The sequence below is a fragment of the Miscanthus floridulus genome, chromosome 11, assembly GCF_019320115.1.
Source record: "Miscanthus floridulus cultivar M001 chromosome 11, ASM1932011v1, whole genome shotgun sequence".
Classification (NCBI taxonomy): domain Eukaryota; kingdom Viridiplantae; phylum Streptophyta; class Magnoliopsida; order Poales; family Poaceae; genus Miscanthus; species Miscanthus floridulus.
In genome coordinates, this window is record NC_089590.1 from 38,034,825 (window position 1) to 38,106,913 (window position 72,089).

Here is a 72,089-nt window from a genome sequence, read left to right on the forward strand (position 1 = left end):
GATTCATGGAATTCTAGTTGGTCAGGTTGGATCAACTTGTTACAACATTCCAAATCCATTCGACTCAAGGGACTAATCAAGTCAGTACTAGCCATCAAGAAGTAGCACCAGCTAGTAATGGTGACTGTCTAGACACTTCAAGGTTCATCTAAACAAACTCTAGGTACTACTATGAATCAGATACAATACAATCATGGACCATCAATACAGCATGTGCAATAGCCAGGCGGGGCAAAGTCAGAATCAGGTGATCAATTTTGGCATATCAGGCCACATACCATCATCGGCTAAAAAAATAGCACCATCAATTCAAAGGATCCATAGAGATATAGATCTATATGTCTATAATCAGAGACTTCAAGCAGTAAGCCAGCAAAGGACTCAATAGATTTAGATTCCACAAGGCTATCACTATGGCACGGATTATAACACCCTCCACATGATGTCAAATCTAGGATATCAAGGCATGCGAGATTTCAATCCACAGATGGGTCAGCAAGTACCGAGAAACCCAAATCCACAAGCTAACGAGTCGCTGCTGAAGGTGACCGAGATGATGAAGAATCAGTTCGGTCTAAAGCCAAAGGGGCTAACCTTTTCGTACAAATGCCCATATCCAGAATGGTATGATTTGGTCACCCTTCCTACAAATTATAGGCTCCTAGAGTTTGTTAAGTTCACCGGTCAAGACAGTATAAGCACAATAGAACATGTTCAGTAGGTATCTTACACAATTGGGTGAAGCGTCAATTGAGGATGCCCATCGAGTTCATTTCTTCTCCTTATCCCTATTAGGGCCAGCCTTCACTTGGTTTTTGTCACTACCAGCCAACTCCATTACCAATTGGGCTGACCTAGAAAAGAAGTTTCATACATATTTTTACACTGGGACTGGAGAAAAGAAGGTAACCGATTTGATAACCATGAGACAGAGGACTAAAGAATCGGGCATTGAGTTTCTTCAGAGATTCCAAGAAACTAGGAACTTGTGCTTCTCATTGAACTTGGCCGATGATCAGTTAGCTGCTTTAGCTATCCAAGGAATGTTGACAATATGGAAAGAAAAGCGGCTAGGACAAGAATTTGATAACTTGGGTCAACTGGCTCAATGAGTAGCAGCGCTCAATAGCCAATTCTAGAGTATGCGTAGAGATACCTGATTCTAGAAGAGTGCCACCATAGCCGAAGCTTATGATCCATACTCAGCAGATGATGGCTATGAAGATGAAGAAGAGGAGATTGTTGCAGTTGAATGGAATTAGGGCAAGAAGACAGTAATGGTGCCAAATCCTTAGGGAAGAGGAGTCGAGGAGAGCTATGACTTTGATGTCACAAAATCGGACAAGCTCTTTGACTTCTTACTTGAGAATCGCTAGATCAAATTGCCAGACAATCATGTTATGTTACCCCCTAAATAGTTGAAGAATAAGAAGTTCTGCAAGTTCTATAATGCTACTTCCCATTCCACTAACGAATGCAGAATTTTTCGGCAGCATATACAGAGGGCTATTTAGCAAGGGAGGCTTAGGTTTGATACACCTCGGAAGATGAAGGTGGATGATAATCCTTTCCCTAGGAGATCAAAATATGGTTGATGTTGGGCTATTCAAAGGAAAAACTAAGGTCCTAACATCGGCCAAATCGAGAGAAGCTAGAACAGTTGATCCCAAGATGCAAATATCGACTTATGAATACAGAGAGATTAGAGAACAGTCGTAATTAGTAGAGGAGCCGATATGAATAGGTGGAAACATCAAAGGATGGAGCGACAAAGCTGCGAGTCACATCTCAGATCCTATTAAACAAGTGGCAGCGGCAGAAGGAAAAAGATTATCAGCGATGGTTAGAGGATCAAGAATACCAGCGTCAACTTGAAGAAGAGAGGTATGAAAGGAAGCAAGCCGAATTGCACTAGGAATTGTCCTTTCTTTAGATACTGCTGGAACGAAGGTTTGAAATTGCCTACCAGACATGACTATCCAGAATGCAGCAATCAATATTGGGAGTTTAAGCAATCTCAAGTCAACCACCAGTCTATCCATGCCCAGGATGCATATCATCATAATAACATGGATGGGTGCTTAAAAAATAAAGGTATTCATGATCGGCTAGGAAAAAGAGTTGTTGACCAAGGCTGGGCTGATCATGAAGAAGGAAGCAACCAGAGGGAACATGTTTAGCCAGAAGGCCAATAGTGCCCTAGAGGTTTAAGAAGAAGCTAGAAGAGAAGAGTGCAATGCCTAAGGAATAAGGAGATGGAACAGGCTCAGCCATCTGGTAAAACTCAAGTGTGGCGTACCAAGCAAATAGCTGATAAGAAATAGCCATCGGCTAATATCCAAATGGCTTTTCTGTTGCCATTAGAATTCAGAGCTCCGACAAATTAGGAAGTTTACTTAGACTTCGATGAATCAGAGTATGAAGAGATGGTTGCCAAGTTGATGGTTACCCACCAAGCGATATTTGATAAGCCAGTCAAACATCGGCACTTGAAGGCTTTATACATGAAAGGTTTTGTTGATGGGAAGTCGATAAACAAAATGTTAGTGGATGGGGGTGCTTCTATCAATCTTATGCCTTACACTACTTTTCGTAAGCTTGGCAAGGGACCAGGAGACTTGCTTGAGACCGACATGATGCTTAGAGACTTCAGAGGGAATACATCTAAGACCTAGGGGGCAATAAATGCCAAGTTGACAATCGGGAGTAAAACTCTGCTCACCACGTTCTTTGTCATCGATGGAAAAGGCTCATATAGTTTACTCCTTGGTTGTGACTAGATTTATGCAAATTGTTGCATGCCATCAACCATGCATCAATGTTTGATTCAATGGCATGGGGATGATGTTGAGGTGGTTCACGCTGATGAGTCTGTGAGCATCGCAACAGCCGATCTAGTGTTTTGGGAATTAGGAGACATCGAATGTCTTTCTGGCAAAACATGGGAAGGAGGCTACATCAGGATTAATAATGAAGGCCAACAGTTAGTTCAAGCAATCAGCTCTGAAAGTTTGTTTTAATCAATAATCGTGGCGTCGCGTCAGGCCATTGAGTTAAGGAAAAATAAACATTGAGTCTTGGAAATGGGTTTAGGCCAACGTATGTGAATGCTAAGTTAAAGTGTAAGTGCGATTCAGAGTTAATGGATTTCTTAAGAGAAGTTCTGTTTCACTTAATAGGATGCTTGACTTGGATTGATCAATCGTTTGATCGTTGGAATGAAAATGCATGAAGAGATGTTATCCTGACATCTGAATTTGATAGCCGATTCGTTCTCGGCTCCAATAGTCGGTACCAGGAGGGTATCGCCTCTAGTTCAAAAAGTAAAAATCTTCAAAGATAATAAAAGTCAATATGATATGTATCGCCTATAGAGCAAAAACAAAAAGCAAAAACAGTCATACGCAAAGATGTCACACTGAAACACAATCATAAAGGAACATGAGTCTTCATTCATTAGTTTATCCTAAATACAAACTAGTCGAAGACCTTGTTCACCACATCTGGAGCGGGTGTGATGTCCACGATGGCATCTGTTGCTACGGTGAAATCTTCTATCAGATCTTCATGTCCCTCAGGGCCATCATCGGTCAGGAAGCCAACCTCCATGGTGTGGAGATCATGCCTGGTTTGGACCTACGCCGCAGCTAGCGCCACTGACACGCCATGACAAATGTTGTGAAGGGCAATCTCCTGGACATGGACCAGGATGTCTTGGAGACAAGCGTCAATGAAGGAACCTTTGGCATTGATGGCGTACGCGGCCGCGTTCGCCGCTAATTGAAGAGACTCCAATTGCACCGTTTGGGCTGGCGATTGTAGAAGAATATCAAGATGAAAGCAACAGAAACTAGAATGGAAAAATTCATGGAGCTCATCTTACCTACTACCATGGTGTTAGACTCAGCTAGCCGCGCTCAGGACAGCATTGGTCTCCTCCTCCGCCGCATTAAGAGCAGCCTGGAGGACTCTCAGACGAATCTCTAGTTGGCCGTTGTTCCGAAACCGCCTCAGAATAGGGGTCCTCGGCCACCCTCCATTCTTGGAAGAAGCACCGGGCAGTCATCACTGTCATACGAGTTGGAAGAACCCGACGATGAAGCTAGCGCAGAAGGTGCAACATCGGTGGGATTGTCAGTCCTAGGAAAAGGGTGAAGGCTGTCATTCACAATGAGTTTATAGGCAAGTCGGAATAGATCATCATCATTAACAGGGGTTACCAATCTTACCTTATGCATCGGAGATGCTGGTTCATCGGCATGTCTTCTACCGAGATCTCCTCTGCCACGCGCTTACCTCGATTACCTTCGCCGGCCATGAGGAATGATTGAATCTACAAAAAAGAGGAATGGAACCACTGCAAAGTTTTGGCAGATGGAGGAAAGCAAAGGAACAGTTGTAGATAGAGAGGCATTTGAAGCCAAAGCCCTCGGTTGGTATTTGAAGACATGAAGCGAATAGACGGATGCCTCGGGATGCACAAAAGGCAACTGCAATTAATAGAAGGCAAAACGCCACTCCACAAATGTTGAAATATGGTGTCATATAACTGAGGGTAGGAGATCAAACGACTCTCTTGACATAAGCCATGTTTTTAGACCTAAGTGGGATTGAGATCGAGAGTCTGGAATTGGTTATTTGCAAAAGAATTGGCTCTTTAGCCAAGGCGGAGGTGATCAGTCAATTGCAGTGATTCTTTAAACCTCCCGCCTTTTTGAATGCCCCTTGGCCAAAGGGGTTTCATGGTCAAACAAACTCCTCTGAGCCTATTTCACCTTCAAGACCTGATCTTCAAAAATGTAAAAGGGAGACAAGACTCTGGGGAGGGCTGAGAATAGGTTGTACTTGATGACCAAGAGCAGAGGAGCTAATATGACCGCCTTATGGACTTGTGCATAAATACAATGTAGTCTTTCTTTAGGAAGTTCAAACTGGATCAAGGCGTGTTACGTTGCAAAATGATTTATCAAGCCAAAGTCTACTAGAATTTTGTGATGGATGACTTTAAAGACTTGAGGTGCCTTTGGCTACATGCTCTTGAAAAACACTGAAGCCAATAAACTAAGGATTGCAAGGTATTACGATTAAAAGGTCAAGATCAAGCATTTTTCTGAAGAAGACTTAGTCTGGAAAATAAAGTCACCAATCAAGTCAAGGAATAGTAGGTTCGGCAGAAGGTTAGCCAACTAGGAAGGACCTTATCGGATCAAATGTTATGCGCATGGTGATGCTTGTAGATACTAAGGAGAGAAAGAAAATTTGGTAGAGCAATCAAATGGGGAAATATTTGAAGGAATATTACCCTAGCATTTGGATTGATACTTAACAACCGATTTGCTCGATCGTTAGTTTTAGTAGCCGATACCGGAAGGGTATTGTTGCTAGTGAGAAAGTAAAACCCAAAGGGGTGAAAGCCGGTACAATGCGTATCGATTATGCCGATAGAGTGATGCGTGTAATGTGGAATATAAAACAAAGGAGAAATCACTCAAGACGAAGAAATTGTTTTGCTAAATACCACCTATTACAAGTTATGGGCCGGAAGACACTTTGCCTACTATATCATCGGCCAGGGTGTTGAAGGCCACGGAGTTGGCGGAGCTAAGGAAATCCTTAGTCAAATGCTCGTGATCCCTAGGGTGCACCGCATTTGGAAAACCATAAGGAAGAAGCCAAAGATTGTGACCAGAATGAGCCTGTGCGGCAGCCAATGCCGTGGCAGCACCATGACGGACGCCATGAAGAGCGACGTCCCTAACGTGATTTGGGATGTCATACAGGTGAACTATTGGGACGACACCTCTGGCATTGACATATCCTGTTGTGTACCCCGCAGCTAGTTGAAGGCTCTCCAGTTGAGCGGACAAATCTAAAAAGTTCAAAAGGGAGATAATAAGAATCCTAAAGGTGAAGTTGAAAGGAAACAAAGGTTATGATATTTCACCCATGATTCTGACCTTGGCTTTGGCCAATTTATCATCCACCGAATCAACCACGGGAGGCGATTAGCATCGAGCCATGGTCAGGGTTGATTCTGCGAGAGAAAGACATTCGACAAGACTCTGGCCTGTGGCTGTCAATAGTGGCAAACAGGTCATCATTATCGACCTACCGCCCTAGGTAGCAATAAAGCTGGCGATAAAGTATTGACAAGGAAGACCCTAGAGGCTGAATGGAGTCGGCCTAATGACCTGAGGCAGTGGGTGCATCACGGGCTATTCCCTCTAGATGATGAAGGCGCTGGTGCAATGTTACAGATTCATTGAGAGTGCCCTTAGTAGACCTCTTGCTGATTTCCATGATTTCAAGCTTACAGAAAAAACAGGGACTATATTGAGGGTGTGAAGGGATTGAGATGCAGTGGATTGTTGCTCGACCTTCAGCCGTGGCCCGTATATATGGCCCGGGAAGGCAAAATTAGTTTCGCTGGGGATATGAAATTGGAATCAGAGACGGAAACTGGATCGACACAACAGGAATTCAGGGGACGAATAATGGAAAGGTAACAGATTCGAACTTATCACTTCCCAAAGTTATGAAGCATTGTGGGACGGATACAAAGAATTTATATGGACCAAAGATCAACCCACCAAGGCTTCTTTTGGATTAAAGGAAGTTTGGATCCCCACAAGGCCAAGGATCATCATAAACCAAGTCACATCAGCCCATTAATAAGATTATGCCAAAGAAAGGGAAAGGCCGCCTGACTGGCAGATACCCACAGGTTTCTCGGTGACTGGGAGAAACCGCTGGAAAGAAGCTTACGGTTCTCCTGATAGGCATTTGATAGAACAAATAAGGGAAAAGTGTCCACACATTCTAGCCCTTGTAAACACTAGAATAGCTTTGCGAGTATGGTGAGAAGACATAGGCATGTCACAAGACTTCTTCTAGCCGCAGTAGCTGATCCTCTTGCTCGACAAGGTGCTAGAATGGGCGACACAGTCACCCTATGCACAAGAATTCTTCTAACCGCTCAAGATCTTTAAAGAGATAGGCCATGGAGGGTCTAGCGGAGTTGGGAGCACTCGAAAAGTCAGATGGAAGAAAAACATGGCTGAAGTATCGAGTTGCTCTCGCTAGGGTCAGACGAGCGTTTTATAGCCGGTCCGGGAAGATGAATCCAAATGCCCGTGAAACAGTGGTGCTCTTGCAAAAGTTTTGAGGCCTAGGCTCATGAGTGGACATAAGCAGCGACAAATGGTGGACCCCATATCAAGGTTCTCTACCCATGACTGTGGACCAATCAGGGATGCAGATAGGATAATTTTGGAATAAAATTACTTTTATTCCAAAATTGGGGGGCATATGTTTACACCAGAATTTGGAAGGAGGATCTCAGAAGCTCGAGAGCTCCCAAAATCATGTCAGCAAGGAATTGATTGCGTGCAGATTAGAACTAGCTGATTTGGATGCAGCACTAGAATCGGCTTTCTTCAAATAGCGCCAAGGTTATGATTGGCGCAGGGCGAGACATGCTGGACTCTACAAAAAGGGAAAGATTAGAGTCTAAGTTATCTTAAATTAGTGATGTTTTCATTTTATGCCAAATGTTGTAACAAATCGTGCTTGAGTAGGATTCATGTTTAGACTCCGGGTATAAATTCCAAACCTCGACTATTGTGAAGAATCAACCAATCAATCAAATACAAGTCAATTACTTTTTTTGGCTCCGGCCACCCCTTAGGAGTAGGAGTAGAGTAGATCTTAGTGAGTTCTTCAGCGAGTATGGCTGCATCGATCCAGTCGACCTCCACAGCTTGTCTATAAGTACCGTCATGGTTTATACCTCTGTTCGTATGGCTGCATCGATCTGGTTGACCCCCACTGCGACTCTGGTATAGGCTAGTTATCGACTCTTGTCTAATTCAAGTATGGCATGTGTGATTCTGCCTCACACCCCACTGCTTGAATTAGATCAAGGTCAAGTTATCGGCTCTACCTTAGTATGGCAGCCTTTGGTAGATTCATTAAGTTATCAATATTGCTTATTGCTTTCATCATTTATCTAATTACAGCAATATCACTCTGTCCGATTAAAATTGATCTAGATCGGTCTTATATCTTATTTAACCTATCATTTGCTAATCTAAAGTTGATCTAATCTACACTTTAAACAATGAGTTATGTTTTATCGGCTGTTTTACAACAATCTTGATTGTGCATAGCGTGCAGTTAAGGCATGTTCGATCTTGAGTAGATCTATTGGTTAGCGAGAACCATTTCATGGCCCGTTATCACAGCCTATAGGATTCTACCTCTCACCCCACTGTTAGCACCATAGAGTGGGGATCGTTAGTTAGTAGATCTATTCCTAAGAGGGCATGACCTTAACTGTGCGCTATGCCTAAATCGGCTATTTAGCCGATATCGAGCGCTTTCATGAACAATTCACATTACGAGATCATTGAAGTAGAGATAAGTTGAAAGATATGTTAGCCCCATGATCTTATTATTGTATTACGGCCTGCATGATTCTGCCTCATGCCCCACTGATATTAGTAATGAGTTAGGGTCGTCGAGTCCATTGTTGTTTCTACGGCCTGCATGATTCTGCCTCATGCCCCACTGGTCATGGCGATGGATGAGATCTAACATGTTCATTAGATTTATCTTTATTAAATGGTTAAGTGGTGTTGAATTGTCTTTATACAAAAAGAAGTTTGGTTACTTGTAATCATTGGCTCAGCATAAACCGATCATCATTGATATCTTATTGCCATTGATTAATATTTGCTTAAATAATATTTATCCTGAATGATAACCGATTCTTCTTATATGACCCCATGAGCTTTAATTGATTTATTCTTATGAATATACTGGAATCGACTATTTAGTCGATCTCCTCTCATATTGGCTCTTAGAGCCGCACATTTGGGACTGTCTGGCAACATCGGCACGTTCCGCCCTTAATTACTGATGAACTTTCTCTCCTTGTCAATTGCAGGGTCAAATTGACAGGCACATCTTGGGAGGATTGCATAGGATCAACCACCCTTATGCTGAAGCTAGGTAGATCTGCTCCATCGAGCAGACCCTTTCGGCTTGCTACATGTGTCCTCGGCACGGAGACAAAAATTCTGTGTCGATAGAACCCATGGATGATGAGACGGAAGAGGGGCCCATGTTTGAGGAGCCCATAGAGATAGAAGAATCTGGGAGGATCCCATGGAAGAGAATGGACATGGTGGTTAGGAGGGAGCTGGTGACCTTGATGATGGTGATGATTTTGACAATTCTGATTTTGATGATGGTGGTGATGGAGATGGTGGTGATGGTGGAGATGGTAATGGAGATGATGGTGGTGATGGTGACGGAGATGGGGGAGACGGTTGAAATAATGGTGATGATGACCATGATACACTGCTGGCTCAAGGTTGGACCTCGGAGATCCACTATGATCTACAAGGAGATGCCTACTACCACCCCAAGCTTCTCTCACTCGTACGCCGCTACCACACTAGGTGCACTATTCAGTATAGGATGGAGCATTGGACCCACCCCGACTACACCGGCTTCTGGGAGACAGAAGTGTACATCCGTGAAGGGACTTGGGTGCGCTACATCCACTATGCCATCACTGCATGGCTCACATGTGTAGCCGCCATCCGGATGTTGCTTGATAGGCGTTGGTGGTCAACCGTGACCGCCACTTCAATGACATTGCATGGGAGGAGGATCGTTATCTTCCTCGCTGTCAGAGCGACCAGTTTATTTGCAACATCGCTGCACCACTTGGAGAGGCGAACCCTAGGCTTAGGCCTACCTTGATGAGCTTGGCCTAGACCAACACCGACTTGGATCAAGCCTTGGATGAGCTAGATGTCATGGGGAAGGCATACCTACAGCTTGCCTGTGAGAATGCTACATTGAAGCAACATCAAGGAGGTCCTAATGTGGAAGCGCCAGGCGTTCCTGCTCAGTCTCCCCCAAGGAATAGAGGAGAATTTGGAGACCCCAATACCAGCACCAACATCGACCCATAGGAGGATTTTCTAAAAATATGTAATAAATACGCATAGATGTGTGAGAGTGTGATTAGTTTCTTTTCTATTTGATGGTTGAACAATTGTCATTTGAATGGTTGGATGATTGTCATGATGAACAATGTTTGATTTGTATTTTTGACATGATTGTGATGACTTGTGGGCATGTCCACGGTCATTTATTTTAAAATTAAGGCCTAAGGATGATATGAATAAATAGTTGGGTTTCTTTTTATCTTGTTGTCTATTCTGTATCATTCTGAGCAGTCCACCTTTATCAGTTCATATCTGATGTTCTAGATGTCCAATGGTCATGAAAATTTTATGGAGATAAGTAGACTTCTACACCTTTGTTTTGGCTCTGGAATCACCTCAATACCTATTATGAATTGTGAGATACAGCTATTGTAAATTGATGTTTCTATGCTGTCAGAATTCTGGAGCAGTACTTCTTGTCGTCTGTTTTTGCCTAATTAAACGTCAGAATCTAAAAAGTGTTCTAAATGAAAGTTGTATATAATTTCCTAAGATTTGCATAAAGATAAAATTAGCATTCATATGATAAACAGAGAGTGAGATATGCTCATTTTACTGCACTGCTGTTTGTCTAACTCACCGGAAAAGTTATCTCTTGTCTTTGATCTTGTGATACCTACTCTCATTAGACCATTATCTCTTAAAGGTTATATATTTTGGACATATAAGACTTATATGATGTATCTACATATGGTGAACACCAGGAGGAACAACCAGGGAGGCGAGGACCTGCCACCACCACCTCCTATCACTATGGAGCAGCTGATGATGATGCAAACCCAGTTGCTTCAATAGATGGCTCAAAACATCCAGAATATGGGGAATGGGAATGGGAATGCACCCCCTCAAGTCAAAGACAAGAGGGGAGAGTTTCTGAAAGGACATCCACCTATCTTCAAGCATTCCACTGACCCACTCCAAGCCGATGACTGGCTGCGTGCTATTGAGAGGCAACTTGAGATTGCCCAGTGTGATGACAAAGAGAAGGTCTTGTATGCTTCTAGACAGCTGCAAGGAGCTATACTTAATTGGTGGGACTCTTTCTGCTTTGGCCATACCGAAGCTAATCCCATCACTTGGCTAGAGTTTCATAGTGCCTTCCACTCTCATCATGTGCCTACTGGGTTGATGAAACTGAAGAAGAAGGAATTCTTAGCTCTCAAGTAGGGGAGCATGTTTGTTGTAGGATATCATGAAAAGTTCATACAATTGTCACAGTATGCACCTACTAAGGTGGATGATGATGAGAAGAGGCAGGAGCTATTCATGGAAGGTTTGAATGATGGTCTCCAATACCAACTGTTGTCCCATACCTTTGCTAGTTTTCAGCAGCTGGTGGACAAGGCCTTGGTTATAGAGAACAAGCGCCGCCAGATGGAGGACAAAAAGAGGAAATTCTAGGGGCAACAACAAGGGAGTAACTCTCGTGTCCGCACTGCTCCTCAGCAAGCTTACCCATAGCAACGCTATCAAGGTCAGTCCAGTATGGTCAATCACAACTAGCAACCACAGTGTGCACAGCAGCAGTAGTATAAGGCACCAGCTCAGCGCCAGCAGCAAGTCAACAATGTTCCTATGAGGAATAATGTCACCAATGCACCATAGAAGAATGGCGCACCAAATGCAGTTAATGATAACAGATGCTTCAATTGTAGAGAACCAGGACATTACTCCAACAGATGCCCCAAGAGGACAACTAATATGCAGCAGAACTATGTCCAGGGAAAGGTCAATCATGTGACCACTGAAACAGCTCAGGAGGCACCCGATGTGATGATCAGTATGTTGCCGGTCAACTCAAACTTAGCTATAGTACTTTTTGATTCTGGTGCTTGGCATTCCTTCATAGCATATACTTTCATAAAGAAGTATGGTATTCCCGTATGTGTTATGAAGAAACCCATGTTAGTAAACTCACCTAGAGGGGAAATGAAAGCAAATTGGATATGCTTAGCTGCTAGTCTCATCATAAGGGGCATAGAATTTCAAGCCAACCTTGTAGTCATAGACTCATCTGGAATTGATGTTATCTTGGGTATGGATTGGTTGAGGTCCTGGAAGGTAGTTATTAATTGTGGGAACGGTTCCATGAATCTAACCACTCCATCTAGAGAGAAAGTTGAGTATGTGACAACACAATTAGCCATGGAAATCTGTTGGGTTAATCAATTGGAGGGTACAGCCATGGAGGATATATGGATAGTAAACGAGTATCTAGATGTCTTCCCTGAGGAGTTACTAGGTATGCCACTTGAACGAGATATTGAGTTTATAATTGAACTTTTACCTAGAACTGCACCCATAGCTAAGAGACCTTATAGAATGGGAGTGAATGAATTAGCAGAACTTAAGAAACAAATAAGGGAATTGCTAGATAAGGGTTATGTCCAACCTAGTTCTTTACCTTGGGGTGCACCAGTATTGTTTGTAGAGAAGAAAGATGGTACACAAAGAATGTGCATAGATTACAGATCACTTAATGAGATCACAATTAAGAACAAGTATCCACTGCCTAGAATTGATGACCTATTTGACTAGTTGAAAGGAGCTTGTGTGTTTTCCAAGATCGACCTCTGATCCGGATACCATCAGTTGAGAATAAGACATTCTGACATTCATAAAATTGCTTTTGTGACTTGATATGGACTATATGAGTTTACAGTCATGTCCTTTGGTCTAACAAACACACCTACTTACTTCATGTATTTGATGAACAAAGTATTCGTGGAGTACCTTGACAAGTTTGTCGTTGTGTTCATTGATGATATAGTAGTCTACTCTAAGAATGAAGAAGAACATGAGGGACATTTGAGGTTAGTATTGCAAAAGCTTAGAGAACATCGGCTCTATGCTAAGTTTAGCAAATGTGAGTTATGGCTAAAAGAAGTATCTTTCCTTGGCCACATAATCTCTAATGGAGGAGTAGCAGTAGATCCCAAGAAGGTTAGAGATGTGTTGAGTTGGAAGCCGCCTCAGGATGTTAGTGAAATTTAGAGTTTCCTTGGTATGTCTGGGTACTATAGGAGATTCATCGAGGGATTCTCCAAGTTAGCAAAACCCATGACTGCTCTGTTAGAGAAGAATGCCAAATTTGTATGGTCTAAGCAATGTTAGGATAGTTTCGAGGAGTTGAAGAAGAGACTAACTTTTGCCCCAGTGCTTATCTTACCTAATCTGAAAAAAGCTTCTCTATCTATTTGCCTCATGGCAAGGTCTAGGCTACGTTCTTATGCAAGAGGGTAGAGTTATTGCCTACACATCCAGACAGCTAAGAAAATATGAGTTAAATTATTTGACTCATGATCTGGAGTTAGCAGCCATGGTACATGCTCTCAAGATTTGGAGGCATTACCTAATTGGTCATAAGTGTGAGATTTATATGGATCATAAGAGTTTGAAGTATATATTCACATAGTCAGATCTAAATTTGAGGCAGCGCAGATGATTAGAGCTAATGAAGGATTATGATTTGGAGATACACTATCACCCGGGAAAAACTAATGTTGTAGCAGATGCTTTGAGTAGGAGGAGTTATGTGAACATGGCCTATACAACTCAATTACCTAGAGAGTTGTGTGAGGAGTTCGAATACCTAAATTTGGGTATTGTGTCTAACACCATGGAGTTAGAGGTAGAACCTACTCTAGAACGAGAGATTTGTAAGGGTGGTTGAATGATGAGAGGATTAAAGATATTGCTGAACATATAGTGATTGGTAAAGCCCTAGGATTCCACGTGGATGATCAAGGAATAGTGTGGTTTGGTAAAGGATTTGTGTGCTAGAAGTGAAGTCCATTAGAGAGTCTATTTTGAGGGAAGCTCATGACTCGGCCTATTCTATACACCCGGGGAGTACTAAAATGTATCTTGATCTTAAAGAGAGATATTGGTGGTATGGACTGAAAAGAGATGTAGTGGAACATGTGGCCATATGTGATACGTGCCAAAGAGTAAAGGCAGAGCATCAGAGGCCAGTAGGTTTACTACAACCTATGAAGATACCCGACTAGAAATAGGAAGAAGTCAGAATGGATTTCATAGTGGGATTACCCCATACATAGAGAGGATATGACTCTATTTTGGTAATTGTAGACCGCCTGACAAAAATAGCACATTTCATTCCTATCAAGACAACTTATTCTGGTGAGAAGTTGGCAGAGCTATACATGGAAAGGATTGTATGTTACATGGAGTACCAAAGATGATTGTTTCAGATAGGGGTACACAGTTCACATCTCATTTTTGATAGAAATTGCATGAGTCCATGGACACAAAGTTGAACTTTAGGTCAGCTTATCATCCTCAGATAGATGGGTAGACTAAGAGAACAAATTAGATTTTAGAGGATATGTTGAGAGCTTGTGCTCTATAGTACGGAACAAGTTGGGATAAGAGTTTGCCCTATGCCAAATTCTCTTATAATAATAGCTACCAAAAAAGTCTTAAGATGGACCATTTGAAGCGTTGTATGGCAGAAAGTGCAGGACACCACTGTTTTGGAATCAAACGGGGGAAAGTCAAGTCTTTGGACTAGAAGTTTTGCAACTGGCGGAGAAATAGGTATAAACAATAAGGCAAAACTTGAAGGTTGCACAGTTTCGACATAAAAGCTATGCTGACACGAGAAGGAGATTTGGTGTTTGAGATTGGTGACTTTGTATATCTCAAAGTTTCACCCATGAGAGGAGTTAAGAGGTTTCATACCAAGGGAAAGTTGTCACCTAGGTATGTGGGACCCTTCAAGATCATCAATAGGAGAGGAGAAGTTGCTTACCAGCTAGAATTATCGGAACAGCTCTTAGGTGTTCATGATGTCTTCCATGTATCGTAGCTTAAGAAATGTTTGAGAGTACCTGCAGAACAATTGCCGTTGGATGAACTAGATATCCAAGAGGATCTATCATATAAGGAATATCCAATAAGAATCTTGGAAACAACAGAGAGAATCACAAGAAGTAGGATCATAAGAATGTGTAAGGTTCAGTGGAACAGACACTGTGGATAAGGCAACTTGGGAAAGAGAAGATGATTTGAAATCTGACAATCCTAATCTTTTCGAACCATCTGAATCTCAAGGATGAGATTCATCTTAAGGGGGGTAGGTTTGTAACACCCTAAAATATCATTTGCAAATTAATAATTAACTTTGAGCATTTATTGGATTTTCTATGTATTTTTAACCTAGGCCAAATAATAAATTTTGGTTAAATAAAAATAACTATAAGGTTTAAAAACATGTTTGTTGCATTCATGCCGAAGCATACAATTTTTGGTTGAGTGTAGGGCTAGGTTGTTTGAAGTTAAATTCAATTTCATTTGAATTTGGCTTGGATTTGAAACCTAGAAATAGAAAAGGATTTTCTTTTAAAAACTTACTTCCTTCACTCTTGTCGGCCCAACTGCTAAACTGGCCCAGCCCCTTCCTACGCCTAGCTTGCTAGCGGCCCAGTCATTGCCTCCCCTCCCTTCCTTCTCCTCTTGCATGTGGCATGCTCGTGGCCCACTTCACATCGCTCCGCACGCGTGCCTACTGCTCACCGCGTGGCCCAGCTCTGGCCTTCAACGCAACACCCTCACCCGCACCCGCTCTCTTCCCCTTGCTGTGATGAGGGACATGCCCGTTAGCTGCCCGTGCTCCCTTCCTTCCCCGCCTCACTGGTGATGGCGTGCTTGCCATCGGAGGCAGCTGCACCCGCCGGGCCATGCCAAGCATGGTAGGCGTCCAAAATCGCTCGCATCACGCTCCTTGCCATCTACCGCACGCCGCCCGCCTACAAAACCCTGAGCCAAACCCCCCTCCCTCCTTTTCCCATTTGTGCTCAAGCTCTCACCGCCGCTCTCTGACCCCAATTGTCATCGCTGACGCCTCTCAGAGCTCCACCGTACTCCCCCGCATCCTTAGGTGGCCTCAATTCTTCGATTTGGTCTTGAGTTGCTCAGATTTCACTCACTCGCACCCTTTGTCTCTCTTTAGTTTGCCACCGTCATTGACCTAGCCTTTGGAGCCCTCCCGGACGCTGCGACCATCATCGTTGGACTCACGGTGAGCTTCTCCACCTCCCCATGCCCCCATTTTAGAAGATGATGCCCTAGAACACTGTATCGGCAAGTTCCAGTCATGCTGGCCATGGTGCCACCGCAGGATCGTTGCTCTAATGCGTTCCTCGCCCTTGGTTTGCACTCAGGTTGAGTTTGCAAGCATGTGTACTTCATGTCCATGTAGTTGGTTTTGATCAGGATGGTCCGGAGCGCTGTATCAGTGTTTGCCGTGGCACATGGCTCGCCACAGGCCATGGTAGGCTCATTGGAGACATAGAGCAGCGGCGGGGGGTTCTATCATTCATTCCTCAACGTTGGATCTACGAGGACGGCCCTGATTAGAGCTTACCCCTTGGGGTCTTAACCAATCCACCGTGGGCTATGGACTCAGCCCACAGTGTTGCGTCAGCACACGCCCACGCACATGTGGTGCATCGCGCCACTCACATGTGGCCACATGGCTGCCCAGCTAGCCGGCGACGCAGTCAATTACGACCTGTCGGACATTTTGAAGATTAGCCCCTTGGTTTCCTAGTGAATCAACCTGCGGTCCTAGTTCAGTTCAAATGAATTATTTTTCAGTCTCATTTTTATTCACTTTAGACCCTATAGTTTTAGGAAATAGTGCGCACCAACCATAATCCATGTAAAATTAGATTTTAGTTGTCTTAATTCAAAAATGAGTTTGGTTTATTTACAGAAATGCCATTGGAACCTTATTTCATGCATAACTTTTGCGTTTTAAGTCTGATTTGAGTGATTCTTTTGCTCATGTGTTCATAGTAGTATGTAGAATAGTTTTATAAGCTTTTTAATCTATGTTTTTACTATTTGGTGTACTATTCTAATAGAAGTCTATTTGTATGCATGTAATGATTGGATTGGATGCTTGATTGGTGAATTGGAACATGTTTAGAGGGTGAGCAATTCATGGTGACTGAGGATCAGCAAGAAGATCAGCAGTACCCAGAGGATAACTTTGAGGAAGGCAAGTGTAGCAAAGGCCCCTTGTACCTATGAACTTTACAACTCATATTAATGCATGTGTCTAAATTTGAATTACCTTTAAGGACTTTACCTAGATTATTACTTGTACCACATATCCTTGTTACCTAGGGTTTGGGTATGCATTTTGGATAGATGTTGCAGCGCTCAACATAAAATAATTGTTAAACATGACTAAAGGTATTATTCAATGTGATAAAATGGAGCTTTTTAGGAATAATTAGGGGGCTAGAGTACGGGGTTGAGTGCTCTAGTGCCTCTCCATAAGGACTTAATCCTAAAGCGGACACCCAGTAGTTTTTGTACAACCCCAAGTGTCATATGGCTCTGACTGTATCCTATTAACTAGATTGTACTAGCTCATCTGTAGCTTTTCTTAAGGGAAAGAGGGGGGCACTAGTTGGTATGTTTCCTTTCCTACTAGGGTGTGTACCACGCCATGACCACGCGTGCCACTCCTAGAGGAGGGCCACATATGGCTAGACGGCTGAAACCTTAGCAACTATGACTTGTTAGTGTGACTAGCGAAGGGTTACGTAGTGAAACCCTACCACACTTCCTAGGTAGAGGTGTTGTGGGCTTTGTAAACCCTGGCATTGGGAATCATGGCTCGGTGGGTAAAGTTGTACAATTTCTATAGAAATATTTGACCTGTTATAACAGCCGTTCTCACGGATATGAGCGATCTGGATCCTTCATGATTAGTGGTTACTATGGATGGTTGGGAATTGATATACACTTGATTATACATTAATATCACTTGGGATTTGGGATTGTTCACTAAAGTAGCGATTCAGGATGCTAAAACTTGATCAACTAAAATTGCGAACTGCAGTCAAACCGTGTCTAGCCTTTGAGCCTCATAGATCCCTTTGATATACTTGCTAAGCATGGTGAGCTTACACTTGCTTTACATTTAATGAAAATCCCGAATGGATAACAGATAACGTGTATGAAGAGTTTTAAGAGGATGTCCAGTACTACTAGGATGATGTTCACCAGTTGGAGTTCCTATGGCAGTTTGGGTTTAGTTTTCCACTGTGTGTAATGATGTTGCCAATATGCAAAACTATTGTGGCAGAACCTCCTAAATTATAGGACCCACATGCACCTGTCACTGTCCAACGACCTCTGACGACTATGCATATGTTCCTGGTAACTTAAGAAGACTATCAGGTGTCCTCGAGGAACCCTGAATCATCCATGATTTCCGAGCAGGATCCCATTATAGAGTCATTGCAGTATTACAACATTTATTCAAATATCTACATCAGAGTAAATTAGCGGAAGTCTTATGATAACTTAGCTTACAAACCAGTTGTTTCAAACCTTACAAACTAAGTTTGATAATTATTACAAACCATAGTAGTAGTGGAGTGGCATTAGTATCATAATACAAACACACAAAATAAGCATCCTGCCCAAGGATCACACATTCACTTATTGTCGACCTGAACAATAGTCATGCAGCAAGGTCCAAAACAGACCTGCTCATGAGGCTCATCTACAACAAGGGTCAACGAACCCTGAGTACAAAAGTACTCAACAAGACTTAACCAGAATAAAAACTGAGAAGACTCAGGAATGCAGGCTCAGGGATTCAAGGTATGGCTTTAGCAATAATCAAAGCTCTTTTGCGTAAAAGCTCTTTAACAAAATTCTTTACTTCAACATATAAAACTTTATAAGAACCACATATGAATTTGCCATGATCCATAATGAGATCATGAGCTTCATATCAAACTCTTTCTCAAACCTTACTCTAGTTTCAGTTATTAAACTACGATGATGAACAGAGAGTTGAGTCTCCATAACCGAGGAGCAACGACGATTCGAACTGATTATAAACCCAGCTGAGGATTCTAGACCACACGACATATGTAGGTCCCCGACTTACATATATCAACCTAATCTCGGATCCTCTAAAACAAGAACGGGTCCGCGCCACCTGAGAATACAGTACTCCACCAATCCAACCCATTGCCACGTGGGTACACGCTATTCCCGCCATCTCTCCACTCCTAGTGCACTAGTAGCCATCCTCATAATAGAATCGCCGAGTTAAGGCTTACCGGAGTATGTGGTTAGTACTACACAGTCTCATCTCACACAGTTCAAGAACGGACGGACCTTAATCAACACAGGCGGAAAGGACCCGCTCACAAGACCTCCATGTCTTGTGGCTCCCCAACACTGAGTCCGCCCGGTCTAGATTTATTACTCCACATGCTCAAATTTCATAATCACATAAGTAACCAAGCGTAACCAAAGATCCATTTAAAATTTGCAGATGACAGGTAATCACCCGATTTTTATCTGTCTAAGTATGGCTAAGCATAACTAGGCATTTACGAATTAAGACTGGTAACAAGGTAGATATGGAAGAACAAGGTTGGTAATGCACCAATTAGGTTTCCACTTGACTTCTAATCACTTAATGCAGTATATAAAAGCAAAAGCGATAGAAATTTATAAAACACAAGGTAGGTTTAAATGCATCCGGGGCTTGCCTTCGTTGACGAAAAAGTTAGGTTCCTACGACGTTCCACAATTATCCGATCCGACCTCAACAGACGGATTAACCTCCTCCACAACTTGATTAACTACCACGTGTTCACCTTCATTCACTACATGTAGTAACAATGCCATGTTTAACATGATGCGGGATATGAAACATGATGCTTGATGATGGATGCAAAATTAACAATTCGAATACAACTTTCCTTCGCGGTACAGTTGCAAGTCAAACAAACTAAACCTTTTTCATAACACATACTTCAATTGCCAAGGATCATTACCAACTAATGACCCAAGGTCATCACTCAATCCAAAATTTCAAACAAAACCTAAATCATTAAAGGTTACTATTTGCTTTTATGAATTATTTATTTAATTCAAAATTATGAAATAAATTAACTTGTTCCAATTGAGCTCAGAATTTTTGTAAAGGTTCATCACATGATAACTAAGTGGCAAAACAATTTTCATAATTTTTGGATAATTAATTAATCCTAGAAAAATCATGGAAACCCATTGATTAATTAATTGAGCAATTTTCATCACATTTAAAAATACTGAAAAACAACATTTCATATTTTTCTTAAATAATATACATCATAGAGAGGTCACACAAAAATTTTCATAATTTTTGGAACTCTAAATAATTCTACACAAAAATAACAAAAACTATCACTATTCATTCAAATCTGCAAAATAGAAAAATCCATTTTGAACACTAAGTCACTGACAGCGGGTTCCCACCTGTCATCCCCAACCTCCCACGCTTGACTACGGCGACTACGCGCTGACCGGTGATTTCTCGCTGCCGGTGAGACCAACGGTGACAGCGAAGTCACCAACACGATCACAACAACATAGTGCATCGATTGGAGACACTAGCTAACTCAATTACAACACAATACAAGGCTTGACGCCGGCCATGGCGGATGCGACAGCATGGTGGTGCTACGCCGGTGATAGGAGACCTGGTAGCAGTTAAACAAAGGGGCCAGGAAGCACCAGTAGCTCACTCCTGAACGCGATGAAGCAAAGAGCGAGGTCGGAGAAGCAACAGCAAGGTGGTTCGACGATCTGAGCAAACACGGCGGAGCAAAACGTCGTCGGTGGCGGTGTTCCAGCGACTGCAGTGGACAAAACGATCAAGCAACAAGGTATTAAGCACCATGGCATCGAGACAAAGCTGAAACAAGGTTTTGCAAGGTCAGAGGCAGACCGTAGCGCGCTGGCCACGGCGACGCGCTTGCGACGGTGAGGTTGCCGGCCACGAGGAAGAAAGGTGCGCACAGCGGGTTCCCGGCGGAATCAGGCGACCAAAGTTGGTTGGCTGGGTTTGCCAGGAGGAGACGGAGCTGGGACTGGCTTGGCTACGATGGTGGAGGCACTACAGCGACGATGCGGGCTCGCCGGAGTTGAGCGGTGGCGACGGGAAAAGCAGAGGAATAGAAAGGAAACGAACGGCGATAGCACCAGGGCTTTATAGGGCGGCAAAGGCGCAAGGAGGTGACATGCAGTGGCCTGCTCGTGCCAGCGTGAAGCCAAGGGCGGCCACAGGCATGACTGGAAGCCAGGAGAAGGACGCCGGCGGTGTGGCTTAAGCGGCGAGCACTGTTCAGCAAATTTACAGAATTGCCATCGTCTAAATTTCCAAATTACTCCCAAATTTGTATAACAACTCAAAAATCTCCAAAAATAAAAGTTGCTCAAAATTCAAAGTTCTACAACTTTGCTTTTATAACCACCCCCTAATTCAGGTCTACATTTTGGAATGCAAATTTGAATTCAAATAGGGGATATTTAAAGAATTTCGCCTTTTCAAATTACTTCAAATTTTTCATAACCACTTTGAAAACTCCAAAAACAAACTTTGTATAACTTGACAAGCTCTACACTTTTGCTTTTAGACTCAACCCCAAAATGTGCTTAGATTTTGAAATGGGTTTTTAGGGTAGGATTTAAATACTGAAAATCAGGGTTTTCTTGAAAATTCAAATCCAAACAAACTTTTGAACTTGATTCAAACAATACAATTCAACACATACCACATAAAGGTAAACTTATTTTAGTGTATGCATATCAAAGTTTTCACTAACACATGAATGATGTGCTATGCATATGATGACATGGCATATTTTAGTGTTTAAACACCCGAGGTGTTACAACTATGTATTAACATTATGATGAGATATGCTATGTAATAAGTACTTTACTTTGATATTATTACAATTTGATGGTATATGTGTGTTTGGACATCTTGGGTGCACATATATGAGTACTTGATTTTGCTATGCAAAATTGGGTGCGACATGAAGGTTGCCAGCTTTTAGCGACACACTCAAATAGACCAGGGGCTCCAACCACCTTAATTTGCCCAACCTGGCCTCTCCTAACAATGGGCAATGAACCTGGTTGGACCATTGCCAACAACCCCCGAGAGCCTTCGCTATGCTATTTTTGCTGTTGAGTACTTCACCAAATGGATAGAAACAAGGCCACTAGCAACTATAACCTCGCAGACCATAAAAATTCTTCTGGCAGCAAATCATATGCCAATTCAGAGTTCCAAGAGAACTAACAATGGACAACGGCACTCAATTCCACAGTGAAGTATTCAAAAGATTTGCTTGCAGATTGGAATGAAGGTTTGTTTCGCCTCAGTAAGACACCCACAATCCAATGGCCTCATCGAAAGAGCAAATGGCATAATCCTCCAAGGCATCTCAAAAAGGTTACATGTTAGACCAAAAGGAAAATGGGCAGTAGAGCTCACCACAGTTATCTGGTCACATAACACCTCTAAGTCAAGGGCAACAAAGTTCACACCCTTCAAACTCCTCTTCGAAGAAGAGGTTGTCCTACCTGGAAGAACTCACACACAAGTCTCTGAGAACCACCTTCACTAAAGACACAGCCACCATCCAAGACGAAGAGCAGCTAACAAAGGACCTCACAGAAAAACTCAGGTGCCAAGCATTAAACAACCTTCACCTATACCAACCTGAAACAACCCGATGGAGACATAAGAAGGAAAACCCTCACCAAATTAACTTAGGAGACATGGTCCTCATTAGAAAGCAAAACGCAAAGATGGTGGGCAAGCTTCAACCAAAATGGATAGGCCCATACTTGGCCATTCAAACAACTAGAGCCTGGGCATACAATCTCCAAGATAGCGAGGGCAACAAGCTCCCTCACACATGGAACATCGATGACTTTCGCAAATATTACCCATAGCGGCGCCTAAGTGCACGCTCGCACAATGGAATTTTTCTTTCTTCCATCATTTAAGAATGTAAAAACTCAGCACTGCACTCTTTTTCCTTGCGAAGGGGCGCAAGGTTTTTTAATGAGGCAGTCGCTATACCCTCTAATGTAATATTCATTCCCCCAAATTCTAACCTCCACCAAAATGGGTGGCCCAAGGCCAACCCACCCTCATCACCACAAAATATAGGTAAAGATTTGTATAGAACAGGGTTTCCTGTCTTAATCCCCGCTCGACACAAAATATTCCTTAAAACACCTGCAAAGCAAACCCCACCCATCCTTAAGAAAAAGGATGGGCATGGAGGTCAAAACAAGTGAGCTGCCCTCACAAAAAACACCAGGGGCTCACAAAGCAAACCTCACCCATCCTTAAGACAAAGGATGGGCACAGAGGTCAAAACAAGTGAGCACCCTCGAAAAAACACAAGCGGCCCACAAAGCAAACCCCACCCATCCTTAAGACAAAGGATGGGTGAGGAGGTCAAAACAAGTGAGCACCCTCACAAAAAATGCTAGGGGCTCACAAAGCAAATCCCACCCATCCATAAGACAAAGGATAGGTGCAGGAGGTCAAAATAAGTGAGCACCCTCGCAAAAAATGCCAGGGGCCCACAAAGCAAACCCCACCCATCCTAAAGACAAAGGATGGGAGTGGAGGTCAAAACAAGTGAGCACCCTCGCAAAAAAGCTAGGGGCTCACAAAGCAAACCCCACTCTCCCTTAAGAAAAAGGGCGAAGCGCGGAGGTCCCAAAAAAAGTGAGCACCCTCGCAAACAACGCCAGGGGCTCACTAAAGCCAAATCAAGTAGGCACCCTTGCCAAACACATCAGGGGCCCATATAACTATACTTGCCTGCGCACATATTCAAACCACCAGAAATCAAAAACCACATTTACCCCACTCACCAACACCATCCATGAATGTACAATCATACATTAACAACCCACCGACCTTATCAAAACTCCAGCAAATGAATTGACCAAATTAAATGCGCCATCAAGGGCCACACCACACACCCAAGCATTAAAAATGCTTCATCACGCTCACCAAGGCCACACTCGGATCACCCTATAAGTACCTCCCCAACCTCACTCAAAACTGATCATCAGGAACACCAAATGCAAGCTACAACTCTTAAGCCCCCAACAGGCAAATATGCCTCACCAACCACAAAACCCTCACAATATAAAACCCTCGCACAAAAAGCGACCTAACCCTTCACCCGACAAAAAAGTTGAAGGTACCACAAGAACATACGTATTGTTAGGGACAACTAGAGCAACCTCATCCATGAAACCAGCTAGCGCGGTCCCAAATGAAAAGGCACTTGAGGGATACCATAAGAAAAAATGTAACATCCCCTTGAGTGCCCCCTCGCCACCGCTCTCAAGCCTCAACGCGAAGGGACCGTCAACACCTGCCACTAGGAGCTGGTTAGTGCCAAATGGCACCTTCGAGCAACAACAAGAGTGACGGGGCTCACATATGTCTAGCAACACTCAATCGAGCATCAGGGAAGCCGAACACTGACAAGGGCCTTGGCGTCGGGCACGCAAACCTCAAGGGGAGGGGTAACAATCCCACCCTACAGCAACTGGGCAATCAGCCGCATGCCAATGAAGCTTCGCTAGGAACCTAGAGCGTGAAGGCGCTCGAGGAGAAACTCATGCTCAGAGCCCCGCACAACCTCGGCAGGTCCAAACTCCACAAGAAGGAAACATGTGACCTCCGCAGCCCACCAATACAGCATCAACCGAGACCTCCCTCCTCAAAACTAACTGGAGATCACCAAATCCCACCAAGGTTCGTCATCAATCTACAAGAAGATACCCGAAGCTCACATCATCTTCCACTGGGACCAATGGCTAAGCATTCTGGAGCAACGACCCACAACAACGTTAAGCTCTAATCTTTATTAGCAATTAGTTTGTTAGAGATATCATAAGCTTTGTAACCTCCATCATTAGAAATAAAGTACTTGTTTTTTCACCCAATCTTTACCTCAAAATTTCTACGTCACCACGTGCTAATTCCAGAAAACAAAAACAGTGAACCTCACCAAAAAAAAGGGGGGGGCATCGTTGTGCGCTAAGTTTTAAGCAAAAACAGCGAGCCTCGCCAAAAGAAAAGGGGGGCGTCGCTGCTCATCAAGTTTTAAGCAAAAACAGCGAGCCTCGCTAAAAGAAAGGGGGGCATCGCTGCGCGCCAAGTTTTAAGCAAAAACAACGAGCCTCGCCAAAAGAAAAGGGGGGCGTCGCTGCGCGCTAAGTTGTAAGCAAAAACAACGAGCCTCGCCAAAAGAAAAGGGGCATCGCTGCACGCTAAGTTGTAAGCAAAAATAGCGATCCTCGCCAAAAGAAAGCAGGCATCGCTGCATGCCAAGTTTTAAGCAAAAATAGCGAGCCTCGCTAAAAGAAAGGGGGTGTCACTGTGCGCCAAGTTTTAAGCAAAAACAGCGAGCCTTGCCAAAAGAAAAGGTGGGCGTCGCCGCACATCGCAACTTAATACAAATCTCCACGCAAGAAAAATACAACATGCGGGTCAATCGAGAATTACATCGCGCCTCGATACAATAACAAAGTAGAAACAAAACCTGGTGACAATTACAAGAACAGAAACCCTTGATGGGATTTTCAATGGAATGTCATAATTATAACAAACCCAGCAGCAATAACAAAACATAAACAAACATTAAGGTGCCCCTCAGCGTCGGTACTCCTAGACATCAGGAGCATCCTCTTCGAAACATACCTCTCACACGACCTCCCCCACCATCTCCGCAACCACTTCTTCAAGCACACTATCCACCAGTTCGCCCGCAACACCCTCCACAAATTCAGCTATGTCATCCACAACAACCTACAAACCTTTGCCTCCTTCTTGTCCTTCACTTTCCACTATAGGCCCCCAGAGAACAGGCGTCGCCAGAACCAAAGGCAAATCACCTTCAAGAACCCTCGCACGATACATCCACCAGTGGTCTCACTCGTCGAGCTCCAAAGGCTCCGGCTTAGGAACCCTCAAGTTGCCCTCGCTATCAAGACCCAAATTCCCCCACCCAAAAATGTAGTCCACGACATCTTGATTGCTAATATCATCAGTTACCCCTGATATATTCCTCGAACCAAACAGCATCCACTCGGACTGGTGATCCATAAGATTGGCATTACGCCAAAACCTAAGCACATCCTGATTCTTCTGGTCATACAAACCTACCTTCGCCCACCAGAAATGGTCAAAAGGCAACGGTGGAAACTTGGACTTCGCACACGCCCATGATGTGCCAGAAATAAACACATCATGATGGTTCATCATCAGAGGCAAAATATCCAACACCTCATGCATAGGTCCTGCTGGAACCTATGCGATGAAGGCAATAGTTAAGCAACCATCAAAAGTTAACATCCATATGGGACACACCAAACGTATATCAAAAGTATCATCACCCTAACTACGATGCACCCATGCTTCAAACATGCTCTATCGCATCAACATGCATGGCATCGGTGGCATGAGAACCCTCAATTCATCCTTCATATGTCTCACAGCCTGATTCAACACCTTCACAAGCCACCACAGTTCCAACCTCACTGGTGGTCACCTTGCCAGCAGTAGTAGACACCACAACCCTCGTGCTAGTCAAAGATGTGCCCACTTCACTGGTCCTAGCAGTGAAGGTCGAAGCATCCCAAGGCTGGGTCAACTATCAAAGTAAACGAAAACCATAAAAACAAAATAATAACCAACCAACAAAAAAGGGGAAAAGCAACAAGGTAAATAAGAGCCCTAATATACTTCATGTGTACCAGTCGTTGCCTCGCCAAAAGCAAGAGCCCGACCCTCGCCTTCCATCCAAAATTTCATCAAGAAGCCTACAACAACATTTTTGCAAAGGCAGTCCTTAGTGCCTCGCACATCATTCACACTGGGAAAGTTGTGGTTAACGTGCCCCAACTTCTTTAGATGATCGCATCTGATGGCTTGAAAAGACCGCGCAATGGCGAGGGCAGCCCCATAAGCTCCAAAATCAGAAACATTATTTAGTAGCTAAGTAAACTGGTCGAGCTCCGCCTAAAGCCATGCCAAAAATGCCATAGGATCAGCATCGAGCCACACCTCGCTCTGCTCCATGCCAGCCTTGGCAAAAACAGCATCCAAAGCAACCTTCGCCTCTTCCATACAGGCAAGCAAGGTAGAGCATGACTCCTCCAACTTCTTGGCATTCTTCTCAGCTAGCTCCTCAGCCTCCTTCCACACACCCTCAGCCTTCCTGCAAAACTCCTTAGCCTCTTTCAAATCCTCATCTTTCTTCTTCAAATCAGCATGAAGATCAAGATTTTGGCCCAACAACGCTTGGGCGTCATCCACTAAGTCTTTATTTTTAGCAATGGTCACCTCCAGTCCCCTTAAGCTCCTTGTTCTCAGGTCTTCAGATCAACCTTTGCTTTCTTAAGCACCAACACCTGCTCCTATAGCTCAGTCTCAACATGACCATGGCGCCGACATGTAGCTCGGGCAAGCATGATGGCTCTAATGCTAGCTACCTCCTGGTCCTCTGTCAAATGGTCCACTGTCTCGTTCAACAATAAGAGCTCTACCTCCAGCATGCAAATCCAATGATATCTACCAGCCATGAATCATTGCTCTGCCTTCGTCCCAATCAAGTGGCATTCGCAGAGGTCAAGATTGGTGAACACATCAATCTCTGGCTCATCAGCGCCACAAGCAATGGCAAAATGCCTCAAGCCACTAGGTCTGGCCTCACCTTGAGCATGCTTTCCAGAACCGGCCCTAGGCTCATCCTCATTAGTGGCAACCTTGCATCCTTCCCGTATGATATGCATGTGACGGTGTTGAGGCATCGACCCAGCCTCAGTCGAACGTGACTCAATCTCCCATTCCTCTTCAACTCTGCCACCCTGCAACCCAAGCTCAATAGACTCAATAGGCTAAGGGTTCCCTAACTCATCATGCCCATCGTCATCCTCCCCATCATCATCTCCACTACTACCAGACTCACTGCTATGAATTAAAGTTATTACAAACCACGTTCAGGTAAGATAGTAGTGGAAGCAAATTAAAAGTTTGAAACCAACATCTACAACATTGTTTAAATATAGTGCTAACTCACTGATCACACTCCACAAAAGCATAAGAGAGGGATTAATAAGAGATGCCTGCCCAGTGCTTACTCCTCATCCATGATGGGACAAAAGTAGTTCTTGCAATAGCCATGATAAATTGTACCATCTACAATAATGGGAATAAAACACTAAGTATGAGAAGGTACTCAGCTAGACTTACCCGTCATAAACCAAAATTTAAGTGACTCCAAGGATCATGAAAGGCTTTATAAGTGGAGCTAGCTTGAAAACATTTTGCACAAAAAGCGACTAATTTAGTTGTACATTTATAATTCGGTCATCAAGTTAATTATAGCTATTCATCTCTAGATTAGCAACTAACCTATGTGTGGGGGTATGACCTTAGATACCCATGGCAGACCACATAGGCTACACCTTAAGGGGTGGCCCAGCCCACAAGACGAAGCCTTGCGGGGCACGACTCTGCTCGGCGCCTCTCGCAAGACATTTGGAAGATATCCTAAAGATACTACGAGATCTGCTAGGATATGTATGATCTCAAGATTCCTGTAATCAATTATTACTTTTCGGTTATCTCTTAGATCTAAATAATTGTAACCCTGCTCCTCGGACTATATAAGGCGGGCAGGGACCCCCTCCAAACCCACGCCATATCATACGATAGCTAATACAAACCAACAGACCATAGGAGTAGGGTATTACATCATACTGATGGCCTGAACCTATCTAACTCATGTGTCTCTATTGCCTTCTTGTTCTTGATCTCACGCTCCTCTACCGATCAATCTACCTTCGTGGGATACCCATCGGAGGACTACCAATGATATTATATCGACGGTTGGCACGCCAGGTCGGGGATTGTGTATTGTTTCCCTATCGAACAAGATGGCTTTTTCCACAGGCTCTTCGTCTCTCCCAAAGCCCGGCCAGATCTTCACAGTCGAATCGATCTCGTGGATCATCAACACTGACGGAGTTGGAGATCTCCTTAAGCCGACATAGATCAATTCTATGCTGATCACCCCCACACCTATGATAGTAGATCTGATCTTGGAACCACCTCTAAGGTTGCCTTCATTGATGACTCATCGCTCGCTTCCTCGCTACCAGAGGAGGAAGATTAACAATGACTGATCTGATCGCATCTATCGATCGACTTGGTCTAAAGCTCGCTGAATCGGCTCTAGACACTTTGGTCCAACACTGACCAACCATTGATCCAGATCTTCTAGAGGCTACTTAGAAGACTCTAGGAGTTGCGGCTCCACCCTTTGGGTTGCCAACACTGTCGCCACCTTCCAAGATGCCCTAAGGGGCAAATTTGCCAACCAGGTGGGAGACATCAATCCTCTCGCTGACCAGATCACCGACCAGCCTCCGCTGGCCATCAACATGCTCCATGTCAGCCAATGCTCTAGAGCGTCCCTCTAGACCATCCCGAAGGAGAATCCAAACTCCGAGTCCCAAGGCTCTATGGAGAACCTCGCTGAAACCTTCATCGAGCAACCTCCTCTCCCTCCTTTCTGGGGTGGCGCGATCTTCAACATTAGTGTCGACAGCCCCCTCGAAACAGTGAGACCGAGGAGGAACACGCCGCTCAGTGAGAACTGGAATGTCAACTGCGCACAACACTAAGCAAATAAGAATGTCCTTGTGAGGGTCGAGCAACAGCTTGACTCACAAGGAGTACCACTGCAATGCAACCTCGATGAAGAGTTTCTCCATGTTGATGGCCATGACGTCTTCAAGACTCCAAGCGCCAATTTGGCAATGGCCACCAACGAGCTCGCCCACCTCCCGTAGACGCCCAAGCTCACCAAGGTCACCGCCATTCTTAAAGCGGTGCACTACCAGGTCAATGAGATCCACCAGGATTAGAGACCTTCATACTCCACCACTTTGATTCACCGTTCAGTCGCCACAAGAACCGATCACCACCAAAGTCGCTTCACTGACTAGCACCGTGACGACAGGCAACCCCTCCAGGGCAGAGCTAGGGGCAACCACGCCAAACATCACTGCCAACAAGACTAGGAGGTTGACTCGGACGTCCAGGTGCACCTCAACAATCTTCGAGATGCACGACGATGTATCGATGAACACCGCTTTGGTCGCCATAAAGACAAAGTATGCCGCCGCCAGGAGTATGAGCAAGAGTACGGTAACCTGGACTCAGCTGTCGAACCACTCGCCAGCAGCAATGCTATAGACGATGGTGCCGACAACCCCAAGGGGCCCTCGGCATTCACAAGGGCGCTTCGAACACTTCAGTGGCCCCGTGGTTTCAAAATCACTAGGGTCAAGCCCTATGAGGAGAGGATGAATCCAACACAATGGTTACAGGCTTATGCCACTACTGTTTGTGCGCCACCAGAGGAGACACCTAGTGTCATGGCAAACTATCTTCCCATCATGCTCGCGTCAACCGTCATGAACTAGTTCACTAGCCTTGCCCCAGACTCCATCGGATCCTAGGAAGAGCTAAAAAAGTATTCACCAACAATTATATGGCTACGTGTACACGACCGGGGACCAAGCATGATCTCAACCGCATCAACCAGAAGCTATCCAAGCTCCTCCATAGCTACATCCGACACTTTTCTGAGATGAGGAATTCTATTCCAAACATCACGGAAGCTGAGGTCATCACCTGCCTTCATCTGAGGACTCCATCACCACTGAGCTTCGCTCCAAGTTCAACCACAACACTAGGATCGGCGATATGATCACAACCGCCAACCAGTATGCCAACGCTAAGGAAGCCAAGGTGTGCTTCAATGAGGATGCAGGCAATCATCGCCCAACACGCCACTACGATGACCGCCCCAACGACCGCCGCCACAATGACCACTGCCACGATGACCATAGTTACCATCGAGACGGTGACCATGAACGGCCAGAAAGACCCAAGACTGGTCAAAATCGCCACCGCCAGCCAGACCACATCGTCGCTGCTGTCAATGAACCTCGTGCCAAGCGTAACTATGATGAGCGGTACAAGAAGATCCTCGATGGCCCATGCCCTCTCCATAAGAATGCCAAGCACAAGATGAAGAACTGCCTCGGTTTGGCTAAGGAGTTCCAGGACAAAAAGCTAGATGACGACACCAACGACGGAGCTAGAGGTCGCCGACCACCTAGAGGCAATGACAATGCCTTCTAGGACCACGACAAGGTGGTCACCACAATCTTTGGGGGCCTCACCTCCACTGAGAGCAGAAGAGAACAAAAGCTCACCGCATAGCGAGTGCTTGCTAGTCACTATGAAGGACACCGCTGCCAACCCCAGCTATCGCCCATGGTCTGAGGTCCCCATCACCTTTAGTAGGGCTGACCAGTGGGTGGACATTCCCTACATAGGGCATTACCCCCTCGTCCTCGACGCAACCATCTAGAAGGTGCTTTTTAGAAAAGTGCTCATCGACGGTGGGAGCGCTCTGAATCTCCTCTTCACTAGAGCCCTAAAGGAGCTAGGCCTTGGATTAGTAGATCTCACACCCTCCAACTCCTCCTTTTGGGGTGTGGTACCTGGCAGGGCCTCCAAACCGCTTGGAGAGATCACCCTACCAGTATAGTTCAGCATGACAAGCAACTACCGCGTCGAGCACATCAACTTCTATGTCGCTGATTTCAACACCGCCTACCATGCCATACTTGGTCGGCCAGCTCTGGCCAAGTTCATGGTTGTACCACACTACACATATTTGGTGCTGAAGATGCCTTCACTTGCAAGAGTTCTGGCCCTATGGGCCAACCTTTCCATCACCTATGCCTACGAGACAAAGAGTCTCACCCTCACCGAAGCCACCAACCTCTCCATCCAGATAGCCAGTGTGGTCACCAAAGCTAAGACATTGCCCACCAATGACATGGAGATCCTAGAGCTAGAGCCTCCCCATGCTTCCACCAAGTCCAAGGAAATAAAGGAGATTAGCCTTGGCCTCGATGACCCCTCCAAGACCATGAAGATTGGGGCTCACCTTGACCCCAAATAGGAAAGCGTGCTCGTCTCCTTCCTATGTGCCAACGCTGAATGTGTTTGCTTGGAAACCTACAGACATGCTGGGGGTATCATGGGAGAAGATCGAGCACTCCTTGAATGTCTTGCCGACCGCCAAATCGATCAAGCAGAAACTCCGCCAATTCGTGCCAGATAAGAAGGAACCTATTAGGGTAGAAATAAAATGGCTTTAGCTACCAGATTTATAAAAGAAGTGTATCATCTTGAGTGGTTAGCAAACCCTATTCTCGTTCAAAAAAAAGAATAAAGAATGAAGAATGTGTGTTGATTACACTGATCTTAACAAACACTACCCTAAAGACCTCTTTGGTTTGCCTTAGATAAACGAGGTTGTAGACTCCATCGTTGACTGTGAACTGCTCTCCTTCCTTGACTGTTACTCTGGTTATCACCAGATCTCCCTCAAGGAAGAAGACCAGATCAAGACGTCATTCATCATGGCCTTTGGTGCGTACTGCTACACCACCATGTCCTTTGGACTCAAGAACGCCGGGGCGACTTATCAAAGGGCTATTCAGCTATGCCTCGATCAATAGATCGGCCACAATATCGAAGCTTACATCGATGATGTGGTTGTCAAGTTAAAGACTGCCGATGATCTTATTCGCTGACCTCGAAGAAATGTTCGCCAACCTTAAAAGGTACCGATGGAAGCTGAACCCTTCAAAGTGCATCTTTGGAGTTCCATCCGGTATACTCCTGGGCTACATTGTAAGCGCATGAGGCATTGAGCCCAATCCTGACAAGGTCTCCGCCATCACCAACATGAAACGGCCAACATGCGTCAAGGATATATAGAAGCTTACATGCTATATGGTTGCTTTAAGCCACTTCATATCGCGCCTCGGTGAAAAAGGGCTACCGTTCTTCAAACTCCTCAAGGCCTTCGAGCGCTTTTCCTTGTCAAAAGAGGTAGACATAGCTTTCGAGTAGCTTAAGTTGTTCCTAACAAAGCCTCTGATCATGACGGCGCCATGGCCAGATGAAACTCTCCTAATCTATATCGCCACTACTTCTCGCGTCGTCAGCACAACAATTGTGGTCAAATGTGAGGAGGCTAGGCACGCCTATAAGGTGCACGTCTGGTATATTTCATCAACTAGGTTCTTAACGAGCCCAAGACTTGTTATCCTTAGGTCCAGAAGCTGATATACGCCATTCTGATTACGTCACGCAAGCTCCACCACTACTTAGAGTATTACAAGATCGTCGTGGTCACCGAGTTCGCTCTGGGGGACATCCTCCACAACAAAGAGGCCAATAGCCATATCATTAAGTGGGCTATCAAGCTTGGCACTTACTCCATTGAATTCAGAAGCAGGCCTACCATCAAGTCTCAGGTGCTTGCTGATTTTGTCACTAAGTGGACCAAGATCTAAGAGCCCATCACCACCACCTACCCCAAGCACTGGGTGATGTACTTCAACGGTGCCCTTAACATCAACGGTGCTGGTGTGGGCATTCTGTTCATTACGTTGACCAAGGATAAGCTCTGATACGTTCTCCGGATACACTTTCTGGCCTCCAACAACGCCGCCGAATATGAAGCATGTCTCCACGAACTCCGTGTAGACATTGAGCTCGGCGTTAAACACCTCATGGTATATGGGGACTCCGCTCTAGTCATCAACCAGCTTAACAAAGACTAGTCTTGCTCCAGCAAGAAGATGGATGCATATTTCACCAAAATCAGGAAGCTTAAAGGAAAGTTCTACGGTATCGAGTACCACCACATGGTACGCGATCAAAATCAGCTCGCCGATCACCTATCCAAGTTAGGCTCCTCTTGCACTGCGATTTTGCCAGGGGTCTTCATTCAAGATCTTTTGGTGTCATTCATTAAGGAAGATAAGGAAATTTAGGAAGTTCCTCCCGCCGAGCAGTTGGTACTTATGGTACTTTCGCCGGCTACCGATTGGAGGGAACAGTTCATCAAGTACCTCTCCATCGCCGAAGTACCCACTGATAAGACTGAAACTAAACGCCTAATTCATTGAAGCAAGCATTACGTGCTAGTGGACGACAACTTGATGAGGAAAAGTGCCAAGGAAGGAATACTGCAAAAATGCATCACCCAAGAAAACAGAGTGAAGCTATTTCTCAAAATTCACACTAGTTCCTACAGGCAACCATGTGGCCTTGAGAACACTAGTTGGCAAGGCTTTTTGAGCTAGTTTCTACTGGCCCACAGCCATCTCCGATGTAGAAGACCTCGTCCGATGTTGTGAAGGATGCCAATTTTCCGCCAAGCAAATACACGTGCTGGCATAAGAGCTGCAGACCATCCCAGCTTCCTGGCCCTTCACATGCTGGGGACTAGATATGATTGGGCCTTTCAAGCTAGCGCCAGGTGGTTTTTGGTACATATACATCACCATTAACAAGTTCTCCAAGTGGATCGAGTATAAACTGCTCGTCTCGGCTACTGCAAAGAAAGCAGTCGAGCTAATCGAAGACATCATCCACAGATTCAGCCTCTCGAACAGCATCATCACCGACCTCAGAACTACATTTACCGGCCATCACTTTTGGGACTTCTACGAAGACTAGTGCATTTCTATCAAGTACGTCTCCGTTGCCCATCCTAGAGCCAATGGCTAGGTCGAACGGGTGAACGGCATGATCCTTGATGCTCTCAAAAAGAGGCTATATTAGAAAGAAGAAAAGCATCCGAGCAAATGGCTCAAGGAGCTACCAGCTATAGTCTAGGGACTGTGCACTCAAGCCAGTCATAGCACCAGTGTGTCTCCATATTTCTTGGTCTATGACTCAGAAGCCATACTACTAGCGGATATTGCCTTCCGAGCACCTAGGGTGGAAAATTATGATGAAGAGCAAGCCACAATTGTTCGGACAGAGGACATCAACAGGGCCGAGGAAGAATGCCTAATCACTTGCGTCTGCATAGCCAAATATCTAGAAGGCTTGCGGAGGTACTACAACCGCAACATCAAAGGTCGTTCATTTGTTGTCGGCGATTTCGTTCTCCGCAGAAAACAAAAAATCGAAGGGATGCACAAGCTCTCCTCCCCCTGGGAAGGGCCTTATGTCATCAAAGAGGTTACCCGACCAGGGTCTTATCTCCTATGTGACTTAGACTGGAATCGATGTCCCCAACTCATGGCACATCGAGCACCTCATAGGTTTCTATCCTTAAAATACCCCAGATATGTACTCTCCACTTTATGATGAATAAAGTTTTGGTCTCCATAACTTGTCTCCACCTTTTCTCCATTGTGGTTTAATCTCCGCTTATGATCGCCGAGCTCTATGCTACTCCATAACGAACTCCAATACGAAAATTGCCATAATAGCGCCGAACATGTTTTCTCCAAGTCATCGAATATGTTTTCTCCAAATCGCCGAACACTTTTTCTACAAATCGTCGAACATGTTTTCTCCAAATCACCAACGTATTTCACCAAACATGTTTCTCCAAATCGCTGAATATTTTGCTTCAAAACTACAAGATATTTCGCCGATCAGCGAGCAGCATATGTTCTTTTCTGTTCTCTTCGGAGAAGACCCAGTCTCCGATCTCTCCCTACACGTGCCACGGGCTCCGCGCTCTACGTTATGGGTGGTCGGCTATGGTTCATTGGTTATGCCCGTTCCTCCTACACGTCCACAGGGCTCCATGCTCGATGTTATGGACTATGGGCTAGCCAAGGCCAAGAGCTCAGCACAGAACTAATTGCTCGGACGCCACTTATATTACGTATATCTCCAAGTTATTTCAACAACCGCCAAGGAGCACACATTTCATTCTATTCTCTATGGAGAAGACCCAGTCTCTAATCTCTCCCTACACATGCCACGGGCTCCGCACTCTACGTTATGGGAGGTCGGCTGTGGTTCCTTGGTCACACTTGTTCCTCCTACACGTGCACGGGCTCCGCGCTCGATGTTATAGACTATGGGCTAGCCGAGGCCCTAGGGGTCAGCAGCGAACCAACTGCTTGGACGCTACTTATACTACATATAATTTCGTTATGGTTAAAACTACGAAGATTTTTTCGCCGAAATACAAGCAAACTGCATACACATCCACCTTATAACATTTATCACATACATAAGTGTTTTTTGTGCTTTTGCGTGTTCTAACTACACTGTCTAGATATTACAAATGATAATCTCTGAGTAGATCACTGAGCTTCGCCATCGCCGCTCGTCTCACCAAACAAGTCGATGTCGCTGGCCAGCTTTTTCGCCGCATCCTCCACCTCATCCTCCAGCTGCTGGGTCTCTGCCTCGCTCAGCCCTTCGGTGAATCCGGCCCCTATCGCCTGAAGGTCAATGGATTGATAGTGGGACCGAACCACCGCAAGGGCATGAGTAATGCTAGTAACACGCCATCTTGCACCTTTCGATGACGATGTCTAGGCACGGTAGGCCTACCATCGAGTTGAGGAGCCACCTCTAGGTCGACGCAGTCGAGCACTAGTTTGACTCCAGCAACTATGGAATCAAACTTGTCTCTCTAGGTTTGGGTGTCCTGCTCCAGCACATCAAACTGTGCCTTAACCCTCCGACAGTAGTCTACAAGCTTTATAAAGTTCCATCAAGCAGGGAAACTACTTTAGCATTAACTCCGACTAGGGAGTACTCATCGTTCAACTCCTCGGCCAGTTTGTCTGCTTGCCCTGTCTTCTTCGCCTTCTCCTCTCAGAGTTGTTCGAGGACCTGGCACTAGCTAGCCGAGCTCCATGTTTTGCTCTACAAGCACAATAGTCATCGCCAAAAATATGGTTGTTTAGCAATACAAAGCACATTCACCGATATACCATACCTACTTTTTGCTTGGATACACTTCTGAGCTGCTTGGATTTTTGTTCCAGTTGTGTGGAGGCACTCGCTAGCTCTTTAGACTTGCACCGTAGCTGCTCAGACGTAGCCACCAGCTGCTTGGATAGGACCCCCTTCTGGTGTTCCAGGTCCCGCGCGTTGGACTTAGCAAGGTCTTGCTTGCGCTGGGCCCTCTGGATGTTTCTCTCCATCAGGTTCATCGCCTCTCTTAGTTTTTCGTTCTCATCAGGTGAGGGGTTCCATCCTCTTTTTCAGCTGGTGCCACTGCTCGGTAGTCTGAGTTATCACCTTGCAAATGCACAACTATAATGATGAACTCCAATCTCCAATGTCAAAGATGAGCATTTCAGATGCAGTACTTGACCTCGATTTGTTTCATCACTCTGACAAGGGCAGTCTTCAATCTCCTCATCTCCCTGGTGGTGTCTTCCTCCTCGATAACCACCACCTCCTCGCCGCGCTTGTGGAGGATTTGGATAGATTGGGGTCGAGGTTTAGCAGCTCTCGATCTCTTCCACCTTGTCCTCTTCCGCCATAGCTCGAGGCACCATCGGGGGGCTTCGTGGTCGGACAGCGGGTCTGACCATGCCCTACGATGCCTCAGGAAGCACCATTTGACCCTTAGGCACCACCGGTTTCACCTCCCCAGACTCTGGTGCATCGCCAGCAACTCTAGCCTCTGTTCCTAAAGACTCGGCGATTCCTGCTGTTGCCTCGGGCATTGCTGCCAGATCCATCCGTTGTCAACGCCGCTCATTCAGTCGTCGCCAAGATCACCAACAGTCGCGGTTGACTCCTCCTCTGACCGCTGAGCTCTCAAGGACTCTAGGACGGGAGCCGCCGGCGTTGCCTCCACCATGGGATCAACCCTTAGCAGTTTTGGCAGTCTGGACTGGTGGGGTCAGACCCTCTGCATGCTTCGCACTACATCAGATCAGTTCAGTCAAGCGCCAAAAAAGCTAAGAAATGACAACAAAGTAATTCCAAGGCAAGGATACTTACGGTTTGGTCTGCCGATATAATTTCTTGAACCAGTGATGTCTACCCAAGCACCTAGGCGTGGCCATGGGGTCGACTTCCGTGCTTTGGGGTGGAGGTCCCATCTCCTCCATTGTCGACCTCTACTCCACCTACCACTCTGGGAATCCCTCCGCCTGCTGCTTGGGGACTCCCCTCGCCTGCTGCTCGGGGGCCTCCAGTTGCCTGCTACATAGGGACTCGCCTAGCCTACTGCTCGGGGACTTTTTCACCTTTCTTCGCTTGTTCCTCTACGTGCATGCTGCATGGAGGCAATTCAGTGTTCAACGAAGGAGCCACCAAAGTTTCATCATCATCTAACCACTCGAACACCATGGTCCTTTGCGTTCAAGTGGTCTGGTCACCACCAAGCGAGATGTCGCCCGGTTTTAGGGGACCGGCCGCCGTCATCTTCCTCTTCTTCTAGGCTGGCTCATCTACCGCTACCCTCTTCCCCTAGATTTTCTCCAGCACCGGGGATGGACTCTCTAACAAGGTGCGACTACTCCCTCTTTAGGCTACAGCGGTGGTCGAGCATCTACCCCCTTTAGCCAATCGCTCCTTGGCATGCCTAAGAAGTACACTACTCTTTCCTATGAATTGATCTTTGCATTAGTGAATCAGTTCACTGCTCGGCTACAATCATGGATAAAAGCAGCATGAGCAAAAGAATTGGGATGGTTTCCTAAGGAGGCAGATTTAAATAGTTGAAGGCTTTTGTTTGCCTTGACATGCTGAATGAGGCATTGGGAGCGAATAGCTCTATGGCCCGCTCTAGCACATCTTTCCTCGTTAGTCGCTCTAGCCTCTCCTGGGTCTTGTCGTCATCACCCTTGAAGTCAAAGCCTAGGTGGGCCCTCTCTTTGTAGGGCTAGATGCGGCGCACTATGAAGCTTGCCGCCACTAGTTTGCCGTTAATCTCCATGCCTTTAATCAAGTCAAGGAGCTCCCTCACCTGCTTCATGTCAGTGCTATTTGGTTTCTTTGACCAGCTCTTTTGGCTCTCCAGATGTGGTGGACGTCGCAGTGGCTTATAGGGTGGCTCTGCTTCATGTAGAACCACCTAGAGTTCCACCCTTTCAGAGAAGTGTTCAGCGGTATGTTAATGTACTCGCTGGCCATCCCATCCTGGAGTTGCAGATATACACCACCGACCACCTTGGAACCACCGTCACCTTTCTTCTTCAACCAGAATAGATGTTTAAAGAGGTTGAAGTGCGGCAAAACCCCTAGATACGTCTCACAAAAATGGATAAAGACCGAGATGTGTAGTATGGTGTTCGGATGAAGATTGCACAGACTAATCATCTTGAACTCCTATAGATCCCATAGGAAAGGATGAATAGGGAACCCCAACCCATGCCAGAAATAATCCTCAAAGACTACAGCTTCATTAGTGTTAGGCATCGGGAAGGGCTCACCGCTGGCTAGCCGCCATCCAGCGGTGACGCAGTCTAGAAGAATGTTCGCCGCCACCATCCTGTTGAGCTCTGCCTTCCCCATCTTTGACGGCACCCATTCCTCATCGCGGCTAGCTCCAGTGGCCGCCTTCTTCGGTTTCATAGCTCCCTTCATCAGCACCATTTCTCAGATCTGTTTTGAGATTGGTGGTGGAAGAAAATGTGGATGCTAATCTAGAAATGCGAGGGCTGAGGATGAAGATGAAATGGCAAAGTGGCAAAGGTGGGAACGCAAGATGTGGTGGCGTGGTTATAAAGCACTTTCCCCACCCTTTCGCATTTGAGGGTTTTGGGAAATTGTTCCCACGATCTACGCCTCTACGAAATCTTTGATGTGGCTTAATGGGCCGTAACCTAGGCTTTCACGCAACTGCAGCCCATGTCGCTCATTTATCATTGCAGTTGGTTATCACTTGCCGAATAATCGCTGACTTCTCCGCCATTTATTGAGGCTTGGTAACAGTTACTGTACAACCATTACTCTAGTTTTTTTTCTCCATGGTTGGATTTTTCAGATATCTTCGCATGCGGCTCGGGGATTGGGTGCCTACTCAACTGGTCTCTTATAATTTTTCTGTTTCTGACCCTAGCACCACATGACTGCATCACCTACTGTCAAGCTCGGGGACTAAGTCGACACACTTCACCTTGCGGTGAATGTGCTCTTTCTCATTCTGGGGCTACATCTAGGGACTGGCTACCTGCTCGGCTAGTCTTTTTCTATTTTTCTACTTTGGACCTTGGCACCACATGACTGCATCATCTACTGTTAGGCTCGGGGACTAAGTGGGCACACTTCACCTCACGGTAAATGTGCTTGCTTTATTCTAGAAGACTCTGTGCCTCTTGAAGCTAAAGAAGACTATCTCCTTTTCTCATGGTAGGACTCCAAGTGGGCACACTTGGTCCACTATGAAGAAATTTTTTATTCTAAACTTGAGCTCCTTACACCCTTATGGCAAGCCGTGCTTGGGTTATGCTGCTCGGCTATGGTTCACGTTGCTCGGTGACAGTACACGCTGCTCGGTAACTGCTCACAATTTCTCGGCAACTCATCACGGTGGTCGGACCATGAGTTTGACTGCTTGGACAAGCTCAAGATGGTGTTGCACAATGGGTACAAGGTGCTCGGGGACTAGCTATAGGGGGTATGACCCCGGATACCCACAGCAGACCTCATGGGCTATGCCCCCAGGGGCGGCCTGGCCCACAAGACGAAGCCTTGTGGGGCACGACTCTGCTCGGCGCCTCTCGCAAGACATCTAGAAGATATCCTAAAGATACTATGAGATCTGCTAGGATATGTATGATCCCAAGATTCCTGTAATCAGTTATTACTTTTCGGTTATCTCTCAGATCTAACCAACTTGTAACCCTGCTCCCTGGACTATATAAGGTGGGCAGGGACCCCCTCCAACCTCACGCCTTACCATACGATAGCTAATACAAACCAACAGACCACAGAAGTAGGGTATTATGTCATACTAACGGCCTAAACCTATCTAACTCATGTGTCTCTATTGCTTTCTTGTTCTTGATCTCACACTCCTCTACCGATCAGTCTACCTTCATGGGATACCCCTTGGAGGACTGCCGATGATATTTTGTCGACACTATGCCAAACATGTGGTATATCATTTTGTAGCATACAATAGTAACCATAGCTGGTGTAGTAATTCTATGTTCATCATAACCATCATTCCATAATACAGTTACTACGATGTTGGGGCTAGCCAAATTTCTCACTGTCCGGGAGAGACGGCAATTCAAATAGATTTCAATCAACTAGGAATTTATTCCTAACACAAACCCAGGCATACCAGATCAACGGTCACCTTTGGTACAACTTAGGTCCACATTGCGTGGGTTCGCCTAGCACCGCAAAATTAGGGACAACCAGCTACTAGGACGTTCAGGTCCGACCTTCCCTTGGGCTCACATTTGGCTCCTCGCACATCCTTACTACCATCTAGAGTGCTCACTCTAATAGAACGGGGCCTAGCCTAAGTGGAGCTACTTGGCTTCACGGTCAAAATGAGTTATTCGGCCAGCTAAGTGAGAGGCATGCGTTCAATCTCGATAAAAGTGCCAACAACGGTACGATCCCTAATCAGCACAGACGAATTCACATGTGTCAACCTACACATAGACTCTACCTGGCATCTATTTATATTTTCCCATGGTTCTTTTCCACGATAGCAAATATAGCCAACCGTGCTCCAGTATCCACCTATATCTCGCAGGTGAAAGGAAATCACTCGACTTCTACTGGTCTAAGCATTGCTAAGCATATATTCGATCCTAGACCTACACAGAGTTTAAGGTATATGTATCTGGACAAGGTAGTTCTATATATCAAGTGTTTCCAATCAACTCTTATAACCTAATGCATCAAACATAAAAGACTCAAGTGATATTTTGTAAAGCATAGGAGGCTTAAAATGCTCCGGGGCTTGCCTTTGAGGAAAGAGGTTGGTATGTGATTCGGGCACTCAGGGAGGTCCTCAAGAGTTTGCTCCTCTCCTTCTGGAGCTATGGCCTAAGGTGTCCTCCTGTTGTTCCTCCTCTTGTTCTTCGTTGAACTCCAAAAGAGTTATCCCCTTGGACGATCCTATATGCATGAGTAGGAAATAAGATATCATGGATGCATATATAATGATATGTGTAATATGATATGATGTGATGAATGCATCCACATAAGTGTTCTTGGCAGCATTGTGTTAAGGTGATAACAAGTTATATTTTCTTTTATTGAATAGGTGCATATCTCTTCTCTAGTAACTTAAACAAATACTTATGTAACTCATTTTTGGACTATAAGATAGCAGCCACTTGTTTTGATCATAACTAGAGTTATACACATCTAAATAATATGGTTGAGGACTTTCTACAAAGCTTATGAAATTTCCTATAACTTTCTTTTAATCATCTTAAGGTGATTCAGTAGTTATCTAGGTCAAACAAATCAATCTTTTAGATCTATCTAGAGAGCAAGCCTTTTAGATTGCATAATTCTAATAGCCAAAATTCTTAAACCATAAGACCTATGACTATAAAAGTTTAACACAAGGTAGATAAGTAAGTTATTTACAACTTTATTATTAACAAGTTTTATAGAAAATAGAACTATCATCATGAAATTATCATCACAATAGAAACTATACATGCAGCCATCTAGTTGAATTATAAAGCAATAATTAACTAGTTGCATACAACCAATTACTTCTAATCCTAACTAATAACATCAACAAATTATATGCATCACAAGCACCATAGAAAACATCATGGTTAAACATAACTAATTTATTTATATTCATTTATCAATTTCCTGATATAATAAGGTGATTTAAAGGATAAATATTTTCTAGTGCTTAATAAATTCTAAGAAAATTACAGTAGCCTAAAAATGACCCGAATAGTCTACTGTACGAATTTCATGCCATTTGGATAAGTATAGCTACCTCTACAAAAATAACAATTTACATATGCTTATTTTAGCAAAAATAGTTTAGAATAGTGAACAATGTCAAGCAACAGATTCAATATTTTTCTTACTTTCCTCCTAGCATGAGAATACTATGTAAAAAATTGTATGATCATGTGTTATGTATTTTTACCCCAATTAATTTCACTAGAATCTAGCAATAAATTAAGATTAAATAGGAAGACCATTTTACAATTATGTTTACTGTAGGTTTAATATTTTTTCTAGTTATAGCATGTCAACACATGGTCAGCAAAATTGGAATCATAATTTTATCACTTCCCTAGCTCAAGTTATGCAATTTACAAGATAGAAACTATTTTAAAAGCACTTATCTTGCTCAATTTAATTCTCCTCAAACAATACCCTAAATAGTAGATTTCATATTTTTATCAAATACCACACTTCAAGATGAATCTAACAAAATTTGGTTCACCTCATTTGGATACTCCTAGCTCAAGATATGAATTTTTAAAGATTGTAACTAAATCTGTGAAAAAAATAATAAAGAAAATGAAATTTCAAATCGGGCGCTACAGCTAGGTGCACCCGGTGTATACACCCCGCTGCGACTGACGACTGGGCCCCATGGTTCAACTAACCCCACATGACAGAGAGATAGAGACAGGATCTAGCTTTGACCAGCGAGAACTCACTGACGGTGAGGTCACCGGCGACGAGGTCAGCACTGACATGTTCCCCATCCTATTCTGCTCCTATAGGTACCCTCGGTTTGCTCGGAGGATCATCGAAGCTAGCTCACCGACGAGCATGGCGACTCGACGGTGGTGCACTACGGTGAGCCTGTCATTTCCGGCGACGGTGAGCCAAGGCGAGCACTGCTACGGCATCTACAAACCCTAGTGAAGCTCTATGGCGTGGATTAGGTCAGGGTAGAGCGGTGGTAGCACGGCGGCACGAGCGCAATGCCAGCATGGTGGTGTTTCACTCCGATGATGCTGGTATTGGCCTTAGGCTCTTGCCTCGAGCTAGACCTAGCTCTATGTCGCCACCTGTCACGACCGAGCCCTAGCGTCATCGTTGACGACCGCCACATCAGATCTACTACCCCTTTGTCGACGCCGACCGCACCACTTCCACGACCAGGATGACAAGAGGGCGATGCCAATAATGCAACGTAGCCAGGAATAGGAAGAGGTACCCAAATTCATTTGAGGCCTTGTTTGGATGCATGTGGATCAAGGTGAATACATGCGCATCCAAACAAGGCCTTATGATGCGTGTTGTATTCTAGTGGTTGAACCTAGGACATGTAGATATATAGTGACGAGATTACATGTTTCTTAGTTGATTGTAGTTCACATGTGCTTTATTTGAGTAATAGCTTCCGCATAAGCTATAGTTCACATGTGCTTTATTCAAGTAATGGCTTCCATATAAGCTATAGTTTAGGTGCCTAATTTGCACGCTCCTACTCTATTTTGTTGACATTCGGTACAAGGTTAACTCAATAAATACCTTTTGTAATCTATATGTTGATATCTAGAATATCTCCCTAAAGCAGGGGAGTGTGTTCAGGGATATGGTGATATAGATACAGATTTAGAAAAGCGAGTACCCCTTGCAATTTATGTGCTTGTTCTATCTTGTAATGTTGGGATGGGGGTTGGTTTAGGTAGCGATGCAATTCAATTCTTTGTTGTGTGGATAGCAATGCAATTTTTACATGCTTGCCACTTAAGTTTGTTTCTCCAATTTTAGGCTATAGGTTGAACAAGCCATAGAGAAGTCCCTACCAGTAGGACAAAAGGTAGCACCGGTATGGGTCCTAGGGATGGCAGTCCAAGAGAGTAAAGCCAACTAGTCCAACAAAGTTGTAGCATCTTGTAGTTCCAACTAGGTCCAAAAGTCAGCACGCACAAGGCAAACAAAGCCCTCTAAGGGACTGGTCACGTGAAGATGACCTTAGCCATGTCGAAGAGGAGACTTCACCTCCCCACCCACAGAATGACAAAACTTGCGAAGGTTGGTACTACCTTAGACATGCTTATAAATCAAGTCACACTATTTGATATACATGTTACTTTTTTAACAATATGAATGTATGGAAACTATGTAGTACCATTGTAGAGAAGAGCGAGGAAGTTGAGGCAAGCAACTAAGGGGGTTGGGCTTCACAAAACCACCCAATCAATGTGAACAAGAATGCTCATCTTGGTTGTCAAGGGGAATAGATGGCCACATAATCCATTGCAAACTGCCAAGTTTACCTCAGAGATAGGTATAGTAGTCAGGTCTCGAGTACCAATTTTCTCACACTGAAAACATTACAGGCGAGGGATCAAACATCTCAATGGATTTGTGGCCAAGCTATCTGTAAGTATGTATATCCTCTATTGACATTCAACTCTGCCTTGAGCAACTTAGTAATGGATTTAATTTGTAGTCACACTTCTGCAATTGAGGCTGGCCATTGATGACAATGATGAAGCAACAAAAGAAGCATGCACGAGTGTATTCTAGTATGTTATACGGTAGACACGGTACAGGTTCAAGCGATCCTACTTCAATGGCGTCCCCGCTGATCAAATCAGAAAGACCTCTCATGTGTCTTGCATGAATGATGCACAGTGGTGTGCACTAGTCCACAAGTGGTTAAGTTCTAAGAAAAAGGGTGTGTGTGTGTGAACTCATTTATTTCTTGCCTAGTCTTTATGTGGTCTACTTGTGCTATAGTCTAACACAATTGTGGTTATAGGCAGTCTCAGAGCAGAACAAGCGAAATCGTGCAAAAGTCAAGTACCACCAGGTTACAGGATCTCGCTCCTATGTTGCCTACCTGCAAGCATATGTAAGTGATGGTTGTGTTACTCTTTTTATATCAAATACAGAATGCCTTTTGTACCAACAGAAATGCATGTGCAATTTTAACATAAGGACAAAAACAGGAAAGACGCATGACACGATCAAGAAGTGCTCGTTGAAGAACATGATCGACCTCATGAAGATGTTGATGCAGTGGGAATCTTCAACAACTTCCATACTAGTAGCAACATGGGACTGATCGATGCTGCAAGAGAAGCAGTGGTAAGTACCTTCATTTGCTTTCCTTGAAATCTGTTGAAGCCATTAGCATAAAAGAAGGAAAAGTAGAAGGAGCCTAAAGTGGCACCATTCTTTTAAAGTTATAATATTACAACAGTTAATATATTACCTATGCATTGTGCTTATGAATCTCTGTTGGCAGTAGGCTGAGGAAGACCTGTGCATTACTTGTAATGAAATAATCTCTTGGTTTTGCAATTTAAATCCTCTTCCTAAGGTTTACTCGGTTTTCGCAGGAAGCTATGAAAACTATACGAGTAGAACATGTTGCTGATGTTGTTTCCAAGGTCCTCTCCTAGGCCAGCTGCAGCACCTTTTCTTTGAAGAATGCTGGTATCAGGACAAGCTGCTCTAGACTTCGGGAATGGCTTGCTGCTCAACAGGAAAGTTCAGCTGTCCTTGCCGAACAAGTGGATCAAGTGAAGAGGAAGGCAGAAAACACTGATAGGGAGTTTGAGCAGTTCAAGAAATAGCAACAGGAGGAGTACAATAAGCTCCATGAGCATATCATGCTCTTAAGCACTAGTAACTCTCAGTCTTGTTGATGTAGTGAACATGTAGTTTGTTTGATGTTTTGATGTGAATTTTTGGCGGCTTGATATGTGAACTCTATCAGTGGTTTGCTGCTGAGCTGAACTGTTGTCATTTGATTCAGGTTCAATATAATTATGCATGTAGTCATGTTGTGTAGCAGTGTAGATCTGAAATTATTTTTTCTGATGTAATGATTGGTGTGCACGTGGTTGATCCGGCACATGCACGTTGTTGAATAAGAATCTAACACGTGAACGAACCAGTGAATGACACGTGTAAGAGCCAGGATAAGACATGTGGACCAATACAAACCAAATACATGGTACAAATCTGTCCTGCCACATGGTCAAATCAGAAAAAGAAATGTGGGTAGCTCAGGGCGCAACACGTGGCCTAATAAAATACTAAGACGCGGACGTACAACATCGAGACACGTGGTCGAGTAAAAGAAAGATACACGGGGTATTGTGGTCACGCCACGTGGACCAATAAAAATACGACACATGGTCTAACAAATAAGTGACACGTGACCCAACCGCAACATGACACGTGTGCCAATAGAAAACTGCCATGTGGAACAACAGGAGCCCAACACGTGGTCCAATAAGAACCTGAAACGTGTAAGAACTAGAGATGACCACGTTGTGCAATAAGAAGGTGACACATACCTGAACCATCTCCAATGCAACCAGCTATAGCATGTATACGTGGAAAGTATCTCCAATTGAAGCACCCGTCAGCATGGCTGCCCCCTGCCACGTATGCCAAAACACTTCTATGGATCAATCCACTTCTATGACAAATTTCTAGATTCGTCATAGAAGTTCAAGTATGACGTGACTTCTATGACGAATCGTTTTTCGTCATAAATTCGTATAAAACTGAAATTATGACGAATTTGGCTCCTTCAGTGACGAAAGTTGTTCGTCATAGAAGTGGATATTTCTAGTAGTGACACCACTATGTGGACCAATTGTCATTCCATTACCAAAACCCAAACCTTCCCTGGATCAATTGTCATTCCATTACCAAAACCCAAACCTTCCCGGGGACATAAGGAACCGACACCATGGGATGCACCCCGCATCTGGAAGTTTCCTAGGAGCATGTCTTGGTAGAGATCCAACCTGAACTTGGGGTTGCATTTCAGCAACCGACACCATGGGATGCACCCCGCATCTGGAAGTTTGCCCTTCTTGATTGATCATTCACTTAGTGCTTTTAAGCTTCCACAACTGCGTTTGTTCATGTAACCTTTATGTTTTCATATTAACATAGGCTAGTCGGTAGGATTGGTTTTTATGTTACGAAACTCTTTATGGGTTTGGATTGGTAGAGATCACTAGAAAAATGTAGGTCCACATCTTGCTAGACTAGATTATATTGTTGTTTTTCTAGGATAAATCGAGTAAAGCTGGGAAACCCAATTCACCCTTTACCTCTTAGGCCTCGGGCTCTAGGACTCAAGGTTTCTTTCAGTTATCCTAACCACTGGTCCGTCCAGTTTTTACTGTCTTCTAAGTGTTTGCTTGTTTTGACTTAGTTTCTTCTGCTTATTTCGCATTACTTGTTTTATTTTGTCCCAGGATCTAACTGAACATGTCTAACACATCACACATGTTAATCGATCATATTGATCATGTATATCATTTCAATCAACAAAGGCACAACATACATGGAATAGGGGCCATGTTTGCTATGTCTCACTGTCAATGCCTCTTGTGGCCGGTGGTGTCATTGCTGCTGTCGTGCCTCATTGCTACTACGTACCACTGTGTTAGAGTAACTTCAAGAGCCTGTTTATATTCCTTATTATTATTGATAGGAATAGAGGTTTGGTGGGAAAAAAGTACTCCAACAACTTTTTTAATTAAATCTACAAATATTAACATTCCCTATTTTGGATTTCTCGTAATCTAAAGATAAAGAGTGAGAGATTATTCATTTTTAGAGCATGTATAAAATATAAAGAAACTTTCGAAGGGTGAAATAATACCGAGAACCATTTTTATTTAAATGGCTCCAGATAACCACATGTTCATTTGTTGATTTCAGCTAAGTTTATTCAATCAGCCAACAATATTTTTCTCTCATAATAAACCAGCACCGACCAGCCAGAAACCGACCAGCGAAATAGCAACGAGCACGGACGGCAAACATGCTACTACTACTCGCGAGGTGAATATTTTTTTTGAGAAAAAAATCTACTTAACCCCCACCTTTCATACTTGGTCTACTTCACCCCCAACTATGAAACCGTCTGTTTTACCCCCTGAACTTTCTAAAACCGTCTATTTTACCCCGGGCGGTTTTTGACATCGGTTTTGCTACAGTAACATCATGTTGCTACAGTAACATCAGATTAATTGGAAAATCCAATTTTGTTTGTAGCAAACCCACCGTTACTGTACCAAAACCGCTGTCAAAAACCGTCCAGGGGGTAAAATAGACGGTTTTAGAAAGTTCAGGAGGTAAAACAGACGGTTTCATAGTTGGGGGTGAAGTAGACTGAGTATGAAAGGTGGGGGTTAAGTAGACTTTTTCTTTTTCTTTTTTTACAACACACTCGCGAGGTGAATTTGGCCTGCCCCGAGGGGATGGAGGCGCCACTGTCTTGTCTTTTCCGTAAATAAAGCGATCCTCCTAGACAAAGCCCCAAGTTACAAGACAGCTTTTTCTTTTATCCTTTCAGAACTAAGTTCACAGGACCAAATATATATGTATATATAGGAACTAAGAAGTGCTAAAGGTTTTAGGCTCCATTCGCTACTTGATTGAAACTGGTTAAAAAATATTGTTCCAGCTAAATTGTTACGAGAAAAAAATATTATTCTAACTTAAAAAAATAAGTCGAACAAGCCCAATAAGGAGAAGCCGATATTTTCCGATATTTTCCTCATTCTCCTCTCACTAGTCACTCGCCAGCATAGTAGTAAATAAATAATAAAGATATAAAGAGAAGGCATTCTTCGCATCTCTTTTCTCTCTCCGCGTTCTTATCAGTAGCAAGCTCGGCACGTCATTGCACACTGCGACACCGAGCCGAGCGCGAGCCTCCGTCCGAGAAGTCCAAATCTTTAGCTCTCCCCGACGCATGCCCGGATCGATCGGTCCAGCTCTACCCACCGGAGAGGAGGAGGCAGATCGATCGGCAACTGACTAAGGTGGATCCACGGCGGAGGCATGGCAAGAGGCCCCTACCCGCCGACGAGGAGGAAGAGGAGGAGGAGCTGCCCCCGGGCCCGCCGCCGCCAAAGCACGAGCAGCTGGATCAGGAGCCGCATCACGTCGACGTCTCGCAGCTGCAAGCAGGAGCCACCTTTAGCGGCGGCAGCGGCGGAGGGCCGTCGTCGTCGTCCGTCGTCGTCGGTGCGGCAGCCGCCGGCCCGTCGCCGGAGGCGTACGCGCAGTACTACTACTCGGCGCGCGCCGACCACGACGCCTCCGCCGTGGCCTCCGCGCTAGCCCACGTCATCCGCGCCTCGCCCGACGCGCAGCTCCCGACGCAGCAGCAGGCGGCGGCCTTGTACGCCGCCGCCCCCGGCCATCATCCGCAAGCGGCTGCGCACCACCATCCGGGCGGCCACGTCGCCACCGCCGAGGAGGAGCAAGGTAAGCGCACGTAGCCATCCATCCGTCCTCTCATCGGTCGATGCAAGCAAGCTAGCATTTCTCCTTGTCCTGTGTGCGCGCGCGCTCGATTGCGACAGCATGGCACGCGCACGGCTTCCGTTCCGCTCGATTGCGCCGTTGGGAAGCTTCGCACCGTCCAAATCAGTGACACGTCCATCTCGATCCCTCCAGTAAATTACCAGCAGCTCTACGTACTTCTATTACTCCTTTCTAGTAGTAGCTAGTAATAATCCGTGGGTTAATTTCTCATTAACAATGAACTCTCGAGAAAGTACACGAACTGGCCAGGATCATGCAGCTAATAACTATGCTGAATTATCTTGCCAAGGAAGAGTATATATTTTATGCGTACGAATACGTTAGCTGTGACGCAACGTACTCTCACGACGACGATTTGATAAAACTTGTTTGTATGTGTCCAGGGCCAAGTAGTAGTTAATTGAGGATGGCCATGTGTTTTGTGATTGCGGATTAGTAAACAAAGCATGTTTTGTGTGCCCGCAGCAGGTCGGAGGCGGCACTACCGAGGGGTGAGGCAGCGGCCGTGGGGCAAGTGGGCGGCGGAGATCCGGGACCCCAAGAAGGCGGCGCGGGTGTGGCTGGGCACCTTCGAAACGGCGGAGGACGCCGCCATCGCCTACGACGAGGCGGCGCTGCGGTTCAAGGGCACCAAGGCCAAGCTCAACTTCCCGGAGCGCGTGCAGGGCCGAACCGACCTCGGCTTCCTCGTCACCCGCGGCATCCCGGACCGGCACCTGCAGCATCCATCGGCGGCGGTGACCCTGGCAGCAATGCCACCGCCGCCGCACCACCGGGGCCACCAGACCGTCTTGCCGTACCCTGACCTCACGCAATACGCGCAGCTGCTGCAGGGCGGCAGCCGGGGCGCCGGTGGTGACCACGCCGAGGCGGCTGCGGCAGCGGCGACGGTCCAGCAGGCGCAGCAGCAGCTCATGATGATGGGCGGCGGCCGGGGCGTCAACCTGCCCTTCTCGTTCTCGCCGTCGTCGTCCTCGTCGGCGGCGCAGATACTGGATTTCTCGACGCAGCAGCTCATCCGGCCCGGCGGCGGCCCGCCGTCGTCGCCGGCCGCGGCAATGTCGTCGTCGTCGGCCGCCTCTGCGGCGGCGCCGTCCACGCCGTCGTCCACGACCACAGTAGCGTCGTCGCCCAGCGGCAGTCATGCATGGCCGTACGGTGGGGAACACCACAGGAATAAAAAAGACGCGTGATCGGCCCAGCTGGATATGCATGCATGCAACTTGCAAGCTTGCAATGCGATGCGAAGCGAGAGGATCAGATCAAGTAGCTGTATGGAGGAATGGAATACGCATGCAATATGGCCGGGCGGGCGGGGTAAGTGGCAGCGACGATTTTTGGTGCAAACATTAGCATTTCTTGGCCCTTTAATTTCCACGTGGGTTTCTTTTTTTTCTGTCGAAATGATCTTCTTTTGTTCATTTCTTGGAGGATCTTCATCATCACTTGATTAGAGAACTAGCTAGCTAGCTGCTAGGAGGGGCTTGCTACCTTCTTCCTTTGTCTAATGGTCTGCTGGTCATATCTTTGATTTGTTCAAGTGTCAACTAATTAATTACCTGTGCGAACTAATTAATCCAAAGCAAGAGGAGAGGAATCTTATTGATGCAATATATATGGCATGCTTTTTCTGTCTCTCTCTAAATGATTGATTTATTCTTCCTTTGTCCATATATTGGTCGGAATATATTGCAAGCTCTCGTATGTTCTGTCTTGTATATTTCGGATTGTACAAAACGAACCACATCATCAATAGATGAACACTAGACGACTTAGCTATCTAGCTAGGAACATTGGTTTGAGACACGATATACCAATCGAAAATTATCTGATTTATTTAAGGGGAAAAGGGAATATTCCCAATTAGTAGTTACTTGTTATTAAAGATTTTGACTTTTTTCTCATCGAAATCATTCTTTTTTCCTGCTGTTTGCATTAATTGCGCATTTGTTCTCTGTCTCTTTTCAGTTAGTTCCCCCCTATATATACCTGATCTATATTCCCTTGTTTCTGAAGGATGTTCCTTATGTCCTTTTCAAGCCTAATTTACATGTGTCATAGTGTTGTGTTACGTACGTAATGGAGTATGTTTCTGAAGGATGTTCCTTATGTCCTTTTCAAGCCTAATTTACATATGTGTCATAGTGTTGTGTTACGTACGTAATGGAGTACGTATAGCATCTTCCAAACTCCAACCAATGCAATTTATTTAACTAATTCAGGGGCGAGTGGGGGGATAACACTTGAAGTACTGCCATAAGAATCTTGCTAGAGAAAAGCAGCATATTAATATATAATCAATAGAAGTTTGGTGAAGGCATTCCTTTTTATCATGAGATGCCTTGAGGATTATCTGAAAGTAAATCAGCAAACCAAAATACATACTGTGTGCGCTGAAGTCATCCATTTCTTTTCCAAATGAATTCTGGCAGATATTCCAGCTATATATACATGCATCCTCTAATAAAGCATTGTGCGTGCATGCTTGTTCTTGGCCGGTGCCATGAACATGCCTCTAGTCTGCCACGTAGACATTTAGCAAAAGTCAGAAATGTAGCTCTAGTTTAATTTAACTAGTAGTATCTCATAGATATTAAAAAATATGTAATTGTGATTTGGTGGCATGTGCCGAGATTTTTGCTAACCTGCCGACATGTGATATATGGTACCAACATATGGAGGAACCTAGCATCCCCATCCCATGCTTCTAGAAGCAAGCACATGGTCAGGTATCGATTAAATGCCAAATTGTTCATACACAACTGTTTTTTTAATTTATTGGTATATCAATACATCTTTCCAAGCATCCAGCTAGCAACAATGAATAAATGAAGATACATGCATCCATCACATGCATGCATACAAGTATGGTCTGCTTGATTTAATTAACAAGAATCTAGCTAGTATTCTGAATTCAATATCTAGAGATTATGTATTTTTAATTTTTTATTACTGAACTTTTGGTTCTCCCAAAACTCCTTTTTTCCCCACTAATTATTTGCTTACACATAACCATTTGTCTTGTGTATGTAGTTATCAAGTTGTTAGTTTTTTGTGCAAGCTAGGACGGTTATCATGATGTTGTGGTGATGAATCATCCTTTGCTTCTTTGCTTTCATGATGGGTACAAGTATCAAAATTGGACACGCACATTTCTTGGCAGACCCCTTTTTCCTTTGGGCTTGTGGCTGTTTGTGTGCGCTACCTGGCAGCAAGCAGCGAGCTTTCGAGTTAGGCATGACTCACGTCTCTTGATATTTCTTCAACTCATCATTTATCGAGCCGGAGAAAATGAAAAAGATAGATGATATACATGCGCTGCCTCATCAGGAGCAGAAGCCTTTTAGGCGCACTATAGGGGGCGTTTGGTTCGTTTCCCTGCCAAGCTGGCTCGCAAGAAGGAAGCCAGTCCACGGTTGGCCAGGCCCGACGCATGCATGCGAGCGTGATTGGTTAATCGGTTTCATCCGGCCAGGCTACACACAGATGGCCCTTCCTTCCTGCCTCGTGCATGCGCCCGCGCCAGCCAGGCTCGGCAAAAACGGATTCCAAATCCGGGTGGCCCAGAACCCCGGCCATTCAGGCTTCCAAACGCTGGGAAACTGCATCCCGAGCCAAGCCAGAGTATATACAAGGAACCAAACAGGCCATAGTGCTCCGTGTTGAGATGGTCGCACACGTGTGCATCGGTCGTACACAAAGGGCCAATGGCACCTAACTTGTCTGATCATGTGTCCTCATTCGCTCGTACAGAGAGGATATATACGTGAGACAAGATTGAGCACGTCTGGTCTCAGCTGCTAGCTAGCTGCCTAACTAATAACTAACACAAAGACCTTTTGATGCCTACTCACACCTTAGCCTTGACATGCTGTTTCAATTTTTTTTAGGAGTGTTGTATGTTTTTCTCAAAGCCAGGAATATATGTGATGATACTGTGGCCATCATCACCCTTTCAAGGGCTTTATTAGCTGATAGTAATATTTTTAGCTTTGCATTGCATGAATACATATATAGGAATACTGTCCATGGATAAGATACTCTCTTGTCCATTATATACTTTGCTATCTGATGCTGATGTCAACGTTAACATCGTTGGCATGCAAGGACCATGGATGGCAACACCAATTTGCTGTGATAGATGATATATGCTTGGGACCATATGTTTTAATTAGTTGCATAGATGAAACTAACTGTTTGACCTACCATGACACATACTCCTGTGTGTTCACGGGACAAAAAAAAAACATTATTAGAATATGTGTCCTTGTATGGTAGACCTTTTAGTGGGAACATAATTCATGTTAAAACTAAAATGGAACCACATATTTTGGAGGTGTTTGATTTGAGGAGTAATCTCATTAGCCAGATGAGCTGGTAGTTTTCCTCATGAGTTCATCCCAACATTTTGGTGGGGCTGCCTCATTTTCATGCAAATTATTATGTGTTATTCAAGCAATGAGTAATGATAGATCAGCATATTTTATTCCTCAACCTAAATAAAATAAATGTAAGAAGCGAGAAAATAGCATATGGAGCACGATATTTCTCAAACTAAATGTTAACACCCTGCTAATAAGCTATTGGCCCTCGAAAACTCAGCTGGTTGGGCACCTTATTACTTCCTGTGGTGAAATCTCTCCACCCAGATTCAAATCAAGTTTTCGACTTAACATACGTTCATATTTTCCTAAATTTCTTCTAGCATTACTCTTTCAGTGGTGAGCGGGATAAGGTGTGTATATGCATGTATGAGTATCTGCATCTGTACTGTGTACTTCCTCTGTCCTAAAATAAATGCACATTTCGCTTTCCGAGTAGTCAAACTTTTAAGTTTGGCTAGATATATACAAAAATATACTAATATTTATATTGTATAATAAATATCATTAGATAGTGTATGAAATTTAAAATGATTGACTCCTCGTAAAGCGAGATATGTGTATTTATTTTAGGACAGTCACTACCCCAGATCTTAACATCACTGCCGGTTCAAAAAAAACCTTCACTGCCGATTTTGAACCGGCAGTGATGTGGGATTGACATCACCGCCAGTTCTTATGAACCGACAGTGATGTGAACCGGCAGTGATGTGGTTTCTAGGAAAGCCAAAAAATTCATTGAAAAATAGGGAATTCTTTTTTTAATATCGGGAGAGGCCCCACTGGATAGCCACACGGCCGCGCATCAGCAAGTCACAAGTCAAGCGATTTTTCGCCCGAAAAACGTGTGCTTCGCGGCCACCGGCGCTCAAACCCCTGTCGTCCTGCTTCGCGCCTTCGGCCACTAACCACTCCACCTGCAAGTTGTTTGTGTCCAAATGAGATTTTCGTCCTAGCCATTTTATATTCATCTAATTTTGAAATAAGTATTTAGGACCCTAAACGAATTCAAATGAAAAAGTTGTCAACTACAAAGTTTTATAACTTTTCGAGATCTACAACTTTCATTTTGGTAGTTTCTTCATCCGAGGTCGTTTATAAAATTTAAATTTCAAATTTGAGAAATTCAAACGTAGTTTTCCATGACAAGATGATTTCAAATCAAAATGTTATCAACTACAAAGTTTCATAACTTTTTGAGATCTACAAATTTTGTTTTTACTGTTTGTCCATCCGAGGTCGTTTAAAAAATTCAAATTTCAATTTTTTTGAAATTCAAACGTAGTTTTCCTTGAGAAGATGGTTTCAAATCAAAAAGTTGTTAGCTACAAGGTTTCATAACTTTTTGGGATCTACAACTTTCATTTGGTAGTTCCTCCATCCGAGGTCATTTACAAAATTTAAATTTCAAATTTTAGAAATTTAAACATAATTTTCCTTGACAAGATGATTTCAAATCAAAAAGTTGTCAATTACGTAGTTTCATAACTTTCCGAGATCTACAACTTTTATTTTAGTCATTTGATCATTTATTCATCCGACGTAATGGTAATAACATTGTTCACAAATATTACATATCCCTCTTGTTGTTTATGAAACTATAAGAGAGATATGTAATTTTGTGAACAATGTTATTACCACTTTATCGGATGAAGAAATGGCCAAAATAAAAGTTGTAGATCTTGATAAGTTCAACAACTTCTACGTTCACGATTTTTTCAGCTAAAATCATTTAGTGTTCCAAAATAACGTTTAAAGTTGCCATTTTTTGAAATTCAAAATTTAAATAGATAAAACACAGTCACATAAAAAGATGGATAAAATAATAGCGGTAATAATACAATAAATTGACAGAGCATGATTTTAGCAATTTTTAGAAAAAAAAATCATCAAATTTGAAGTTAGTATAAGGGAGAAAGCCTGGTTACAAGTTTTAGCCAGATATTAAAAAGAGAAATCAGAGTTTTTCAATAATTTTAAATTTTAATTTCAAATAGCATTTTCAAGTAGTAAATGATCTCAAATGAAAAAGTTTTCAACTACAAAGTTGCATAACTTTTCGAGATCTACAACTTTTGTTTTGGGCGTTTCTCCATCTAAGGCCGTTTGAAAAATTCAAATTTTAAATTTTATAAATCAAACGTAATTTTCGTTAGATAGATTATTTCAAATGAAAATATTTGGACATCCAAATGATCTTAAATTAAAAAAAATTTGAACTACAAAGTTGTAGATCTTGTCGAGTACTACAACTTTGATATAAAGTTCATCTTCATCGGACATCATATGAGAAACTTATGAAGTTTTCTTACAGCATATCACCATCGGTTGAAGCCTCGAACCGACAGTGATAGTATCAGTGTCAGTTCTTGACTAAAACCGGCAGTGATGACCCAATATCATTGCTGGTTCTTGGCTAAAACCGACAATGATATGAACCGACAGTGAATACCCGAATATCAGTGTCGGTTGGTCCTATCGCTGCCGGTTTTAGCCAAAAACCGGCAGTGATGATCTATCGCTGTCTGCCGGTTTTTTAAAATTCGACAGTGATGAGACTGACAGTGATGTCCAATTCTATAGTAGTGAGTGGGAGTAATTCACAAAAGAAACTATTGGCTCCTTTTGTCCCATCGTTTTATTTACATATATACTTGATTCTCTCGCCTTCTTTTCACGCAATATGCATATGCACAGAATATATAATGTTACGCAGGAATCTTGTTCGCGTTCACGGCCGGTATGCATGCCTGCCCTCTATTTTTCTCCTGTCCCTTTCTTTTCCTTTCCATTTCCCTCCTATGCTTCCATGCCGTCTCCATTGAGATAAAAAAATCATAAGATTAATTGTGGTGGGCGACTGTGCTGTCATTTTCAGAAACATGCACGGGTAAATCCACATTCTCTAGCTAGTTTGCATGCATTATATACATGTTTTCCAAGATCTTGTGCACAACTTGACCCATGCTTGCTGTTCCTCCGTCATGGACCATTAATCTAGCTATCATATAGCTTGATTAGTAATAAGTATAAATAGCTAGGCTATCTAAAATGATTGTTTATATAATAGGTGCTACCACCAGGGTGCTGACCAAATGCAACTTCGATTATATATATGCATGTTTGTTCAAGTTCTCGGCCGAACTAACGTGCCCGCGTATATATCTCTCTTTTATATTATAGCTAGTGTTTGATACGTCTCTCCAACCATCTTCCGTGCCGCCTCCTGCTGCATGTGCAATATATACGGAACCTACCAAAGTACCAAGCTACACGTACGCAGTGCGACAAAACGGCACGCTCCTCTCTCTCTCTCTCTCTCTCTCTCTCTCTCTCTCTCTCTCCTCTTGAATGGTATACGTACGTACGCCGTTGTAGTCTGGGGGGTACGGTACACTGTACACGTACGACGACTGCGCACGCCAACGTGGCCAACTGTATCTCATGCATGCATGTGATCTGTGAAGTGGGCGTGGGGCTGCGGAAGCGTGCCGCGCCTCGCCTGCACTGTTCGTACATGCATGGGCCGTTTTCTACGCGCATGCATGCCATGTGGGCCCGGGTGGGCCACCGGCCCTGCTTGCTGGCCCAGGAGCGCATGCAGTGCAGGGGCCTGTCTCGAGAACGCACTGGACTCCTTCCTTTCCATGTGGGCCCCGGGTGGCACGTGACCTCGTGTGCCCTTCACGCGCCCGCGGTCGGAGAAAAACAAAACAACGCCAAAATGTCACAAAAAGCTGGCTGGGGATAGCACCGCCTAGAATACATGTTTCTCAACATTCTTCTCTTCGTCTCCAGCATCTATGAGGAGCATGGAGACACAGAGAAAGGATGAGTATATCAAAACGTACTTAGAGAAATATGACATGAGGCTTGGGTAAAAATAGACTTATTTTGGTTGACACAAGCAACTAAACAACAACTAATCCTATTACCTTAAACCTTAAGCCCTTGTTTAACTCGGTGATCGTACCTTCTCCTTAGAGAACCAAACCAAAACTCCGATTGCATCCGAGTTCCCATTTGAATCAATCATTCTCTTATACAAAGGAAACCAACTATCCAAACCAGAGCCCATCCAAACAAGAAGTCTAGACCGCTCTTGACTGTGAGCACGACTGATATATCAAATTTACATTTTTTTAAATACAAGTTTTGATAATTGACAATGACTTTTGGAAATTTTGTTTTTATTAAGTAAAATTACTTTATTTTTGAAATAGAGTAAAATTCAATCACATCTAAACTAGATTTTAATAAATTATTTTCCGCCCAATAAAATTAATGCAAGCAACATGAATGCAACAAAGTTTTTAAAGCCAATGTCAAATTAGGTTTAGTTATAAATAAGTATTTTCTCAATTTTTATTTTTTTAAATCTAATATAAATTCAATATTTAGGGTGTTACAAACCTAGCCCCTTACGTTGAATCTCATCCTCGAGATTTAGAAAGGTTGTCGAAGAGATGAGGAAACTCGGCCTTCACTTCTAAGTAATGCTTCCACTTCACTTTGCATATTTTGACACTTTGTTCCGAGTAACCCGTTCTGAGGTTTCTAGAATTTTGAACAGGCTCTGAGAAGATTCAGTTCCTGGAGAGACAATTGTTCCTCGGGGACTATCAAACACACTTCTTTAGCTGTGCAACATTATCATGTATCTCTAAAAGATGTGGAGGCAGTTTTAGTTGATGGGCTGCTACTCTGACGAACTAAGATCCTTTGAGTTCCCCATAGGGCGACTACCTGGTAAGGAGATGGGTCGGCCCACGGGCTGATAGGAAGACACGAGACAAGGTGGCGTGGCTTCCAAGGCATGCAAACTGACCTGAAAGTCTATCATTGTAATAGGTTTAGAACTCTTCTATCTTAACCGACTAGGACTAGCTAGAAGTATGCACCCGCCCTCTGGACTATATAAAGAGAGGAAGGGGCACCCCTTCTAACATCATCATACCAAGCAATCCAACAAAAAGCAACACGCCATACAGGACATAGGGTATTATGCTATTTGCCGGCCTAAGCCTATATAAATTGTTCTCGCGTTAACCAACGAGCTCAATTTACGTCGAAGCTCAACCAATCCTCGCTCCAGGTAATCCCGTAGAAAGGTTGTCGGTCTTAAGACACAGACACAATCCTTTTTTGTTAATCACCTTGAAAGGTCCAATGTACATGGGTGCAAGCTTTCCTCTGACCTTGAATCGTTTGAGTCCTCTGAACGGTGACACTTTGAGATATACAAAATCTCAAATTCCAAAGACTAGCTCATCTCTTCATCTTTTATCTACATAGCTTTTCTGTCTAGGCTGAGCTGTCTTTAAGTAGTTTCAGATTTCCTAAACTTCTAGGCCAAAATACTTTTCTTTCTCCAACTTGGTGCCAAAAGAAAGGTGTTTGACACTTTTTCCCATATAGTGCTTCAAATAGTACCATTTAAGACCAAGACTGGCCCGATAAATGTTATTGTAGGAGAGCTCGACATAAGGTAAGTGTTTGTCCCAAATTTTACTATTATTGTAGGAGAGCTCGAGCACAAGCTCTTAACATATCTTCTACTACTTGATTCACCTTTTTGTTTGACCATTAGATTATGGGTGATATGCTGAGCTAAAATTCAACTGAGTATCCATGGATTCATGTAGTCGTTTCTGAAATCATGATGTAAATGGTGTACCCTTATACAACACTATGACCTTGGGCACCATGCAAACACACAATCTGTATATAGTTCTGCAAGCCTTGCCCCTTTGTAGGTTTCCTTAACAGGAATGAAATGAGCAACTTTGGTCAAAAGATCCACTCTGACCCATAGAGTGATACCCTGACCTTTGATGTTCAGCCTTGATCCGTTAGCAGGTATCACACAATGCCACGTACTCAGCTACTTCCACTTGTGCCAAGCGAGTAGCCCAAACTAGCATCTCACGCACCTCTAAACTGTGCTAGTAATAGGTAGGGATAGCGGCACAATGACATGTTTGCTAGTAGTTCTTATGCCTTTAGAATAATTTAAGTTAATTCAACAAGCGCATGAAACAACACAATATAGCATTTAATTCAAAAGTATTCCAAGATATCATAATCTTTTTATCTTGGAAGCACTACTGGTTAAAGAGTATGTATCAACAAATAATGATAATAAAAATCCACTAATTAAGTGTAAACCTAGGTTTTCCTATAACAAAAAATCTGAACTTAAAAATTTTTCTAACAAAACCCATGCATGGTGAGTGTGCACACTAGGAAACCATCCTTGTAGTTGCACAAGTAGATACCAAGCTAGTTTGTTTTTCCATCTGCATTTTAATTCAACTTGTGAGTTGTTTCTTCATGATTTTATGGGATGTAATAAAATCAACTAAACCTTTTAATAAATTTGTTGTGTGTATGTTGCCAACCCTTGGCTTGGGCCCTAAGAACCTAGATGACCTCTAGTGGACCCCACTAGGATGTATATATGTTGGTAACACATGTATACATGCATAGGAGCCCAAGGTATAGCATAGAATGGAAATAGGAAATAGAAAATGATTTAGAAAAGGGAAGGAAATAGAAAGACCAAAGCAGCCCAAGCCGCCCGAGCTGGCCCAGCTCATGGCCCAGCCTTCCCTGACACGCGCCCCATGGCCGAGCCGGCCCAACAGCGGCCCACGCTGTGCCCGCCCGTGTCATGACGCAGGCGTCGTCGTTTTCTCCCTACCGCTGACCGTTGGGCCCCGCTTATCATCCCTAACCCCCCACCCTTCCTCTGCTTTTCCAAAAGTAGAGCACCAGCGACCAGGGGAATCTCACAGTCCCCCGTACGCCCAGTCGTCCATACTCTGGTCGTTGCAGTGCCAACACGTGGATGTACGCCACATCCACGATCCGTGATGCCTGCACCCGCCTCCAACTTGCACCCGCGCCACATGACGTCGCCACCATGGCCCCACATCGCTGACGCCACCCCTGTAACAGAACCGTCCAATTTATAGGAGCACAAGTACAATAGCAATCACCAGTAGCGATCAAACCGTCATACTTGAATCCATATAAACCCGATAGTCTAATGAAATCATGAAGGATCTCAAATAAACCAACGTACAAACCAAGATCATACATGATTCAACATAACCAGTCACATGTTACAACAGGTTCACAAATAGTTCCCATACATCGGAGATTCAACAAAGTTATTACAACTCAAATTTAGAAGTAGCGGAAGCAACATAGTTTTGAAACAACATCAAGATAGTTCAAATACATAGCTAGTTTAAGATCATCTCCAACAAAAGCACATAGATGAGATGATATAGAATGACCATGCCCTTGGTCTTACTCTCCATCAACTGTAGGAGTTATGCAATGCTTGTAGTAACCATGGTACATCACATCATCTGCAACAAATGGGAATAAACCCTGAGTACGAGAATATACTCAGCTAAACTTACCCGTCATAAACCAAAATAATAAGACACCAAAGAGTATGCAAGGCTTTGAAGATGGAGTTAGCTTGATAACATTTTGCATAAAAGCTTAAGTAACATAACTTGGAGATTTAGTACCTCTAGCATCAATTTGAATACCTATTCAATTAAGCATCTCTAGATTAGCACATGTACTAGAGCAATCACTTGATTAAGCTAACAAGCATTAGTAATCATATCTGGTATAAGAATAATTTGAGCATCATCATAACCATCAAGTTTCCGTTAAGTTACTCTATGTTTCCGCTGCTCAGTCAAGTTCACACTATCCAGGAGAGATGGCGATTCGAATCGATTCCTACCTAGCTAGGGAATTTATTCCTAACACAAACTAAGGCACACCCCATGAAGGTAGCCTTAGGTCACCTTTGTACAATTTAGTACTAACTCGCGAGTCCGATCAGCGCTGCACCCTCATAGATTCTACCAATCTGCTAGGAAGATCGGGACTCGAACCTACCCTTGGCCTCACGCCATTGGCTCTCCACACATCCTTACTACCTCCAGCGTGCACACTTCCACTTATCAGGGCCCGACCTAAATTGAGCTACTCAGCTTCGTGGTCGTATCATTGGATCCCACCAGCTAAGTGCCTTGTTGCTTCTCTATCATGACATGTGGACATACAATGAATCGGTCCTTAATTGACAGAGACGGGGATAGATAGGCACCCAAGACCTCTATGCCTTATTGCTTCTCTATCATGATCTCGCTCGGTCTCCTTTATTCATTGACATATGGTTATTTCTATGCTAGCAAATATAGCCAACCATGATTAGTTATTAGCCTATATCATGCACGTGACAGGTAACCACCCAACTTCTACCAACTAAGCATGGCTAAGCATATATTTGATCCTGGACCTACATAGGATTCAAGATATATATATATATATATATATATATATATATATATATATATATATATATATATATATATATATATAGACAAGGAAGATATATGCAGCAAGTGATTCCAATCAACTCCTAGTACTTAATGCATCAACATAAAAGGACTCAAGTTGATAGTTTGAAAACATAGGAGGCTTAGAATGTTCTGGGGCTTGCCTTTCACAAAGGTTGAGGGATGGTGATCTAGACACTCGGGTAACTATTCACCATTGGGCTTGCCTTCTCTTAGGGCCTCCTGTTGCTGCACTTCCTAGGGATCAGCCTCATACTCCAACAAGGTGATTTCTTTCGTCGCACCTATTGCATGCACATGCAAAAAGTGAGAATCATGAATGCATAAGAAGGGTCATGGATGACATGACATGATAATGTGCATGGTTAAATGATGACTATCATATTAGGTCATTAGTATGATAACAAAGTTGAATTCTTATTTACTAAGTAGGTACGTATCTCTTCTCTAGAAATTTCAAGAATCCACATTAACTCTATTTCTGGACCAAAACACAGTAGCTATAAGTTTAGATCATAACTGGAGTTCTACTCAACCAAATGCTATGATCTTGGACTTTCTAGAAAGCTAATAAAATTGCCTACAACTTTTATTTAATCACCAAAAGTTTATTCAACCACTATCCTAGTCAAAATAGGTAAACGTCCTAGGTCTATCCAAAAATTTCAGAGAGTAAGCATTTCGGGAGATCAACTTCTAACAGCTATAACTCCTAAACTATTTGGCCTATTGCCATGAAAATTTGACACAAGCAAGATAAGTAATTTATTTACAACTTTGTCATTGACAAGATTCACAGAAAACCTCACTTTATCCATGCAATTTACTTAACAACCAAAACTGTCCAAACAGTCACTAAAATTGAATTATAGAGCAATTAATATTTCACTGCATACAAGCAATCAAAATTGGGCACAACCAATGGTACCAACAGTTCATAGGCATCATACACACTACAGAAAACATGATGGTCAAGCCCAAATAAATTATTTAAATACCTTTATTAATTTATTTGAACACTAAGGTGAAATAAGGAAAATATATCAAAATTGCACAATAAATTCTAAGAAAATTACAATACCTACATATTATCCGAAAACTCTACTGTACAAATTTCATGCCATTTGGATAAATATAGCCATCTCTATAAAAATGACAAGTTCCATAGGCTTATTTTAACAAAAATAGTTTAGCCTAGTGAAAAGTGTTAAACAACATATTTAATATTTTTGTTAGCTTCCCTAAAACCCATTAACACTGTACAAAAATTTGCATGGCAATATGTTACTTATTTTTATCCTTGTGAATTTTCGTAGAAAACACCATTTATTAAAAGATAAATATAAATACCCTACTCTAATCAAGTTTACTGCAAGTTCAACATTTTTCCTAACTAGAGCAAGTCAACACAAGATCAGGAAAATTGGAATTACATTTTTCCCATACTCCTAACTCAAGTTATGCATTTTCTAAGACTAAAAACAATTTAAAAGCACTTATCTAGCTCCATTTAATTCTCCTAGAAAAACACCCTAAACAGTAGGTTTCATATTTTTATCAAATAGTACACTTCATGATGACTCCAATAAAATTTGGTTCACACAAAATAGACATCTACAACTCTACTTATGAATTTTTGAAACATGCATTCAAATCTATGAAAATAAATAAGAAATCAAAGAACACACAAAGACTGACAGATGGGGCCCGCTGGTCAGTGGACCCGCACGTCAGTGACACTAGGGCAGGGGAGGCGCTCTGGCTAGCCCTATCTCACCAACAGCGAGATCACCAACGATGAGGGTGACACCAACATGTTGCCCTCATCAAGCCACGTCGGTTGGGGGCGAAGACATGGCCTAGGGTTCACCGAAGATGGCTCGCCGGCGATAATGGCGGACGACGGAGGTAGCACGGCGGTACGTCGGCATTCTTTGGCTATCACGTGCTCTAGTGAGGTGCTCTATGGCTTCATGGAATCCTAACGAAGCTATCTAGGGTGGGTTAGAGTTTCGGTGAGGCGACGGTGAGCTCTGCTCCCGTGCATGGTCGCATGGCGGTACACGGAGCATGGTGATGCTCCCACTATTCTAGTTATATGGTGGTGAAAGGTAGGTCTCTATCATGCCATACACTAGATCTAGGGCCACTCAACCTAAGATGCATGAGAGAGAAGGGAGACGATGGACCAACTCAGCAACGGCAAGCTCGAGTGCCATGGTGACCATGGCGGCCGTGTTCCTGTGCAACCAGGCGGTAGCATCTACCCTAGATTCGGCCTGAGCATCCAGAGCCTAGTGTGGTGCCGAGATGGAGAAGAGGAAGGCATGAGATGTAGTGGAGCAGCTAGGCCATGGTGAGCAGAGAGTACGATGGCGCTCCGGTGGCAACGGTGGCTACGGCGAAGCAAAATGCCGCTTTACCTAGGGTAGAGAGGTGGTGCTGGTGGCCAAGAAGAATTAATCGGTCGAGCTACGTCGGTACTGAACGGCTATGGCGGAGCATCGAGCTTAGAGCGCCGCTTGGCAAGGTAGAGCGAGAGGGAGGAAGTGAGAGCGGGCTAGTAGAGTGAGCAGTAGGGGCACGGCGCGTATGTGTACGCTCTGGCTTGACCAGCTAGGCCATCGCCGGTGTACGGCCACCACGTGGTGGCCATGGCTTGTGGCTGGTCGGCCACTGACACACGTGGGAATGTGGCCATCAGAGCCGATGACAGTGCCTGATGAAGCTACTTCGTGATCGTCTAACTCCAAATCCATGGCGATTTGTTGAGAGGAGCATTAACAAAAGTTATAGAGCTACATATGATCTATAATTTTGCTTAAAGGACTCTGGCATAAATCCTAATGGTTCACAAGTTATATCATCCTAAAGTGCAGCACTTGAAACTATAATTTGATCCCAGATAGAAAATTTTCGAAGTGCTAGAACAGTAATTCTTTTGCTACTTGTGAGCTATTTTTGAGCATGCTATGCATCGAATTAGGTCTTGACCCAAAAAAAAGTTGTTACCCTAGTAAAGTACTACAACTTTGCTTTAGGGTGCACAACCATGTAAAGTCTCTAGAGTATAGTTCAACTTAGGTCAACCATACAACTTGAAAATGGTAGCTTACACTATAATCATGATTTAGAGGCCAAAATGGTCCAAGTCATGAATACCAAAGTTGTTCCATGTGACGTTCTAAACCTATTTAAGGTACTCCTAAGGTCCCACAAGCATTTCACACATTGATCACATGTAAACCCTAGCCTAGGTATAAATTTAAGAGACATCACAAGTGATATAAACAAGGTAGTGAAGATAGAATTTGACATGCTCATGCTCATGAATGCTCAATCATGCTTGTACTCATGAAATGTCAATGCCAAATGCATGCTTAACACCAGGATGTTACAACCCCATCCTTGCCTTGACTGTCGGTGTTCGAAATTGGGAGCGCCCAACCACCCGCGATCCCACGCCAAGCCCCAAACCCTAGCCTAGGGGTCTTAATCACCCTCCACATAGCCTACCCCTCTCCCTACCATCTGCCACTCCACCATGACCATGGCCTCCCTATAAGAGGTCACACCTAGTGCCCTAGCCCTCCCTATCCACCCCGCGCGCCACTGGTGGACTCACTAACCACACGCCAACATCGAGAGAAAGGAAGGAGAAGGAGGGAGGGAAGGAGCCAATCCTGCCAGAGATGCCCGAGCTCGCCAAAGAAGAAGACGATGCCCCGATCATCTTCCTCGCCATAGCAATTCGGCACTACACTGCTACCACTCTCCACGGCCTTGACTCGCCACCGTACCACAATCCTGTCTACCCCACCACCATGGTGAATTCATCCCCACCGCCTCTATTCGCCACCATGGACATGCCATGTTCTCCCCTTTTGGAGGGCCAAAGGCCGGCCTTTTTCACTATCGTGATGCACTACACACACGCACACAAGCATACGAGCCAAGGACTAGCCCTACCGAGCCACTGGTGCTCGAGAACACTAGCACCTACATGTCGCCACTGCTACGGTCGCCATGGCCAATGTCCACCGCGTCGCCACCTCGTTCTAGTGTGGCAGAACCTCCTAAGAACTTGGGCCCACATGCACCTATTGTTGTCTTAATAGACCTCGAATAGCGTACACGAGTTTCCAACAACTCAACAGGTCTGTCGGGTGTCCTCGGGAAACCTGAATCATCCACGATTCTCTTTTTAAATAGGATCCCAATCACAGACATTACAGATTACAACAGTTTATTCAAATATATACATCAGAGTAAAAGATAGCGGAAGTCTTAAGATAACATAGTTTACAAACCAGTTGTTTTCGAACTTACAATACCATAAGTGTCATACAACCATAGTAGCGGGATAAAATTACATTAACTTTATTTATCATACAAACTAGTGCCTTGTCCAAAGGCCATTCATCACTCCTCATCGTCATTGACTTCAAACACAGACATGCAGCAGGGACCAAAACAAGCCTGCGCATGCGACTCACCTGCAACAAGGGTTAACAAACCCTGAGTACAAAAGTACTCAACAAGACTAACCCGATGTAAAGGGGTGTAAGACTTTTAGAGATGCAGGGGTTGGGGCAAGGTAAGGATGTAGCAAGATTCAAAAGTTCTTTGCCAAAAGCTTACTATTCTTCATCCTATTTTCAAGTTTTACCCCTAAGTCCTTTTTGTTCATTATCTCAACTAAATGTACATTTCCCATATTCCAATCCTTCTCATTCCATTCTTTTCTCATATTTTAGTAATTCACCAGTCCTATATTGCTTCTATAATGAATAGAGTCTCCATATCCGCGGAGCACTGGCAATTTGAATTGATTCAAGTCCCAGCTGGGGATTCCTTATCACACGACATATGTAGAACTTAATCTTGCATATATCAACCTCGCTACCGAATCCTCCTATACTAAGCCGTCTCCACGCCACCCGAGAGCACAGCACACCTCAAATCCGGCCATATTCTAGCCATGAGGGTACACGCTACTCCCACCATCTCTCCACTCCTAGTGCGTGAGCATTCGTCTTAGTATCGGATTAGCCGAAGTAGGCTTACCGGAGTATGTGACCAGTACTACAAAGTGTCTCGTTCAGAAGATCCACAATGAGTGACCTTTAAGCGACATAGTCGGCAACATTACTCAACATTTAAGATAAGTTACCCGACTAGTCTCTAGTTCATTATATCTTCTTTCTTTCTTTGGCCAGTATGCCATCTTTGATTGTATTGAAACTTTTACTTTGAAAGCCTACTATAAAGCATACTAAGCATTCTACGCCTTTGTAAATGAAATCATCTTCAAGGATGGTAAACAATTATCAAGGTAGGCAATGCATCAAGTAGGTAACATTTGAATAAATCAACTTAATGCAATAAGTAACATAGGTGATAAACTTTTCAAAGTAAACAAGGTAATGGTTTAATGCATAAACTAGGGCTTGCCTTCGTTGACGATCTCAGGTTCTAGATCAGTACCACAATTATCGAATCCTGTGAGAACCAAGGATTCTTCCAGAACTTGCTCAACTAGAATCGTTTCACTCTCGGGTTCTACACGAAATGATAACATATGCTTTAACATGAATGATAATGTAAACATGATGCTGTCATGGTACATGAAATATAACAACACTTCGAATACAACTAGTTTTTCACGGTACAGTTGCAAGCCAACAAAACCAACTTGCAAATCTACCGTCAAGGATCACACATGTGACTTTACCAAACTAATCCTAAAACCCTACTAGTCACAAAACATGATCAAAACAAGATCAAACACTTAGGGTTTGCTTTGTTTATTTTGGAATTAATCTAGAAATAAGCCCAAAAATAAACTTGTTCCAAATGACCTCAAAATTTTATGTAAGCTTCCTCATGACAAATTAGTGTACCAAACAAATTTCATAATTTTTGGAATTATACAGTGGCCTACAAAAATCATGGAAATTGCATTTATCAATTAATGGACTGAATATTTGAACATTAAAAATTTATTCAAATTTCAAGTTTCAAATTTTTGAACCATACTAGAACATGTACAGAAGCTACACACAAATTTTCAGAATTTTTGGAGCTATGATTATTTTCCTACAAATTTCCAAAGATTCAGCACTATTCAAAAATAAAAAATACCAAAATACACTATTCTCTCTCTCTCTCTCACTGATAGTCGGCCCCCACCTGTCATCCCCAACCTCGAGCATTGACCATGGCTTCAACGGCGCTGACCGGCGCTAACTCGCCGACGGTGAGCCCAACAGCGACGACCAAAGTACCAACATGTTCATAAGAGCTAGGCGCATCGATCTGTGGCACTATGGAGGTTGATTACGACACGGAACAAGGCTGACACCTGGCCATGGTGGACGCTGGTGGCACGGCAGCATTACGCCGGCGAAACAAGGCCAGGTAATGGTGAAACAGAGAGTTCAGGAAGCATCAGTGGCTCACCCCGATCGTGTTGAAGCAACAAGCGAGACTAGAGAAGCTAAGGTGACGCGTTTCGACTGGTGACCGGGATCACGACGGAGTGGACCTCGTCGATGACAGCGTTCCAGGTGACGGATGATGCTGGCCACAGTGAATCAGAGTTTCCGTTGGGGGTCACCGGCTGTGAGGAAGATGAACGTGGACAGCGAGCTCTTAGCGAAATCAAGCGGTAGCAACAGCTCGGTCGGATGCGCAAGGAGCAGGCTGGAACTAGAACACAGCTTTTCTAGGGCTAACTTGCACTGAGGAGACGAGAGAAGCTCACCAGAGTTGAGACGGCGGCGTCGGGAAAACAGAGGGAAGGAAAGAAAGAAAGCCAACGACGTCGTCTGGGTCTTATAGCTCGGCCAGGAGCGCGTGGACTCGACACGCAGCGTGCTCCCCAGCGCCAGCGCGAAGCTAAGGGCGGTCGCAGGCAGTGCCTGGAAGGCCAGAGAAAGGACACCGGCGGTGAGGCGGTGGCGTCCTGTGGTTATCTTGATTTTTGAAGTAATTACATATTTGCCACTGAGTCCATTTTGCAAATTACTCACAAATTTTCTAAAGAAGTTGAAAATCTCCAAAAATGAAAGTTGCTCAACTTTTCAAACTCTACAACTTTGCTTCAAGGAACATTTTCAAATTTTGCCTCCATTTTGAAATTTGAATTTGGGGTGCATTTGAGTATTTGAATCATTTCAAAATTACTCCAAATTTTATATGTAAACTTTAAAAACTTTGAATACCAAAGTTGATCCTTATAAAATAATCTTCAACTTTGCTTTTTGCCATAACCCCAAATTCCAAATGGATTTTGAATTAGACAAAAAGGGGCAAAAATGACCTTTATGATTTGAATTTGAATTCAAATTTGATTTGTTTACCTTTTTCTTTAACTTTGATTTTTGACCAGTAACATAGCCCATTAGGGTTATTTGAGTCAAATGACACATGGCCTCAAATGATCACATGAAATTTGACCCTTGTGGTCATGATCTTTATTTAGGATTTTCAATCACATCACACATAAAATAACAACTTATGAAAGAAATCTTATTTAGTGTATGCATTCAAAATTTTCTACTTTATGAATGCTTTGCAATGCATATGATGACATGTCAAGTTTTAGTGCCAGTTCAAAACACTAGAGGTGTTACAACCCTTCCCCCTTAAAGAAATCTCGTCCTGAGATTTAAAACTTAAGGCTAAGTAATGGAAAAGGAAATGTGTCAAGCTAACACATCATAACTTTATTCAAAAGGCTAGTGAGGGGGTTTTCCATTCTGTTGACAAACAGGACAAGTTACAATATAGACAAGGTATTGCAACTAGATAGAAGTGAAGAAGTCAGGAAAGCTTTCTTCTAAGTAATCCTCGGACTCCCAAGTAGCTTCATCTTCAGTGTGTTGATTCCATTGTACTTTGTAGAACTTGATTGTACGTCTTCGAGTAACTCGATCTTTTAGATCTAAGACTCTAATGGGGTACTCGGCATAAGTCAAATTAGGTTCTAGTTCTACATCACCAAAGTCGATCACTTGGTTAGGTACTTGAAGACACTTCTTTAACTGAGATACATGAAAGATATCATGCACAAGCTGACATGTGATCTGGTAGCTTGACGCGATAGGCGACCGGTCCACACCGTTGTTGGATTTGAAAAGGACCTACATAACGGGGTGCCAACTTTCCCCAAATCCCAAAATGATGAACTCCCTTCATCGGTGATACCTTGAGGTAGACATGATCTCCCACTTTGAATTCTAGCGGTCGTCTCCTCTTATCAGCATAGCTTTTTTGTCGGGATTGATCTACCTTCATATTAGCTTGTATGAGTTTAACTTTCTCTTTAGCTTCCTTGACCACATCCGGTCCAAAGAACCAACGTTCTCTAGCTTTTGACCAATTTAAAGGTGTCTAGCACCTACGGCCATACAGTGCTTCGAATGCTGCCATTTTAAGTGCTCTCTTGATGGCTATTGTTATATGAGAATTCAGCTAAGGGAAGGCATTCATCCCATTTAGCACCATAGAAAAGGACACATGCTCTTAACATATCTTCAAGAATTTGATTTACCCTCTCAGTCTGTCCATCAGTTTGTGGATGATAAGCAGAACTACGGATAAGTTTAGTTCCCAAAGACTCATGTAGACTTTTCCAAAACTTGGATATGAATAATGACCCTCTGTTAGAGACAATGGTCTTGGGTGCCCCATGCAGACTAAAAATTCTATCAAGATAAAGCTTTGCATACTATTCTGCTCGATATTTATCTCTGACTGGTAGGAAGTGAGCTATCTTGGTTAGGCGATCAACAATAACCCATATTGAATTGTAGCCTGCAGATGTCCTAGGCAATCCCATGATAAAGTCCATACATATATCTTTCCCACTTCCAAGATGGAATTGGCAAAGAATGTAATGGACCTGCAGTCTTCATATGAACCGCTTTGACTCTCTGACAAATATCACATTTGGCCACATATTGAGCTATTTCTATTTTCATTTTGGTCCACCAATATCTCTTTCTTAGATCATGATACATTTTATTGCTACCCGGATTAATGGAGTATCTTGTAGAATGAGCTTCATCAAGAATCTGCTTTCGCAGCTTCAGATTCTTAGGTACTACCAATCTATCCTTGAAGCATACGACATCTGATTCATCAATCTTGAAACATGTTAGTTTTCCAGATCTGACTTTATCCTTGATATGGGCTATACCCTTACTTTTCCGTTGAGCAGCAATGATCTGATCTTTGATAGTGGATTCTACTGCAATATTGGACAGGGAACCTTGTTCTATGATTTGTAAAT

At 43.8% G+C, this 72,089-nt stretch overlaps 1 protein-coding gene across 1 annotated transcript; it reads left to right on the plus strand.

The window, feature by feature from the left end:
* Nucleotides 1-30,678: 30,678 nt before the first annotated feature.
* Nucleotides 30,679-51,640, plus strand: LOC136491794 (ethylene-responsive transcription factor ABR1-like). Its single transcript, XM_066488031.1, has 3 exons — nucleotides 30,679-31,021; nucleotides 49,294-49,956; nucleotides 50,482-51,640. Exons 1-3 carry the CDS (start codon nucleotides 30,679-30,681, stop codon nucleotides 51,207-51,209), a joined length of 1,734 nt encoding a protein of 577 aa, XP_066344128.1. The 3' UTR covers nucleotides 51,210-51,640.
* The last annotated feature ends 20,449 nt before the right edge of the window (nucleotides 51,641-72,089 follow it).

Excerpts from the sequence above, each read along its gene's own strand:
- LOC136491794 (XM_066488031.1), top strand. The coding sequence starts at position 30,679 with ATGATCACAACCGCCAACCAGTATGCCAACGCTAAGGAAGCCAAGGTG. Across the intron at positions 31,022-49,293 it reads CAAGATGAAGAACTGCCTCG|ATATAAAGAGAAGGCATTCT; the intron begins GTTTGGCTAAGG and ends TAAATAATAAAG. Across the intron at positions 49,957-50,481 it reads CACCGCCGAGGAGGAGCAAG|CAGGTCGGAGGCGGCACTAC; the intron begins GTAAGCGCACGT and ends GTGTGCCCGCAG.